This window comes from Ursus maritimus, unplaced genomic scaffold (genome assembly GCF_017311325.1).
Source record: "Ursus maritimus isolate PB19 unplaced genomic scaffold, ASM1731132v1 scaffold_12, whole genome shotgun sequence".
NCBI lineage: Eukaryota > Metazoa > Chordata > Mammalia > Carnivora > Ursidae > Ursus > Ursus maritimus.
This window is the reverse complement of record NW_024423564.1, coordinates 25,010,477-25,082,565: the sequence shown is the minus strand read 5'-3', so window position 1 is coordinate 25,082,565 and position 72,089 is coordinate 25,010,477.

The window sequence follows — 72,089 nt, the reverse complement described above, 5'->3', positions numbered from 1 at the left end:
TACAGACAGCTGCAACAACATGATTAGGTTGTACTTGAGTACCAGAACTGGGCCACAGATTACATTCGGCATAAAGACCCTTTATAAAATTAAAAACAATTTTAATTAAAAAAATCACTGTTCAAGTGTGTGTGTGTGTGTGTGTGTGTAGGTAGGAAAGAAAATGAAGAAAATGATAAACACAGAATTTAAGATAGGGGCTGGCTGCCTCTGAGGGAGGCAGGAGATGGATGGATAGAGAAAGAGAACATTAGTGTAATTTCATTTTAATGTTTTAGATCTAGGGGTTGAGTGTTAGGTTCAGGGATGTTCTTTGTATCAAGAAAGAAAAGAAAAGAAAAGAAAAGAAAAAAGAAAAAAGAAAAGAAAAGAAAAGAAAAGAAAAGAAAAGAAAAGAAAGAAAAGAAAAGAAAGAAAAAAAGAAAGAAAGAGAAAGAAAGAAAGAAAGAAAGAAAGAAAGAAAGAAAGAAAGAAAGAAAAAAAAAGGAGGGTGGAAGGAAGAGGGAGGAAGGGAAAGAAATGTACTAAGTTTTGATTGAATTATATTGCCGAAAAAACACCCAAAAGTCCAGATTAAATCAACCTGCTGGCTCTCAGGCTTGCTCCAGCAGAAAGTAGGCTGTGCAAACTATTCTGTCCCCAGAATAGGGAATGTTCCCCAAAATCCACTTCAAATGTAACCAAGGAGAATGACAAATAAGGAAAGATAACAATAATGATGAACAAAGGAGAAGCTAGAGCCAGGAACCATGCAGAATAATAGACAAGAATGTCTAGAGAGAGAAAACAGGGTTTAATTGGAAGGGAATTCTTGTTCCACCTTGTATAAAAATATTCCAATTAATAAAAAAATAGACATATGTGAGACACATACATGTATGTGTGAACACACACACACATACACATACTCTCACTCATGTACTTCTATACCTATGAATTTTAAATTTAGCAACTTTCAAAGATAGTAACCATGATTCTTAGGCGCACCAGCATATCAGCCCCACATGGATGGATCCGGTGGGCATGGATTTTCTCTATAAGTTCAGTCATGATGGCATTTATTAATATTACAGCATGTTTGTTCTGTTTGAAGCAGTTTTATTGTCAATTTAATTTTGATGAAAAGAAGAAAACTAAGATAAAAATATTTTTGAAAAAATTTTTAGAATAGAAAGAAACAAGACAAACCAGAAGCACTGTCAATATTTACGGTTCTGGTGAAATTTAATTTTGCATGCATGTTTATGCATTTGTATTTTGTACAATACCACTTTATTTCAGCGTATATTCATAAAGTGCAAAGCTGATAGATGCACATCGAAACAAATGAAATGATATGAATAAATAAAAAGTTAAGATAGTTTCCTCCCCAACCCCTCTTAAATTCTAATGTTTCATGTTTAAATCAATATCAATAATTTTGTGGTTTTCCAGTCATTTCTTCAGGTTCATAAAAACATATTAACATAGATAAAACAGATAAGAGAGAGAGAGAGCACCCGTGAGACCGATTTCTGGTGTTTTGTTTTGCTTTTGTTTTTTGTGTGTTACTTTTGTGTGTTGGTGTCTGACAGAGTGGTGTTTGGGTGCATGGTTTTACACCTGTCCCTGTGGCCTTCAGACATTCTGCCGATTCATCCCTGGTGGCCTGGGAGGCTGGTCTGTGCTGATCGCACTGATGGCTTTTCCAGGGTTTGGCTTCCTAGCGGTGCTGGAAGAGTATCAGAGAAAGGGAGGGGAACTTACGCCTCTTTGTTACCCTTCTCCCAACCACAGTCCCTTCACCCATTGCTGCCAGACGGCTAAGCCTGTGTTCCTCGGTTTTTCTCTTTCACCCAGAGAGGCAGCAGTGGCTTCCTGCCATTCTTATGCTCGGTGCCCCATCATCCTTTATTGACTCCCTTAGCCCTGCCCTTCCTAGGTAAATAGTCCCTCACTGCGTACTCATCAGTTAAGCCCTACCATTGTGTTCTTTCTTGGTGAGTCCCTGACAAATCGACACAACCACAATATGCTATATCCTGGGTCACTATTTTCCCCAACTTAATCTATCATGGTCATCTCTCTCAGTATTTATATCTTTAATTTATTGTTTATAGCAGCTTTATTTTGTTAACGCTTGTCTGTTGTGTCTTATTCTGATTATTCCTTTAAATATTTCTGAATCTTTTGGTTTGGGAAATGTCATTTTAAATGGCATAAAACATATTTAAAATTTGACAATCTTTGGTTTTTCATTGTAATATTTAGTTTATTTACATTTATTTAATTTTTGGAATCAAGTTTAATGAGGTATAATTTATAATCAATAAAATGCACATATTTTAAGTATACAGTTCAACAAAAGCATGCACCTATTTAACCACCACCACAATCACCATATAAATCATTTCCATCACCCCAAAAGATTCCTTGTGCCCCTGCTTAGTCAATCTTCACCCCAACCCCCAACTCAAACCCAGGAAACCACTGATCTCCTTTCTGTCACTGTATATTAGATTAGCCTTTCTTAGTATTTTATATAAATGAAAATCATTATACTAGCATTCTTTTGTGTCTGGCTCATTTGGCTCAGCATAATATTTTTGAGATTTGTTCACAGTTTTTTTGGATGTATTAGCAGTTTATTAAGACTCCATTTTATAGATAAACTACAGTTTATTTTTCTTTTCAAAGAAAAGAAAGTTGGATTGTTTCCAGTTTGGGCTAGAAGCTGTCGAGCAGGAAGATCTGGCTACCCATCCCAAGTGCAGGTTCCTACTGTGTGGGTGATGAGAGATCACACCACTGCTCACCGCAAGCAGGAGCCCACACACTTGACCCAATGCATCTTCTATGGGTTTGAAGTCACCAAGGAGGACTCACACTCTAGGCACTGATTGTAACAAGATGTATTCACAGAAAGAAGAGACACAGTGAGATGAGCATCTGTAGGGTGTATTGGTCTCTCGTGGCCAGCAAGTCCTTTCCAATAGCTAATGCAGGCTAAGACTTGGTTTCCTCCTGCAGATGACAGATATTCTGGTGGGAATGGGCAGGTGCCACATGATGCACATGCTTTAACAGTGCATGGAAGTTCACAGCATACCCAGAACAGGGAAAAATTTCTCCTAATAAAGAAGAAAATATGGGGCCAAGCAATACCTTGCACACGGCTTCCATGAAGAAGGATGTTCCAAGCCCAAGGTACTGATGGACGATCCCGAAGAAGGGTGACTGGTCCACAATGACTTCTTTCCTAATACCTCCCATGGACATTCTCATAGATGTCTTTGTGTGTACAAATATTTTAATTTATCTTACGTATATACCTACGAGAATTGCAGGGTCATATGTCAAGTGTTTATTTAATGCCTTAAGAAACTGCCAAAGTGTTTTCCAAAGTAGTTGTGCTATGTACATTTCTACCAACAAGGTATGAGAATTCCAGTTGTTCCACATCCTTAACTAACAATGGTATAATCATTGTGCTAATTTTAGTCATTTTGTGTGTGTGTAGTTGTATTGTGATACCTTGCAGTTTTAATTTGCATTGACCTAATGGTTAATGGTGCTGACCATCTTTTCCTGTTTTAACTAACCTTTCATATATCTTATTTTGTGCAGTGTCTGTTCAAATCTCCTGTTCATTTTTTAGGTGGAAATATTCAGGTTAGTAAGTTATAAGAAATATATACTTAGAGCCAAGATCTTTGTCATATATAATTGCAAGTATTTTCTCCTTGGCTGGCCCTTGCCTTTTCATTTCCTTAATGCAGTCTTTCAAAGAGCAGAAATTTTAAATTCAATGATTCCATTTTAAACTTTTTTCTTTTATAGTTCATACTTTTCAAATATCTTATTTAAGAAAATTATTATTTCACTATGATTGCAAATAGTTTCTCCTATGTTTTCTTTTAGTTTTTAAGAAGTATTACAGTTTATCTTTTACCTTTAGGTCAATGGTTCATTTTGAGTTCATTTTTGTGAATGGTATGAGGTAAAAATTAAGGCTCATAAGGTTCAAAAATTGTAAGTTCCTTTTTTCCCATGTGGATATCCAATTGATACAGCACCATATGTTAAAAAGACTTTCTTTTCCTCATGGAATTACCTTAGCCTCTTGTCAAAAATTTTCTATTGGTTGAGCCCTCAAATGCCTACAGACCTGGCCAACATCTTCCTTGCCCTCTACAAGAGACCCTTGTAAGCCAGAAATACCCAGCTATATTTCTCTTGAATTCCTGATCCACAGAAACTGTGAAATAATCAATAATTTTTCCAGCCATTAAATTTTAGGGAAACTTGTTATGCAGCAATAGATACCTGATATACTGACCTAATAAAATAAATAAGTATTCTTTCTTTACCTGTTCTCTAAAACAGTTTGTATAGGATTAAATGATAGGACTACTGAAGTCACTGGGCCTAGAGTTTCTTTATGTAAAGATTTTTAACTTTAAATTCAATGTATTTAATAAATATAACATTACTTGGGTTTTCTATTTTTTCATGAATCAGATTAGGTAGTTTGTGTCATTAAAGAAATTTGTGCACTTCATCTGAAATGCCTGATATATTAACATTAACATAAAGTTATTCATAATATCCCTTTATAATTCTTTAAATGGTTAGTTTCTGTGGTGATGATTCCTTTTCATTTTGAATATTAGAGCTATGGACTGAACTGTTTCCCCCAAAGTTCATATCCTAAAGCCGTAACCCTCACTTTCATTATACTTGGAGATGGGGCTTTTGGGAGACATTTAGCTTTATTTAGATGAAGTTATGAAGGTGGGGCCCTTAGGATGAGATTGGTGCCCTTTTAAGAAAAGACAGCAATGAAGTTGCTTACATTCTTTCTCTATTCCATGTGGGGACAAAGCAGAAAGCAGCTGTCCATAAGCCAGGAAAAAGGTTTTTACCAGGAATTGACCATGACTATGCTGGTACACTGATCTTGGACTTCCCAGCCTCTGGAACAACGACAAATAAATTCCTGTTGTTTAAGGCACCCAGTGTATGATACAGGAGATCTGTTACAGTGTGCCTTAGTATTACCATGCTTTGTGATTAAGGTCAATGGAAAACTACATGCACCCAATTCAAGTAGAGTTACTAATGGCCCAGACAGATCAGGCATGAAGTTTTGGGTCATTCCCCTGGGTCTTTACCAGCCACAACCCATTGATGTGCTTGCTGAAGGAAAAGGGAATATAGAACAAGTAAAGGAAGAAGGTAGCTATAAATATGTGACCATTTATAGAAACAAGGACTGTAATTTTCATGACTATCTCCTCCCTATTTTGTTATGTTGGATCATATGGCAAGAGTAAGTTTAGTTTTGTAAGACACTGCCATATATGTGTGTGTGTGTGTGTGTGTGTGTGTGTATCTTAATCAGAAACTTCAACAATAATATTCATCATAAGTAAAAAGAAAGAATATACCAATTATAGGCTTTCTGGGCTTGTCATTCTAGGCTCATGCCTTATGAAGGATATTTTATTTTTTTCAGGAATTTATTGGTCAAATTCACCTCATATTGAAGTCAGCAATGTGTGCATTATAATTGTATGATTCCAGGTTAATACTATAACGTTTAATAAGTTCATGGAACTATCTTTTTGCAAGGCAAAGGTCTTTGATACTTTAAGGTTTTTGTTTGTTTGCTTTTTTTTTTTAATGTAGAGAACTTAGGAGGATAGTGTCTTTCTTCTCTCTCGTACAGATGGAAACTCATAATGATGTGATGGTGAGGTGCACTGCCAAAGAAAGGGGCTCAGCTTGCCTTTGATGTAAGAACAGCTCTTTTTGGAAGGTATTAGTTCCCTTAATACATAAAGAAAGAGAGCATGAAGAAGGAAAGTTTCATTTTCAGAGTATAGTATAGTGATTTTAAGTTTCAAAGGGGAAATCTTAAACCCAGATGAGAGAAGGACAGGCAGCAGGGGAGGCAAGTGGGGCCCAAGTACTTAGATATGACAGTAGTCAGGGATAAATAGTTCAATGCTCTGAGAATTTTTTCCTTATGGTTTTTCTATATATAAATGTTCAAACCACAGTCAGCAGTGTCTGATAGAAAATCCACTGGACTTTAAGTTAGAAGACAGAATTCTAAGAGTGGATCTGTAACAAATTGTGTGATATGAAGGAAGTCAATTAGCTCGAATGTGTCTCTAAGGTGGAGATGCAGACTATTGCCCCATCTCTGCCCCACTGGGTAAATGAGAGCCTGAGAAGCAATGCTGCAGGTTTCTTCTAAAAAGGCAATATACATGACATTACTTTTCCATATTGGACTTTCCAATGGAATAAGCTTTTGAACTGTACCAAGTAAATGTTTCTTCTGCATGAAATGTGGCCATTATTTAAGGCTTTGAGAGCTTTGAGAAGTAAAGCAACGTCTGCCAAGCAATTTATTATTAGAAATTTATTATTAACCAAGGACACAATTTATTACCCTGGCCTGTCAGGAAAACCTTAAGACTAAATATTACCAAACCAATTCTAGTCTTTTACAAGACCAGAGGAACTGTGGGAAAAAAGTTACTGAGCAGAAATATTATATTAAGACAGTATCTAGTCTGAATATTACCCTCTCAAAAATTCTATTTTCTCTCTTTGGATCTTAAATTTCACTTCACTCTACCTGTTTATTGATTTCCTTTCTTCTGGTATCTGGATCATCTTTTTTCTAAGTTACAACCTATACAAAAAGTGTTGCGGTAAGTTTACTGGAATTAGAACAGGAGATAGAATTTTGTGACAGCTTTGCAAAATGCACATTTATCCCATGTAATGGGAAGGCTTATCATAGCAAATCTTTCATAGACCAATTTATTTAGCTTTAATGTTGCAAAATGTAAGTAAAGCAGAAGTTAACTTATTTTGTATGCCTCCACTCCTTACACACATCTAAGCCCTAGCCATATAGTAAGTTCCAGCTCAAGATTGACCTCTTCCTCTAAGCTTTCCCTGATCCCTCTCTCGCCAAGCTGATCCCTAACCCCCAGGATACTAACCACTCATATGGCCTTTACCACTTTCTAACTCATATTTTGTTTGTCACCTTCCCTACCCCACCTTATAGGAAATGCCACATTTATCACTTTTTCCTCCCCCCCCCAATTCAGTATTTGGCATAGAGTGGGTGAATGACTGTTCACTAAATGATTTTTGAATAAATAAATTACTATTTAATCCATCTATAATTTGAATTTATTGATGCCTTTTTCTATATTAAAAAAAACACTTCACATCAATAAGTATTGACTGAGTATCAACTTTAGAATTTGTAGAAGTTCCACGAAATAAAAGCTGCTATTGTCAATATTTGCTAACTACTTAATAGTGTTTTCCTTTAAAAAAAAAATCTTTATTACAATGTAATTCACATATCATAAAATTTACTCATTTACAGTGTACCATATTCCCAGAGTTGGGCAATCATCACCACTATTTAAGTTTAAAAGATTTTTATCATCGCCAAAAGAAAACCAGTACTCATTTGCAGTCACTCCCCACCCCCCACACTCCTGCACATCCTCACTCCCCAAGCCCTCATCAACCATTTATCACCATAGATAGGCCTATTCTTGATATTTCATATAAATGGAATAAAAAATTACGTGGTCTTTTGTAACCGGTTTCTTTCACCTAGCACAATGCTTTTACGGTTCATCTGTGTATCAGTGCTTCATTTTTTTTTATCGTTGAATAGCATTCCCTTTTATGAGTTTATCACATTTTATTTATCCATTTATCAGTTGATAGATATTTGTTTTGTTGTCAATTTAGGGCTTTTATAAATAATGCTGTTATGAACATTCATACAAGTTTTTGTGTAGGTGTATATTTTCATTTTTCCTAGGAACGAAAAAGCTAGGTCACGTGGGAGCTCTAGGTTTTGACATTTGAGGAACTGCCGACTTGTTTTCCGAAACAGTTGCACAATTTTACATTCCCACAAGCAGCATATGAGGATTCTAATTTCTCTACATCTTTGGAAACATTTGTTACTATCTCTTTGATTTTAGCTATCCTAGTGGGGGTAAAGTAGGATCTCATGTCATTCTGACTCGCATTTCTTTAATGGCTAATGGTGTTGAACATTTTTCTTGTCCTTATTGGCCATTTGTATATCTGTTTTTGGAAAATATCTGTTCAAATCCTTTGCCCACTTTTAAAAATAGCTTTATTGAGGTATAACTGATAATACAAAAAAGCTGTATATGTTTATTATAGACAATTTGATGAGTATGGATATATGCATACATCTGTGATACTATCATCATGATCAATGGATATTAAACAAAACTATCAACTTTGAAAGTTTCCTGTATTCCCTTTGTGTGTGTGGTGTGTGTGTGTGTGCGTTAAGAACCTGAGATCTACCCTCTTAACATATTTTTGTAAGTGCGCAATACTGTGTTGTTAACAGTAGGCCCTATGTTGTTCAGTGCCTCTAGAAGGCATTCATCTTATATAACAGAAAATTTATATCCATTGAATAATAGCTCCCCATTTCCTCTTGTCCCCAGCCCTTGGTAACCACAATCCTATTCTCTGCTCCTATGAATTTGAATATTTTAGATACTTCATAAAAGTGGAATCATACAGTATTTGACCTTCTGAGATTGGTTTATTTTACTTAGCACAATGTCCTCCAGATTCATCCATGTTTCCAAAAATGGAAGGATTCTTTTTTTTAAGGCTGAATAATATTTCTTTGTAGGTATATACCACACTTTTTCTTTTCACCTATTGATGGGAATTTAGGTTGTTTCTATATCGTGGCTATTGCGAATAATGCTGCAATGAACAGAGAAGTGCAGATATTTCTTAAAATGCTGATTTCAATTCTTTTGGTTATATACCCAAAAAGTGGACTTCCTGGATCATATGGTAGTCCCACTTTTAATTTTTTCAGCAACCAACGTACTGTTTTCCATAGCTGACCATTTTACATTCTCACCAACAGTGTTTAAGTGTTCCAATTTCTCCTTATTCCAACAAAAGCTTATCTATATCTATATCTATCTATATATAGATAGCCATCCTGACAAGTGTAAAGTGGTATCTCGTTGTGCTTTTGGTTTGCATTACCTAATGATAAGTAATGCTGAACACCTTTTCATACACCTGGAGGTATGTTTTCTTTGGAAAAGTGTCTATTTAGGTCCTTTGCCTATTTTTAAATTGATTATTTGTGGGGGTTTTTTCCTATTGGGTTGTAGAAGTTTCTTCTATATTTTGGATATTAACCTTTTATCAGATAGATGTTTTGCAAATATTTTCTCCCATTCCATAGGTTGCCTTTTCACTATTTTGATGTTTCCTTTGCTGTGCAAAAGCTTTTTAACTTGATATAGTCCCACTTGTCTATTTTTGCTTTTGTTGCTTATGCTTTTGAAGTTATACCTAAGAAATCTTTGCCAAGACCAATGTCCAGAAGCTTTTCTCCTGTGTTTTCTTCTAGCAATTTTATAATTTCAGGTCTTATGTTTAAGTTTTTAATCCATTTTGGTTTGGTTTTGGTGTACGGTATAAGAGAAAAATCCCATTTCATTCTTTTGCTTGTGATTATCCAGTTCCCTCAACTCTCACCACATCTATTCAACATTGTACTGAAAGTCTCAGCTAGAGCAAATAGGCAAGAAAAAGAAATAAAAGAGATATAAGTCAGAAAGGAAAAAGTAAAATTATCTGTAGATAACATGGTCTTATATGCAGAAAACCCTAAAGACTCCACACAAAAAACCTGCTAGAAACAACAAACCAATTCAGTAAAGTTGCAGGAGATAAAAATCCGCTTAAGGAAAATCAGTTATGTTTCTATACGCTAACAACAAACTATCCAAAAAGGAATTAAAAAAAAAATTCCACCTACACTAAGTCCAAAAATATAAAATATTTAGGAACAATCCTAATCAAGGAGGTGAAAGATTGTACACCGAAGACTACAAAACATTTAATAAAAGAAATTAAAGAAGACACAAATAAATGGAATGACATCCTGTGTTCATGAGTGCCCACACTACCCAAACAGATCTACAGATTCAATACTTTCTCCAGGAAAATCTTAATGGTATCTTTTAGAGACATAGAAAAAACAAACCTACAATTAATATGGAACCATAAAAGATCCGAATAGCCAAAGTGATCTTGAGAAAGAAGAATAAAGCTGGAAGAATCATACTTCCTGATTCCAAAGTATATTACAAATGTACAGTAATTAAAACAGTAATGTACTGTCATTAAGACCAACATATAGACCAGTGATACAAAATAGCCCAGAAATAAGCCCACATAAATGTGAGCAACTAATGTTCAACATGGGTGCCAAGAATACACATGGGGAAAGGCCAGTCTCTTCAACAATGGTATTGGGAAAACTCAATATCCTTTGTCTTTTTTAAAAAATTGGGTTTTTGTCTTCTTATTGAGTTGTGTGCTTATATATTCTGAATATCAATCCTTTATGAGATACATGATTTGCAGATATTTTCTCCCGTTTTGTGGGTTGTACTATTTGTGGCGATTATGGTTTTCTTAAGCTATATTGAAACTGCTGTTCAGAAGATAATCAAGTTTTGATTACATTCAACAAATATTTTAAAATCACCATTATTGACTTCTGACATAAAGTAAGACAGAGTCTTTACTTTCCAGAGTTTTCAATCTGAGGGAAAACCAGAAAATTACTTTTCATAAGTTTTTATTTAAGAATAAGAGAATTTTAAGCTATAAATTTGTCTTGGAATATGGAATTGTCTATATTATACTTACTAGTCTATTTATTTCAAATGTAGTTTTAATTTCCCAAAAATAGCAGAAAGAATTAAATTAGGGGAACCTTTAAGAAATTGTCAAGTGCAAGAAAAAGAAATAATATATGTACAAATTGTAAAGAAGAGGGAAATAATTTGATTTACTTGGAAAACTCAAAGATTCAATAAAAATTACAAAAAAAGAATTTGGTAAATGCCTGGGTACAAACTAAATAAGCAATAATTAGCAGCCTCCATATGTAACAACAACTAGTTAAAAGATATGATGCGAAAAATGAGTCTGTTTACAATAGCAATGGGAAAACATAAAACATTTCTGTATAAATTTAATTGGAAATGTATAAGCTTTATGAAGAAACTACAAAGCTGCATAAGTGACACAAAAGAATAAACTTGTTTTCAGAAAGGACAACTCAATACCATAATAATGCTGACTGTATTGAAACTAATTTATAAATTTAGCATTATCCCAGTAAAAATATTAGCAGAATTTTTATTATTTTTTTAAGAATTTTTATTTATTTATTTGACAGAGAGAGAGAAAGAGAGCACATAAGCAGGAGGAGCAGCTGGCAGAGGGAGAAGCAGGCTCCCCAGTGAGCAGGGACCCTGACGTGGGGCCCGATCCCAGGACCCCGGGACCATAACCCAAGCCAAAGGCATATGCTTAACCAACTGAGCCACCCAGGTGCCCCTAGCAGAATTTTTTTAAAAAATAGACACCTGTGAAGTTCATAGATAAAAAAAATCTATAAAATCTAGAGAAATAAAGAATAATGGGAAAGGACAAGCATTATGAAGTATTCAAATATATTAGAGACCTATATTAAATAAAACATCCTCAGAAACTTCCAAGAAAAAGTACTTATAGTTCAGATCACACTGAAATAGTTTATTTGACAATGATGGCATTTCAAATCAGCAGAGGAAAGATGAAATCATTCCAATTTACATCATTTTACTAAAAGAAATTTTAGTTGTATCAAATATATAAATGGTATAAAAAGAACATTGAAAACCTAAATTCCTAGAAGCATCTATGGGAAAATTTTTTAAAAACTCAGAGTAAGGAAAGTTCTTTTAAGAAATACACCATGACCTGAAGTCATATCATTGAAGATTGATAAGTTCCATTACACAAAAATATCTTGATTTTAAACACCACCAGAAGCTAAATCAAAAGATAAATGGCCAGTGCAATAGTATATGCAACTCATCTCAGAAAAAGACATAAGTGACAATACATAAATAGTGCCTGTATATAAGGATAAGGTGAAGAATGCAACAAAATGTGAGCAAATGACTTGAAGAGTTTTTTCAAAGAACTGGGGGAGCAACTTCTTAATCTCTAGGATGGCCAAGCTTATTCATATTAGGAGTAATGCAGGCTAAAATTAAGAGGTATATTTTGTCACTTAGATTGGCAAAGATCCAAAGTTTATGTTAGCCATAGAGTGGGAAAACAGGCAAACTCTAAATATAGGAGAGAGTGGAAAATATTTCACGTTGGATGAAAAGCATGTTGGAAATACTTATTTCCAATCAAAATTTAAATTCACATACCATTTTTTTTTAAAGTAGGCTGCATACCCACTGTGGGGCCCAACATGTGGCTTGAACTCATGACCGTGAGATCAAGACCTGAGATCAAGAGTCATACTCTTAACAGACTGAGCCACCCAGGCACCCCATAATGTACATACCATTTAGCAACTCCATAGCTAGTTATTATATATTTTTGGTTGTGTTTATTTTCAGAGACTTTAACTTTTTCCTTGCTACTGCAAAAGTAATTTTGTTTCTATTGCATCATCTAAGTCTTGATTTTATATAAGGAGGTGTCCTGGAATCATTGCATAATACTTCATGTGAAATTATCCAATTATTTGTAATGGCAAGGTATTGACAAACTGTAAGTAATATATTTTGTATTATATAAGTAATATATAGGTAATGACAGTATAAACGTATAATATATAAGTAATGATGAACTATATTTTCATAGTAGCAGATATTGATACATATTAATATCCAACTATTAAAAATGAAACATTTTTTCATATGCTAACATAAGGCAATCTCTAAAAAATATTTTTTATTAAAAATCAAGACACAAAAGAGTAGCTACAACTAGTATACACAGAATGTCTCTGGAAAAGTATCCCTCCCTAAAATGTTGAGATGTTTACTACAAAATACTGCAGGTGTTCTGCCATCTTTTAATCAATGTGTAAAATTTACTTTTGTTAAACTGAATGTCAGTGTAGGAAGGGATATAGCATAATGATAAGGACATAGGCTTAAGATTATCTGGCTTCAAACACTGCTTCACCACTAACTAGCTGTGAGTCTCAGAAAATTTATTTGTTGTGCGATGGTAATGTCATATTTAACATGAAAGAAAATAAGAACACAACTTTCATTGAATTCTAGAGAGACTACACACAAAATCCTTCAGCAACTGACACACAGTAGGCATTCAACATATGTTGTTAGCTTTTATCATACTAGAAAACTGAGATGAGCAGATGAGACAGAGTAGTAGATTGTAGGTACAATTTTCTTTGAATAAAGGTGATATGGGTTTTCTGTAATAGATAAAACTTTGCTGTATGAGTGTTAGAGAGCACAGTGCTACTCAAAATGACACCAAGCAAAGGAGCAACAAAGTAAATTATGTGATCATGTGGCTGTTCCCACCCACTGAGCTATAATTAACCTTAGTTACATGAATACAAATGTAGTGTGGTTTGGAGACCCATATTTTTTGGTCACGAGCTTTGCCAACAAATTCTAGTTTCAAATCGTGTCTTTTGATATACATTGGTGAGGGATTCTGACAGAACTAACCCTTTTAATCCTATTTAATGATTCTTTGCTTTCAATTCCTAAATTCTTCATTTATTATTGTAATCATAGCATTATTTTTCTTCCCCATCTCAATTCCTCCTCCTCTTTCATTTTGTTTTCCTTCATTGATTTGTTTGTTTGATATATTTTTTCCTGTATTTTTCTTTAACATTTCTGTTTTATATATTACTTTTACAGGACAGAGTAAATTTGGACTTTGACTTAACCAGGGAGACTACTTTTTATATAGTTGCTTAATTTATATTTATTGCTTTTACTCATTTAATTCTATTTTTGATACTTAGTTTAATGTTATCTAAAAAAAGTTTCCTTACCATTTCCTGTTTTTCAAAATCTACTGCAATGTGTATTTATTTTTACTTACGTTATTTATTTTGCTTTTAATTTTTTCTGTTCTCATTTCATTTTTAAAAAACATTTTAGTTTGTAAAAGGCAACCTACAGAATGGAAGAAGATAGTTAAAAATGACATATCTGATAAAAGGTTAGTATTCAAAATATATAAAGAACTTACAAAACTCCACACCTCCAAAAATGGGCAATCCAATTAAAAAATGGGCAGAAGACATGGAAAGACATTTCACCAAAGAAGACATCCAAATGGCCAACAGATTTATTTATTTATTTTAGAGAAAGACAGAGAAAGAGAAAGCACGACAGTGAGCGAGAGAGTGAGAGAGCATGCGCAACCACTGGAGAGGGGTAGAGAGAGAAGGAGAGAACCTTAAGCAGTCTCCCCACTGAGGCACTGAGCAACCCAATGCAGGGCTCAATCTTACCACCCCGAGATCATGACCTGAGCTGAAATCAATTGTCCAATGCTTAACCAACTGAGCCACACAGGTGCCCCTAAAGCGGTATCTTTTAGTCTCTTGTCTCCCCACCCATACTTGGTCCACTATTTACATATTCAATTTATAAATTTGACTCATTAGCTTGTTAAAAGGCATATAATCTGAGATTTATTATTAGTGTTATTATTAATTTTATGTTCTTCAATTTAATTTAGACATTTGCATTCTTTGATAAAATATTAAAGATATATTTCAGGTTTAACTATTTTTAAATGGCTACAAAATGAGTGATCATGATCACACTATGATTTTTCTTTTTTTTTATTTATTTACTTTGATTATTCTCTTGATTGGCTAGAGCATATTTTCAAGGAATTTATCTCTTTTTTTCCAGACAGAGCACAGAGATGATAATTTCTCCATATCTAAGAATGTCTTTCTGTTGTCTTTATACATGAGGATAACTTGCATTTACTCTTCATTTGTTACGACCTTTTATAATGCAAAGGTTTGCAGATATTTTCCTTTGTGTTCTGGCCACCAACATATGGATTATAGAGTACACAGAATTTCTCTAAGTGGTTTGGCACTGAAATATTATCTTTGTGGAATACACTTTAGAAACATTGATCTAATTAATTCACTCTACTCTAGTCACAACTACATTTGAATCATCTGCAGTATATGTGAGAACCGAGCTGGGTTAAGTGCCATTATGGTTGATTCAGTCAAAAAGTCATAATTATAGGTTTTGGATTGACTTGAGTTCTTCTATGTCTAATTCTTTAAGATGACTGAATAAACTTCAGAAAGCATTTTCTAATATTTATTCTTTTTTTTTTTTTTTTTGAGGAGGTAGGGGTTTCCTACAACTATGATATAGTAGAGAAACCAGAGGATCCAAATTAGGAGTAACTCATGGATTAATATATGTATATGCTCACATGTAATATACATATGTTCGTGTGGGGGGGTTTGTGTGTGTCTAGCAACTTGTGATGCTCTCTTAATGAGTTTTTAGAAAGATCTGCCTTCGTGTCTACAAACATTAGCAGACACTACCAAGAGTGTAATGTCTGTGAAATATCTGTCCCAGACATGTCCCTGTGTGTGAATATGACTAGAAATGTTCATAGGATATTAAAATCAAGAAGAAAATGGAAGAATTGATATAATCTTAATGAAGCTTATTTATAGCCAATTCTCTTGTTTTCGACTCTTAATTAATTTTTCCTTTTTTTTTCTGTGTTGATAATGCACATTGGTTTACAAGTTAAAAATATCAGAGCTCTTTCTTTGCTTTTCTTTTTTCTTTTTTCTTTTTTTTCATATTCTCCCTGAGACACAGCACAGAATCAGTCCTTATCAAGCACTCAACCAATTTGGTAGTAAACAGCATAGAATTTGTTGGTTTAATTATTTGATTATTTGTTTTCCTTTTGGAAGGTATAAACAGATGGTAGTTTCATATTGTATATGACATGTTTATTATGCAAAAGATATTTCCAAATTTAGAGAAATGAAACACGTAACTCTGGGACAAAATACCTTTTATTTGTACTTCTTTGCAATTCTTTTCACTTTTCCTGCTATTTATTTATTTCTCTGTTTTCTTTTCCTTCCTTCCTTTTTTTTTTTTTTTTTTTTAACTTTCATCCATTCTATTCTCCAACCAGTTTCCCCTCCCTCTGGCATTTTTCGCAATTGTTTTCTAAGTATGAAATAAGGTCTGTCTCCTGCTGCAGCTGCTACTCCATCCCCTGCTGCACTAAATTGACACTTGGGCAAGCAATGGCTCTCGTCAGTCACTCCGAAGCTGCTACTTCCAGAAGTGTCGATTTAGTGCAGCGGGGGATGAGGTGCCAGCTGCAGAAGTAGGGCACGGAAAACTCAACAAAAAGCTCAGCTTCCCCTTACTGTATGTGATATTTAGTAGGAAGAAGAGGAGGAAAAGACCACCAGGATCAGAGATTAAAAAGTGGAATGACAATAAGGCCCGACAACAAACACCGGAATTAAAAAGCAAGCAGCTTTGTAACTGCAGCTGATTTATGGAAGAAGACAAAGAAAAGCCTAAATTGAGGTTTACGTCCTTTTACTTGGTTTTAAAACTAGCTGAGAATACTGAAAAATCTGAATGTCTGATCCTTCTTGGATGACATGTATTCATTGGCCATGGTGATTTCCTTAGTCATCCCCAAAAGGACACAAACATCCTACTGACTTGGTTGAGAAGTGAACAGTCTGCAATGGGAAACACGTGAAAGCTCTTAACTTTCCTTGGCAAGTCTTGCTTTTCATTTCCTGTTGACAGAAATACCTACTCTGCTTAATTAAAAGTCCTCTGTGAACATTAACACTCCAGGCATCTCAGTTAACTGTAAATTCCATAGGTAACCTTCCCACCACCTATAGTAAAAGCGTAGTTATATATAAGTATATATTCTAAACACAGAGAAAGAGGCTCAACTTTTAGGAATATCCCCACCTCTCTTCCCCTCTATTGGTTCAGATAATTTTCTCTATTTGTGTGAATATAGTGTCTGCTCTACCATGACCAAACATAGAATATAAAGGATGAATTCCAAAATGCTACGCGCAAGGTATTTTCATTGCATGCATTGGGATTTTTTAAAGTAACCATTTTAAAGAAAGGCTTGTTTCAAAAGTGACACTGTAGAGGCAAAAAAATGCATGTGGTACTCATGCTGGATTTTGACCATTGTATTCATTATGCATTCTTCGAGGTCAATTGCTATGGTAATTTGCTTTTCATATGAAATGTAAAATGGAAGTGTCTTTTGTGTCAGGGAGTTCTCATATAGCTCCTTTGGAAGGACCTCGTATCTGGGTCAGTTGGCTATCTTAAACCTGAAATAAATGAGATCTTTGATAGTGTAGTACCACAACTGAGGGACATTGATTTAAACAGAAAGGGGCTTTTGCTGAGACAGTTGGAAAAACAAAACTTCCTACAACGACTTATTTTTATCTTCTCAAATTAGGAAAGACTCAGGATGATTTTAGCGAGGTATTCCTTTTCCTCTATGACCCCTTTATTTGTAAAATATTTATTTTTTTAAAAAGATTTTATTTATTTATTTGACAGAGAGACAGCCAGTGAGAGAGGGAACACAAGCAGGGGAAGTGGGAGAGGAAGAAGGAGGCCTGGATCACACCCCGAGCCGAAGGCAGACGCTTAATGACTGAGACACCCAGGCGCCCCTGTAAAATACATTTAAAATATGTTTAAGTAGACAAAATTGCTCTTTCCTGCATTCTAATAGAGAATATAAAAGAATATAGTGACAGATTCATCCATCAGTTTGGGAAGGTGTAAGTCCATGTTCAGTGAAGGGATAGGGTTAATTAGGAAATACTTCTTGAAACAGGTGGACTCTGGAGAATGCTTTAGACTTAAAACAGCAAAAAGAGTTGGAGGAAAAAATGCAGGTTGTGGAAATGGTCAAAATCAAATGTGAAGGGACTGGCAAACCGCCTAAATTCCCAGCAGAGGAGAGACAGGAAAGATACATATCTGGCTGATGTGGGGATAAGAAAAGACAGACATACTGATACAGCCCCTAAAACCAGGCTACAGAGGTAACCTGCTGTATTAGGTGATGGGGAATCCTACTCAACAGGAGAGATGTGGAGAAAGGGATGGAAATCATAATCTAGGAGGATTATCTTAATTTTTCTGCCTACTCATTAATATTGGGTTTCTTTATGGATTCCATTCTTGGCCTTCTTTTCTTCTTATTCTACATCAAAAGCATTTAACTTGCATTCCATGGATGGACCCCAGGGGCTCTATCAGCCTCTTGAACAGTGCTTGAATTTTATAATGAGTTTTCTTAGGAAAGAAAGTGAATGGCCTCCTTCAGATGCTTAAAGGGGTCTATGATCCCTAAGTTTAATGATAGTATTTAACATGTGTTAAGTGCTTATTATGTGCCAGGCAAAATTCTAAGTGATACGCAGTATTAACTCACTGAATCCTAAGAATGTTATGTGTGGGGCACTACTATCGCTTCCATTTATAGACAAGACTATTGAGGCAAAAAATAGGTTACTTATGTCTGAGGTCAGAAGCGAATAACAGTTGGAGTTAGAATTTGAACCCAAATACTATGGATTCAGAGCCATTCCGAATCATACCATATCATGCTGGTTTTACATTATTTAACTGCATTTATATTTCTCCATAGGTATGTATCACATTTATTTTAGGAGACACTTCAATGAACAGACTTTCTAGAAAATCTCATCCAGAATTGGGGTTTCAGTTACCACCAATTCTGGTAATTCTCACATTCATAACATCAACCTTGTGCTTGTTTATTAACTTCGGAACATTAGTTCCAAAGTCTTACTGGACAGCTCCACTTGGCCATCCCACAGGTATGTCAAACCAATCTACTTAACATTAACCTGACTGTTCTCCTACTTTCTTCATAAAAATACTACTCTTTCTGTCTTCTTGAGATGCTGAATTAATGGCAACAACATATGGACCAATAATCTAGTAAAAAAGCTCTTTTCTCTCTTAATACTCCTATCCAAACAGCCATAGAATCCTGTTGAATCTACTTATTTAATAAGTCCTCTCTATTCTCTTTTCCACCGTGTCAGTACAGGTTTTTAGATCTTTCTTTCCTCACTCCCTCCATCCTTTCTTTCTTTCCTCCTTCCCTTTGTCCTTCCTTCCCTCCCTCCCTCCTTTCCTTCCTCTATGTACTCTCGTTTTTATTATCACACTAACCTTCTGTCTTGCCTCAATCAACACATTTCCCAGTGTGTTATCCAAACTAACCTTAGGGTGACCCATCCCTCCTTCCTTCTTTACCTTCCTTCTTTCTTTCCTTCCTTCCTTTTCTTCCTTCCTCTTTGCCTTCTCCTTCCTTCTCCTTCCTTCCCTCCCTTCCTCTTCTCTCATTCCTTCTTTCACTTCTTGAAATTTGAAAATTACAAAATGCTCCAAAGAAGAAAATAGCAATAACCTGTTTCCACCCCAAAAGGAATTATTGTTAATATTTAGACATATTTGCTTTTATTCTTTCCCTTTTTTGTACAGACATAGCCTCAGTTGTTCTCCACTCAACTACATCCTGCCATTGGTAGAATTCTGGCTATCTACAGCCTTTCTCCAAACTTTGCCTGCTTTTATAATTTCCTTTTTAAAAATCTACTTATTAACACATTAATTGTTTAACAGAATATTTTAGAATTTCCAAATGCATGAAGATTTGGTTAGTAGCTTAAAACAACACACATTTACTAGTTCACAGTGTCTATGGGTCAGGAATCGAGGGAGGCATGGCTTAGCCGGGTCCTCTGCAAGATCACAAAATGAGGCTTGACTAGGAGAGGATGCACTTCCAAACTCTTGTTAGCATCATTCATGTCCCTGCAGGCTGGAGGACTGAGGGACTTAGTCCCTTGCTCACTGTCAGCTGGAGGTCCCTCAGTTCTTTGTCATGTGGCTCTCTCCATAGGGAAACTTATAATATGACAGCTTCCTTCTTCAAAGCCAGCAAGGTGGAGAGACTCAGTGTAAGAAACTGGTTGCAATGTTATGTCACATAATCAAGTAAATCCTGTCATTTTGCCATACTTTATTAGCCAGAAGCAAACCACAAGTCCCACCTTACTCAAGGGAAGGAGATTTGTCTAAAAAAAATAGCAATGCAGGGGCGCCTGGGTAGATTAGTTAGGCGTCTGCCTTCAGCTCAGGTCATGATCCCAGGGTCCTGGAATCGAGCCCCGCATCAGGCTCCCTGCCCTGCTGGGAGCCTGCTTCTTCCTCTCCCACTCCCCCTGCTTGTGTTCCCTCTCTTGCTGGCTGTCTCTGTCAAATAATTAAATAAAATCTTAAAAAACAAAAACAAAAACAGTGAACACAAGGTTACCTTTGTGGCATATTTTAGGTATCCATCTGAGTAGGTCTCCCACCTGCTCTTTAAACAACTTCATTGATGCTTTCATTCTTATCACTATCAAAACTACTCTAGTTAAGGGCAACAATGAACATCACGTGGTCTCAGTCCAATGGTCTATTCTCAATTCTCACCCTTTTCCCCCCAATGTTTATTTATTTATTTTTGAAATTCCAGTATAATTAACATGCTGTATAAGATCAGTTTTAGGTGCACAATATAGTGATTCAAAAATTTTATACATTACTCAGTGCTAATCACAATAAGTATACTCTTAATCTCCCTCACCTATTTCACCCATCCCCCACCCACCTTCCCTCTGGTTACCATCAGTTTGTTCTCTATAGCTAAGAATCTGTTTTTTTGTCTCTTTTTTCTTTGTTTCTTCTATTTCTTAAATTTCTACCTATGAGTGAAATCATATGGTATCTGTCTTTTTCTGACTAACTTATTTCACTTAGCATAATACTTTCTAGCTCCATCCATTTTGTTGCAAATGGCAAGATTCCATTCTGAATAATACATACATGTGAGATATATATATATATATATATCACTCTTCTTTATTCATTTATCAGTGGACACTTGGGTTGCTTCCATAACTTGGGTATTATAAATAATGCCGCAATAAACGTAGGGGTGCATATATCTTTTCCAATTATTGTTTTTGTATTCTTTAGGTAAATACCATGTATGGAATTACTGGATCATATGTTAATTCTATCTTTAATTTTTTGAGGAACCTCCATATTATTTTCACAGTGGAGTGGTTGCACCAGTTTGCATTCCCACTAACAGTGCACGGGATTCCTTTTTGTCCACATCATGTCTAATACTTGTTATTCCTTGTGGTTTTTATTTTACCATTCTGACAGATGTGAGGTGATATCTCATTGTAGTTTTGATATGCATATCCCTAACTGATTAGTGATGTTGAGCATCTTCTCATGTGTCTGTTGGCCAGCTGGATGTTTTCTTTGGACAAATGTCTGTTCATGTCTTCTGCCCATTTTTTAATTGGGTTATTTGGTTGTTTTGGTGTTGAGTTATATAAGTTCTTTCTATATTTTGGATTCCAACCCCTTATCAACATGCCATTTGTAAATATCTTTCCCATTCAGTAGGTTGCCATTTTGTTTTGTTGATTGTTTCCTTAGCTGTTCAGAAAATTGTTATTTCAATATAGTCCCAATAGTTTATATTTGCTTTTGTTTCCCTTGACTCAGGGAGACATGTCTAGAAAAATGTTGCTACACTGATGTCAGAAAAATTACTGCCTATGCTCCCTTCTAAAACTTTTATGGTTTCAGGTCACACATTTTCATCTTTAATCCATTTTGAGTGCATCTTGTGTATGCTGTAAGAAAGCGGTCCAATTTCATTCATTTGCATGTAACTGTCCAGTTTTCCCAGCACCATTTGTTGAAGAGATTGTCTTTTTTTCCCATTGCATATTCTTGCCTCCTTTGTTGAAGATTAATTGGTGATATATTCATAGGTTTATTTTTGGGTTCTCTATTCTGTTCTATTGATCTATATGTCTATTTTTGTGCCTATATCATACTGTTTTGATTACTACAGCTTTGCAGTGTATCTTGGAATCTGGGACTGTGATACGTATAGTTTCGTTCTTCTTTTCAAGATTGTTTTGCTATTTGGGGTCTTCCGTGAAACAATTTTAGGATTGCTTCTTCTAAATCTGTGAAGTATGCTATTGGTATTTTGATAGGGATTGCACTGAATCTGTAGATTGCTTTGGGAGTATGGACATTTCAACAATATTAGCTCTAACAATCCGTGAGCATGGAATGTCTTACCATTTGTTTGTTTCATCTTCAATTTCTTTCATCAATGTTTATAGCTTACAGAGTACAGGTCTTTCACCTCCTTGGTTAAGTTTATTCCTAGGTATTTTATTATTTTTGGTGCAATTGTAAATGAGATTGTTTTCTTAATTTCTCTTTCTGCTATGTCATGATTAGTGTATAGAAATGGAATGGATTTCTGTATATTTTGTATCCTGTAAACTTAGTGAATTCATTTATCAGTTCTAGTATTTTTTGTTGGAATCTTTAAGGTTTTCTTTATATAGTATCATATCATCTCCAAATAGTCAAAGTTTTACTTTTTCCTTACCAATTTGGATGCCATTTGTTTTTTTTTTTTTGTTTTTTTTTTATCTGATTCCTGTGCCTAGGACTTCCAGTATTATGTTGAAAAGAAGTGGTGACAGTGGACGTCCTTGCCTTGTTACTGATCTTAGCAGGAGAGCCCCAGTTTTTCCCCATTGAGTCTGATGTTAGCTGTGGGTTTTTCATATATAGCCTTTATTATGTTGAGGTAGGTTCTCTCCAAATCTACTTTGTTGAGAGTTTTTGTCATGAATGGATGTTGTTCTTCATCAAATGCTTTTTCTGCATCTATTGAAATGATCCTATGGTTCTTATCCTTTCTCTCGTTGATGTGATGTATCATGTTGACTGATTTGCAAATATTGAACCACCCTTGCATCCCAGGAATAAATCCTGCTTGATTGTGGTGAATGATGTTTTTAATGTATTGTTGAATTTGGTTTGTTAATATTTTGTTAAGGATTTTTGGATCTATGTTTATTAGAGATAGTGGCCTCTAGTTCTCTTTTTATTGTAAAGTTTTTATCTGGTTTTGGTATCAGGGTAATGCTGGCCTCATAGAATGAATTTGGAAGCTTACCTTCCTCTTCTATTTTTTGAATTAGTTTGAGAATAGGTATTAATTCTTCTTTAAATGTTTGGTTGAATTCCTCTGTGAAGTCCTCTGGTCCTGGGCTTTTGTTTTTTGGGAGTTTTTTTTATTACTGATTCAATTTCATTACTGGTAATTAGTCTGTTCACATTGTCTATTTCTTCCTGATTCAGTGTTGGGAAGTTATATGTTTCTAGGAATTTATCCATTTCTTCAAGGTTGTCTAATTCATTGGCATATAATTTTTCATAACATTCTCTTGTAATCCTTTTTATTTCTGTGGTGTTAGTTGTTATTTCTCCTCTTTCTGATTTTGTTTGAGTCTTCTCTATTTTTGATGAGTTTGGCTAAAGGAGCTTATTAATTTTGTTGATCTTTTCAAAGAACTAGTTCCTGGTTTCTATTTTTTTTTTAGTTTCTATTTTGTTTATTCCTGCTCTAATCTTTATTATTTCCTTCCTTCTACTGGTTTGAGGCTTTGTTTGTTCTTTTTCTAGCTCTTTTTGGCCTATATTGCTATAAACTTCCCTCTCACAACAGCTTTTGCTGTACCCCAAAGATTTTGGACTGCTGTTTTCATTCTCATTTTTCTCCATTATATTTTTAATTTCCTCTTTGATTTTTGTTGACCCATTCATTGGTGTACTTGGTGTTCTTTCCAGATTTTTTCTTGTGTTTGATATCTAGTTGCATAGTACTGTGGTCTGAAAAGATGCATGGTATGACTATAATCCTTTTGAATTTGTTGAGGCTTGTTTTGTGGCCTCACATGTAATCTATTCTGTAGAATGTCCCATGTGCACTTGAAAAGAATGTATATTATGCTGTTTTAGGATGAAATCTTCTGAGTGTATCTGTTATATCCATCTGTCCAATGTGTCATTCAAAGCCATTGTTTCCTTGTTAATTTTCTGTCTGGATGGTCTATCCATTGATGTAAGTGGGGTGTTCGAGTCCCCTACTATTATATTATTATGGATTACTTCTTTTATGTTGTTATCAGCTGCTTTATGTATTTGGGTGCTCTCATGTTGGTTGCATAAATATTTATAATAGTTTTATGTTCTTGTTAATGATTATATAGTGTCCTTCTTTGTCTGTTGTTGCAGTCTTTGTTTTACAGTCTATTTTGTCTAAGTATTGCTATTTTGAACAAGTATTGCTACCCTGGCTTTCTTTTCACTGCCATTTGCATGATAAATGCTTTTCCATCCCATTCATTTTCAATCTGCATGTGTCTTTAGGTCTCAAATGAGTCTCTTGTAGACAGCACATAGATGGGTCCTGTTTTTTTAATCCATTCCATCATCCTATGTCTTTTGATTGGAGCAGTTAGTCCATTTACATACAAAGTAATTATTGGTAGGTATGTATTTACTGTCATTTTGTTACTTGTTTTATGGTTGTTTTTGTAGTTCTTCTCTGTTCCTTTCTTTCATGGTTTGTTGGCTTTCTTTAACGATATACTTGGATTCCTCTTTATTTTTTACATTCTAGTACCAGTTTTTGATTTGTGCTTACCATTAGGATTACATATAACATCTTCTGCATATAGCAGTCAATATTAAGTTGATGGTCACTTAAGTTGGAACCCATTCTGAAAGCACTAAATTTTTATTCTTCTCCCCACCACATTTTAGGTATATGGTGTCCTACTTTATATCCTTTTATTTTGTGAATCCTTTGACTGATTTTTATATATACTTAATGTTACTGCTCTTGTGCTTCCTTTTTTTTTTTTTTTAATTTCTGTTTATGTTCTTCCCTTTCCACTCAAACATTTGAACATTTCTTGTATGGCTGATTTAGTGGTCATGAATTCCTTTAACTTCTGTTTGTCTGGGAAACTCTTTATCTCTCCTCCTATTTGGAATGATAGGATTACTGGATAGAGTATTCCTGGTTGCAGGGTTTTTTCTTTCAGCACTTTAAATATATCATGCCCCTCCTTCCTGGCTTGCAAAGTTTCTGCTGAAAAATCAACTGATATTCTTACAGGGTTTTCCTTGTATGTATACATATATACATATATAACTGTTTTCTTTTCTCTTGCTGCTTTAAAAATTCTCTTTTTATTACTACTTTTTACCATTTGAATTACTATGTGCTTTGGTCCCTCCTTGATTTGATTTTGTTGGGGGGCTCTCTATGCCTCTTGGATCTAGATTTTAATTTCTTTCCCTGGGTTTAGGAAGTTTTCAGCTATTATTTCTTCAAATAAATTTTCTGCCCCCTTTTCTCTCTCTTCTTCTTCTGGAGTCCCTATAATGTGAATGTTATTACAATTGATGGTGACACTGAGTTTCTTAAGTCTGTTTTCATTTTTACTTTATTTTCTTTCTCCTTCAGTTTGATTGCTTTCCATTACTTTGTCCTCCAGGCCACTAATCCATTCTTCTTGATTCCTCTAGTCTACTATTTATCCCTTCTACTGTATTTTTAATTTCATTATTAAGTTCTTCATCTTTGACTGATTCTTTTTTATATTTTCTATCTCTTTGTTGAGGGTCTCATTGAGGTCCTTCACTCTTTTTTCAATTTCAGTGAGTATCTTTATGACCATTACTTTAAATTCTCTATCAGACATATTTGTTATCTCCATTTCATTTAGCTTTCTTATTGTGATTTTGTTTTATCTTTATGGGTACTAATTGGTATTATATTCATAATGGAAATTTTAAGTCATGTGGTGAAGAAAATGATTATTTAGACTTATCATTAAGTAAATATGAGAAAAAAGAGAGAAATTAAAATATTGCATAATGTGTGGAATTGGGACAATCTCAGTGACAATTATGGGGAAGATAAAAGAAACATCCATTAATTTAGAAGGAAAATAGGAAGGAGGAGAATGTTAATTCAAGTCTTATCTATCCATAAGATGGTAGCTGATTGGTAGATTATTTGAGACATATGAATAATTAGGACCAAAATATAAAGAAAGCTAAAAATATTAAAGGTGAGAGGTTGACATGTATTTACTAGATATGAATACAAAATGATGTGATAGGTTTGAAACAAACATCAAAATTTACATAGGCAAGCATCATGTTTTGTCCACACTGTTAAGTTGTAATTTATCTTTTTCCAAATGCTTGATTCTTCCACTCAACTGAGTTCTTCCATTCCTGGAGTAATACCAAAATTTTTTCTCCAGTACTAAACTAATGCTCAAATATTTATTGAATAAAGATAGAAAGAGAGAAAAAAAAAGGGGATAGAGGGAGGGAGAGAGGAGGGAATTGGGATCACGCGTTTTAAAGTGCTTATACTGCAGCGTTATGTGGTCTTTTGAATGATGCTGCATTGTTCAGAACATTTTGGGGACTTTCTTTTGGAGGCTCCCTTAAAAACAAGGATTTAAAAAAAGTTCTCCGTGACAGAACAGTATCTTTCAAAACTGAATTTGCTTTTGGTAATACTGAGAATTTAGCTGCAGCCAAGTCTACAGAAAAAGTAGGATCATCCTTTTCAATAAAAGCATGTGGGATTAGGATATTAGGTGTGACTAAAAGATAAGAACACTGATTTTCTTCTGTGGTTTATAAACTGCTTCCTGAAGGCAATACTAAACGAGAAGCCACATATATTTAATTTTTTTTTTGAGCAAATGACATACAATTGGATTAAGTGCATAGATCCCCAGGGTCATTGTTTCAGAGATAAATATTCATTTATAGATATGAATTTGGGTATGTTAATAAGTCATCCTTCTTATTTGTTTTCAGCATTTTAGTATGAAAAATTTCAAGCATATAGAAAATGTGAAAGAATTTTGCATTGAATATCTATATACCTACCACCTAGATTACCATTATTTATTTTATCTGCTTGTCACATACCTATTCATTGAAATATCCATATATCTATCTATAAATTCACTATTTTCTGGCACATTTTACAGTAAATTTTAGACATGAGTACATATTTTCCTAAATATTTCAACATGCATGTGATTAATCAGAGTCACTATTGGCAATTTTTTTCTTTTGCTGTAAGATTTACATACAATGAAATACACAAATAGTGTATTTCAAAAAGTGCAAAGCCACTGTGTTTTAACAAATTATACACTTGTGTGAACCAAGTCCCTTTCAAGAACAATACTATCACACCAGAAGATTTCTTAGTGCATGTTCCCAGCCCATCTGCCCACTCAACCCCAGTCCCTGTACCAGAGGCACTTCAATTTTTCCCATCATAGATTAATTTAACTTCTTTTAGAATTTCATGTAAATGAAATAATATTTTTTGTATTTTTGTGTAAGTTTTCTTTCACTCACCATAATATTTTTGAGATTCATGTTATGAGTTGTGTGTATAGTAACTTTTCTTTTAAATTGCTGAGTTTCATTCCACTCTATAATTATGTCACAATCTCTTTATCCATTCTTCTGTTGATAGACAATATATCTAATACATGTATTTTCTCCATAAAACACCATGATCAACACCAAATGAATACACATACCATATGTAATTGTAAATAATTTGCATTATCTGGTTGTAGGTTACAGTGTTCCATAAATATCAATTAAATCAGGCTGCCTAATGTTTTTCAGATCATTTATACCTTTTTAAAATTTTTGTTTATTTGTTCACTTAATTGCCAAGAGGAATGTTAGAATCTTGAATTATAATATTGGTATTGTCCATTTTTCTCTTTATATCTTTCAATTTTTGATTTATATATTTAGATTTATGATTGTATGTATTCCTGATAAATTCTCTTTTTTATCACTTTGAAATGATTTATCATCTCTGATAATATTCTTCATGTTTTGGTCTATTTTATCTGATGCTAATATAGCCATTCTAGCTATTTCATGATTATTATTTGCATGGCATATCTTTTTCATACCCTTTCTTTTTTCAACTGTTTGTGTCTTTATATTTTAAGTGCATCTCCTTTAGACAGTATTCAATTGAGTTTTGCATTTTCACTCGTTCTGAGAATTTCTGCATTTTAATTGGAATGTGTATTTCATTAATATTATTGTAATTTATATTATAAACAAATTTATATGTATATAATTCACATTACTTTACTATTTACATTATCATATTATATTATTATTTATATATAGTCATATATTGTTCTTCCTTAGCAATCACAAGATTTTAGTAGGTCATGGTATATAATGTGTACACAATGCTTTCTACTTTCTTTTTTCTTTCTAGTTTCTTTAAGATCCAACTCAGGTGTCACTCCCTCCAAGATTTCCTTTCATACTCCATCACCTCAGGCTCCTGCTCCTACTAAACATTACAAGTATATCTCTTCGTATACTCCTTCATTTATATATGAGTATAGTTACTCATATACCACAGTGTGTTACAATAAATTTATGCGTCCTTTTTTCCACTAGTCTAAAAAGTCCTTAAGGAAGAGAGCTATGTCCATATTGCCAGGGTGATGCCAGGCATAATGACTGCATGTTGGATTGCGCTTCACAGCTTAAATGGCATCTGTTGTCTTTCCCACAGAAACCCTCTGAACATGCAGGGTGCATGTTATCATCCTTATTTACAGATGAGGAAAATGAGACTCTGAGCCATGTGAGGACTTGCTCAAGGTCATACAGCAACAAAGTGGCAGAGCCAAGTCTTTGTGTTTTGTGCAGGGGGCTGAATAAGTAGATTGTATTTAACAAGTACAAAGGATTTTCTTGCTTTCTGAGCAAGTGTAATTAGTACTAATCCCTACCACATGCATGTTATTTTAATTGATCTAAATATAGTGTTTGCTTTAAGTAAAAACAAATGTATGACATGTACTTTTCAAACATTTGATTAGTCGTCTTAAATTTTGTTGGATGAAACACATGCTTCAGGACTAAACAAATGTGTTAAAGCAACGCTCTAGATTGCATGTATAGCATCTACTTTTTTCTTGGGACTTTGTTTTTTCTGCTGTTAAATATTCAAAGTCCAGCTTTTCATTGCTACTGATACTAGAGAGAATCTAGTCCACCTAGGAACACTATGTCCATCTGTTCCTAGCATGCATTATTAAATTGAAGGCAACTAGAAGGTATGCCAGATGCAAACTAAATTCTCCAGAGTTTTGGTACAGTCTATACATTTCCTCGGGTTCATTGCCAGTTTCTGACTGTAGGGAATTTTAGGCTTGGGATATTTGTATGTTGACAAGTTGCATTGAAATTCACTACTGTTTCATTATCCTCAATTTGTAATCTTTGGACACAGTTTCCTAAATCCCTGGAGTCTTTTAAACCACATGGATTGGATTTTTGTTGTTGTTTTTTTGTTTTGGGGGTTTTTCTGTATCAGTCTTTCTAGCTCTACTTGTTTTTCAAGAAACAAGTAAGCCACATTACCTGTGAACAGGAGAATGGGGTCTTGATGAGCACCCCTTGCATGTATTTTTGGAGCCCACTGGAATTAGTTTGACTATTTACAGATTATAACAGTTGGTAGTTGAATGTTTTATTTTCATTCCCAGTTGGTGCAATATGTTCACAGCTGATGCAATGGCTGGCCCATTTGATTTCACATATGGTCCACTATTTGGGGCCCTCGAAGGCTTTCTTTTGTAGTTAGTCTTCTCTAACGCTATCATGTATTTAGTTTTGCTTTTGTCTGCTGGTCAAATAAAGGAAAAAAAAAAACAACACCTTAGAACCTTGGCAGCTGCAGAGGAAATCAGCAACTCAGTTGATGAAGATTCAAAGAACTGGGTCAAAATGTCCCAGGAAGATTTTCGTTGAACACTGCAAACAAACAAAATGCTTCTCTACATTGCATGAAACCAAGAGCACACACACAGACACGGTGTTCTCTTTTGTTTTTTTTCACTTTGAAGCTGTGCCTAAGCTGTTCTTAAGTGTTTTCCGCACGGTTCCGTGTCAGAGGGACCATGCTGTCCTAGACTCCATTTACATTGGAAAACCTCGTGCCACAAGTCCTTTAGAAAATACTTCCTTTTGGGCAGTTTTTACAAGTTAATTTTCTTTGCTGCTAAAATTCACTAAGAAAGATGGTATTAAAAGTGAGCTGGAGTCACTTTGCCAAGACTGATTCCACAAAGCATATTAGACAAGAGAAGTAGAACTGCAAAATTAATAACATTGAAAACCCAAACGCGAGCACCCTCCAGCAGTCATTATAATGCGATACATAATCAGTGTTTATCCTGACTCTAAACTATAACTGATAAAGCCACAATCTCATAAAAAGATTATTTTCAAGACTATTGCATTACCCTCTGAGAGCTAAAATACTCATTTATTCATAGTAGCAGATTGTAATAGCTCTAATTCCCTGAGAAGTGGGCATTGTATGATAATTGAGTGGGCTGGGATGTTAATTGTCCTCCACTTCACCTCTAGATGTTTAACTGCTTATCTCTTCAACCAGCAAACAATAATGCACTCTTACTTGCGCCTTCCTGTTCAGATAATTTTGTGAGCTGAGTAATTTATTTGTAATAAAGAGGAAAACGTATCTGTGCGGGAGAAATATTTAAATTGTGCCACGTTACATATTAAAACCAGTTGGAGATAGTGGTGTGTACCTAGGGAGCTTTCCAACAGAGTTGCTGTTGCAGTACCTGGGGAGTAACTGGAAATGCAGGAATATGACCAAATAACAGAACGACATTAACAGGCATCACTACATCAATAATGCTTTGTTAGTTTTCTCTACTGTTTTCTATTAGGGGCAACTTGTCTCAAACCCACCTGGCCAAAGTAGTCTTTTACTGTTCAGGGAGTTATACTGGCGTTCCATGTTGCTTCTTGTCAAACATTGAGAAGTGAAGGACTGTAGATTATCCAGACTTGTTACCACTGCCGCTGTTTTCACAATACCTTCCTTTTGGAACTTTGTAATCCTACAAAGGAGTTAGATAGGGGAGGATGGAGAAAGCCCAGTATCAGACACTTAGTTATCACGTGTTGAGAATCTGCTGTGCACCAGGTATTGAGTTGCTCTTAATTTGCACATTATTTCTTGGATTTTACTGTAACCACATTTTGTAGAGGAATATAAGAAAATCACCCAAACTTGAAACTGTAAAGGAAAAAAAAATATCCTCTGCCCCCTTAGGTTCAGTACCTGGAGGTCTCGGAACTGAACCGACAAAAGACAGATTAACAGGACAAAGGCGTTTTGTTGTTATTGATGTTAATATTTTTATGCACACGGGAGCGTCACAGAAAAGAAGGGAAAACCCAGAGTGGTTAGACTTGAGGTTCATATACCATTTTAACAAAGGGCAATAAATTGTGAAGTAACTAGACGAAAGGTGAAGGAGTTGGGGCTTTAGGGATGGTAAATGGTGGGATGGTGACTAGGAAATATATGGGGGAGCTGATGGAATATAGGGGTTATTTTAGTACGGTCTGAGTATGCAGACTCACTTCAGCATCAACTCCCCATCTCCAGTTATGAGAGCCACTCTTTTTTTCCCTGGTACAAGGAAGGTCTCATGAGAAATTTATGTCCCACTTCCAGGAAGATACAGGGAGGGCAGAGTGCTCTCCCTCTGTCTGCTATTTCTCAGTTGCCTTCAGCTCGAAATAATACTTATGCCAAAGTGGCTTATTTTGCAGTGGCAATGCTGTCCCCCTTCAGAAATAAGGTAAAGAATAACTACACCTACTTTCAAAGCCATATGAAGCATTTTCCAATAAGATCAATCAAGAATTATTTAATTCTCCAAGGACTATACTTTTTATAGTTTTACTATGCACTATTGACTTGGGAACAATTTTTGTGAAAATATATGTTAACCTGTAGATTACTGTCCAGTAGTAATGCAAATTATTTCTCCAGCAGAGAAGATAAATGACCTCAAGGGTTAAAATCTTGTTGCCCTATAAATACTAAATTGCTTTGTCTCTAATTTAGAAAATTTATCTCAGCATGCTGTGCCTGACAAAGTTCATAATTCTGTTCCTCAAATTCTCCTTTTGACCAGTTTTACCATCCTGTTTTTTACCTCACTAATGGCATAAATCTTTAACTTCTTTGCTTTTATTTCTAAGAGAGTTATGTTTTTAACTTTCCTGAAATTATACTTTGATAGGATTCAACTGAATCTCAGAATTGATTTTCCCAAGTTGACACAGCTACTGAGAAATAGTGTTGGAATTCAGGTTTGCTTAATTCCAAATATCTTGATATTTCTATTTCACTATTCCTCATGCAAATTTCTACCTTCTTAGATGAAAGAAGGTTTCAAGTATAATTAAAATACTGTGTTTTGTCTTCTAGACCCTGAACAGCATCAAGGCTTAATCTTTCACCCAATTTTGTCCAGACTTACTGTCTCTGTAACCTAAGTAACTAACACTGTATGGTCCACAGTAGGAAAACAATAATTACTTGTTGACTAAATGTATAAATAGGGGAAAGAAGGAGAGAAAAATAAGTAATTCACAATATGCCCAATTGACTAACATTCTACTTTATAGCAAACAGATCCCAAGGAGGAAAAAATAAACAATCAGTTAAAAATATTTTAGGGTAGGGTGGTTGAGGTAACACACAGAATCCACTCTGTAAGATATATATGCCCTGATGGGATTCATTTCTAGATCAAATGTAAATATTTGCCTTAATTACAAAAGGATCCTATGTTAAGATTAAGAAAACCTGAGTCTTGCCTCTTTCAATCATTGGCTTTGAACCTTAGGCAAACCTCTTTGGTGTTATCTCCACAATTGCTGAAATAATACCATATTTACCTGATCTGCTAGATGATTTCTTGAATTCCTCAAACCTTTGGCTTTATGTTTTTATAACATTATTCCTTAGCAAACCAAAAGGATCTCCTCCCTCACTCTCTTGCCTTAGCTTTGTTGTCGATAACAACACTCCAACAGCACTCCAAGAGAATAAGAAAGTGGATCAAAATATTGATTATTCTTGCCTACTGCTGGGCCTTTTGAGTATAATGGGGATAAAAATGCCCATCCCTCAGGGTTGTCATACTAGTAAAGTGGGATGATGTATGTAAGCCTCCAAGGATGGGTCCAGCATGCAGAATTTGCATTTGTTGGAAAAGTTTGTGAAACCCTCCCTCTGTTCAGAACTCCAGGAACAATGCATCTTTCCACTACCTTAAACCACTGAGCAGTTCAAGTCTCAGTTGCAGAAGACTTGTCTTGTCACCACCATGAACTTTCAGTGTCATGCTGGTGCTTTGAAAGTGAACAGGCTGGCACCAGCCAACAATGGGCAAGACAAAGACATGGATCCTAGAAAAATCTGCACTGGGAAGGAAGCAGTGATTCTCTAGGCCTTGCCCTTCTATAGGGAAATCCCAAGCAGTAGCTATGTGAGTCCTCACAAAACTCCCCAACTAAGAAAGCAAACCCAAGGGTGGATTCCAGAGCCATCTGCATCCTAATAAACATTGGGAGGATGGAGAATTTCTCTGAGGTAGAGAGACAAATGGAGCCCTCAAGAGTTGCTCATTTTAAACCCACCCTCCAGACTCCTGGAAGTAGCTTTACTCTGGATCCCTGACCACAACTTCTTGACCAGTCTCCTAATCTCTGAATGTGGACCTTGGTTTTTGGATCAGAACCATCTGGAAATAATGCAGTGGCTAACTCTCTGCCCCTAGGAGAGCCTCATGACCTTACCCCTGCTTCCCCATGTCATTGCCTGGCTAGGTCCGAGTGTTAGTCCTGTTGGTTCAGAATGACCCCACCTGTATCCCCAGCTCAGGGTGTTTTTACTCAAGGATATAGGGATATTGAATTGGTAGAAGGCATAATACCAAGCATTCTGTCTAGCATAGCCTGAAGACCATCAATTTGTGTTCTGAATCACAAGTCAAAGTCTGGTTCAACTCTTTTATTTTGCTGATTTTTGTGCCCATTGGCTTCAGTCCTTCCTGCCTGATTCTTGACTGCACAGTTAGTTTGGAAGAAAAGATTCTTAGACCTGCAATCAACTCATTTCCTCATATTTGCTTTCCAGATATGGCAAGAACAAAATGGTATCATAAGAAAATTTACATTGATGTAATTAAAGACACTCCCTTTCCCCATTAAAAAAAAGGGGGGGGGGGTAACATTCCCTGACTCTTGGTAATATGACCATAAATTTCTTTGGCTTCCAGCTTCACAATAAGGTTGCCCACTACTTTTTTTTTTTAAATTGGTTGTCATATCATGAATCCACAAATTTTAGCCACTTTTCCATAGTTTCATCATGCATGATACATGGTACTCTAATAGTTTTGGAGCTCCCTGGCCTCACATACAGATAGATGAATTTGAATGTACTATATTGTTGACTCGTTAACACAGAACTCATGGCCAAGAGCACTAGAACTCATGCCTAAATGAAGCCTATCTAACAAGTATGTTCTCTGCAAGGCACATTACAATTGTCTTCCACTTAGGAACACCATGCAGCACTTCAGAGCTATACTCGGAAGCCATTTTAAACATCAAAATCACCAACAAAAAACACAAAATGTGAAAAACATAGCACTAAATAGACGAGAAAAAGGACACTTGTTTACATCATAGAAACTGAAACAAGGCAGAGTATTGTTTTGTTTCACTTCAGCTGGGAACATGTGTGTCTGTGACTCAAACTCTTTCCAACTCTGTGCATGTTCACAAATGGCTATGAAAGTGAAGCTAGCATTGATTTGGGGGTTACAAATAAATTTCAGTGAGCATGTGAATTTACAAAAATGGAATCCACAAATAATGAAAAGCTGCTGTACTTGGTAACTTCTTAAATGTAAAGGTGTTAAAAAGAAGAGGAAGAATTAAAGAAAAGTCTGAAGTTTCTAGTTGTTATTACCAGAAAACGGGGTAGTAGGTTTTAGATAAACAAAAGCACCAAATATTCTATTAAAGAGTGTTTCTCAAATTTTAATGCATAAAATTACCAAGATATCCTGCTGCAAACACAAATTCTGCTTTAGAAGGTTTCAGAGGTTTGAATTCTGAATTTCTCACAAACTGCCCAATGACATCAGGCATTGGTCTATGAGCACACTGTGGTCTATGAGCATACTGTGAGTAGAAAGTCTTGATAGCTATTTACCAGGTTCCTGATTTAGGCAATACACTTAATCTCTGTGTCCTAGTTACCGCATCTATGCAGTGGGTAAGATAATATCTATACTGGTTTATTGTAGGATTAAATAAAACAATGCATATAAAGCTCTTAAAACTGAGTATGGTACATAGTAAGCCCTCAATAAAGGTTATTGACGATAATGATGAAAAAGTATGTTCCCATTTCTTACATTCCAAAAACAAGCATACATACATAAAATATTCTTATTTAATTTTGCTTTTTCTTCTTTTAGTATCCAAACTTAAGCAAATAGTTTATTACTATTCTCTCAATTTCTTAAATTGCTCTTCATTCCTTAGCTTCTTTCCCTACCACTCTCTAAGAAAAGGTCCCACTAGCATTACCAGAAATAACTTTTTAGGTCAATAAGATGGAGTCTGCTCAGTCTTATGTTATTATATTATTAGATATCTTTGTAATAACTGGCCCTGCTGATCTTTCCCTCCTTGAAACTATTTCCTTGATGTGGTACATTAGATCATTGCTCCTAATTCTTCTTTCTTTGAATTAGAAATATGTATCTAAGCACCTTATCATGTGACTTTGCAGAACCTCCCTCTAGAGTGGATAAAATATACTTCCTGCCACATTGATGTTGGGCTGGACCATGTGACTTGCTTTGGCTGATGAAATTTTGGCAGAGAGAGAATGTATCAGTTCTAAGGTACAGTCTTAAGAGGCAATGTGTATCTTTACTCAGAGCTTTGAGTGTCTGTGATGTGCCATTATAAAAACATCCCAGAGGCAGCAACCTACCCTTCAGCCTGGGCACCAGAATGAAGATATGTGGGTAGATCTGAAACTACCAAGAGGCTTGGGGTCCAGCCTGGTGCATCTTGGCACTGCTCAGATAAACTGAAGTACAGCCAGCCTGCAGGCCCATGAGCATAAAAATAAATTGGGTTTGTTGTAAGATTTTGCAATTGTTACACAGGAAAACAATGTCAACAACAAAAACTATGATAAATATACTCGACTTCTGTTGTTTCACCCTCTCTTAGTTCTTAGATTTTCTTCTGTCTCTGTTTTGGGTGTGCTTCCCTCTAAAAAACCTAAAAATATTTATGCCTTTAGGATTTGTTCTTAGTTCAACATCCCTTTTCACTCTTTAAATTATCCTGGACAATCTCAGTCATTCATGTTTCAAACTGTCACTTACAGGGTGGTGAGCCAAAGTTCGTATCCCTAGCCTGACTTGTGCCTCTCCTCAGGAACTTCAGACTCATGCCTCCTGTTGTTAACTCAATATCTCCCCCTGGATATCTTATGGACATCCCAAATTAAAGGTTTCCACAACCAAAACATATTTTTCCCCACTCCCTTAACCCTGTTTCTTCTCAGAAATGAATGTCAAGCTCTGTCCTGCCTTGAGGACTTTTTGTCATCATTATTCCTTCTTCTGAGAGGACACTGCATCTGCCCTAGGCAGCTCATTCTCACCCACTGGGCCTCAGCCCAGGTACCTCTTTAAAAGGGTCCTTCACTGACTGCCCTGTACGAAGGAGCCCTCTCTACTTTTTTGCTACTTTAAAAATTACATCTTTTTGTTTATTTGCTTCATAGTACTTAAAAGCATTCATATTTATTTACCTATGTACTCATCTCCCCAAATAGAAAGTAAAGTCCACAAGGGCAGCAAACTTTTTGACCTATTGATCATATATTCAGTGTCTAGCCTAAAGTTAGCAAGGAATTATTTCCCAATAAATATTTTCTGGAATGAATAAATTGTTTTTTATTCCACATTTGCATGAATGGCTCTATCATTTATCTAATTATCCATTCCAGAAATTTAAAAGCCATCTTTAAATTCTTATTCTTTCTCATCACTGCCCCACAATCAATTGTCAAACTTGGACTTTTATTCTAAAATATTTCTTATCTCCACTTCCACCTTCTTTGTCCTCATCTCCATTATTGCTGTATTCAAGGCTTGATCACCTTTCTCCCTTTCTACAGATACCACCTTTGGACTAATCTTCCTGTATTTGTTTTTCTTCCCTGTATCAATATGATTTCACTTGTGCTAATGCTGCATAACAAGTAACCTCTAAATCTCAATAATTTAAGTAACAAATATGTATGTCATGCTCATTAATTTATAGATCTGCTGCAGTTTGTCTGAGTTCAGCTGAGCTTGGATTGGTTCTAGGATTTGAGTCAGGTTCATCAATCTGGAACTCAGACTTAGAGAAGAATGGCTATTTCATACTTGTTCTTCTTGTGGCAGGGGAAGGAATCTGAAGAGGGTTGGAGAAAACTTGCAGTGCCTCATAGAGCCTTGGCTGGGAACTGAAACATTATAATTCTTGCCCATATTCCATTGGCCAAACCCAAGCCCAACATCGATGGGGTGGGAAAATTACAGACTCTGGTAGGAAGCATTGCAACTCACACAGCAAAGGGTATGAGAATTTAATTTTATTATAAGGAGTGAATGAAGAGCTGAGAATGATAATATAGTCCAGTCAATCACACTCAATATCCTTTCTTTACACAAGTCGCAAAGAGATCTTGGTGAAAAGCAAAACTTCATGTAACTTCCTTTAATCATCTCTTTTATTGCAAGATAAAACTCAAACCATTCCTACCTACTGCTCAGGCCTCCTCTCCTCTTCACATTTTATGCTCCAGCAACAGCAAACTGCTTGTAGTTCCTGGCTGTTCACACCAAGCTGTTTCATGCCTCTTTGCCTTTGCTCATGACATTTCTGCATGGAAATGCTTTTCTCACTCTCCATTCCATTTCTTACTGCCTAATTCCTACTCATTCTTCAAGATTCAGCTCATGCATGACCTACTGGATGAGTCTTCCTTGACCCTTCTCTCAGTTCAGTGTATCCACAATGCCTCGTGCATTTTCCTATCATGACATTTATCAGGTTGAATGGATATTATCCATTTGTGTATATTTGAGTATGTCTTCTTTTAGACCATATTTTTTCTGAGTTTTACACAAACTTTTTAAAAATTAAAAAAAAATGTATGCGTGTTTCCAGCATCTAGAACACTATGTGACATGTAGTAGGCACTCTATCAGTTTTGTGGAGTGGGACCACAGTAATTCCTCTTTTATTGCACCAAAGTTTATTATTCTAAGCCTTAAAAAACTCTTTCTGTTGAACAAATCTGTGTTCACCCAGGTCATACACTGTAATTCTAAGAAAATTAAACTATTTATTTCCTCTTAGCTTACAACCCCACACCCCACACCATGCCCAAACACCCTCTCTAAAGAAATTCACCAATACAAGGCCTGCCAGTCAATATGTTCTAGGTCCTAGAATACTGCATTTATTTTAGCTAGTTATAGCATGTACTTTTTTTTTGGCTTGGTCTTCTTTTGGTTGCATTTCTAGTGTTATTAGTCAAGATGCTGTGAGAGATATAATGCTCCCCCTGCTCAGGAAGAAGCAGAGGGTGAGGGCTCAATTAGAAAAGGCAAATGTGACTTCAGGGTAAGAAACAGTAAAGTGAGCAATGGTGAAAAAGAAGGAAAATCCCTCTGTCTCTAAGACCATTGATTAGGTTGCAACAATCAAAGGACAAAATGATCCTGTCTTTTGTTTTTTGTTTTGTTTTGTTTTATTTTCTTTCCTTCTGGAATGAGAAGTGGCAGGCAGAATTTAAACTAAAGACTCTAATGGCATGATAACTTCAGGTAATCATTGGAAAGATAGCATTGAGGAAAAGTCTAATCATTTTATGGGCAGGAGTCATGAATGAGAATAAAGAACTCTTCCTTAATTGACATCATTACATTACTTACCACCCTAAGGCAACAGGTAAGCCTTAAACTGTCAGTTGCTTTCATTTGCCTTTGTTAATTTCTTTGGTTCATAACTCACCCAGTGGCAGTAAAGAGAATAATTTTTAAGTTTTTGTTTTGTTCTGTTCAAGTGGCAGAACCTAGAACTGACACTTCATAATGAAGGCTACTGTAACAGTCAATGTGTTCTTAATTCATGTTTGCATTTTCTCATTAGGGCTGGGGGAAAGTAGCTGCTGGCTCCTGTGTTTTCTTTTGCTTTATGAAGTGATATCTAGTTTTGAATTTTTTAACAGCTATTAACTTTAGGTAGCAAGGCTGATTGTCTAGAACTGTGAAGTTTATGACAAGTATGTGACTCTTTTAAGGTATTGTCTACCTATTTATTCGTCAATCCTGTCAATTTTTTCTTATCCCACATTTGCTAGCTTTCTCACTGGTCTGTGGGGAGTTTTCATTTTAATGCAAGCTGGTGTTCAGGTCATTTCAGATTCATTTATGACCATTTTTTTTTTTTACCTTTTTCTAAACCCAGCCACTCCCTGATCCATTATGATCAAAATCTCTTATTTCTGAGACATTTTCTTAATATCCTTCTACCTTACCTGTGAAATTCAAAGCTTATTTCCACAAAGTCACCAGAAACATTCAGTTTCTGTGTCTGCCACCCTTCTCTTATCCTCACCTCTCCTGGCCTGCCACATTATCCCAATGCCCCTATTGTCACCTGCCCTCCTATTCACATCTTAACTTCTTGCCACCTCTCAGAAGTGGAACAGTTCTCGGTATGGAGGGTACCTTCTTGCTCTTCTCCAAATGTCTCCTGAAATCTACTTCCTCCTGGCACTGGGGCTTTTTCATTTTCAAAAGCAGCACCTCTGTGATTCATGCCTTTTGAACTTTTCTACCTGGCAATCTATGACAATACAATAAGGTACTGAAGAACAGAAATAATAATGGTCAGTATTTATTAAGCCTTAAGTATGTGTTCGGTGCCGACCTCAGTGCATTATCTCAATTAATCCCCGTAACAGTCCTGTGCAGTAGGTATTATATATTATTTCAACTTGTCTGATGAAAAAAACTGAATCATAATGAAGTTAATTAAATAACTCATCCAATGATTCCAATAGAGTGGAACTCAGAAAACAACTTAAAAAAATTATAATTACTGCAAAAATTGAAAAACCAAATTTTGAAGACCTCATTTGGGCTACCCAGGGTATTTATGTGGGAGATGGCAAGGGAAATGTAAGACTTACAGTTTAGAGATGAGTGAGAAAATATGCCAATTTCTAGGGCAAACTTGACCTAATTGCCCAAGCAAATTTGAACAGAACTTCAAAAACAATGGAGTAGAGTCTGATCATGACATGACATCCAAACACTGCTAAGACACCTATGGCACAACTGCCATAACAGAAGTATCAGACTGAGTGCCTTATAAAACACAACCATTTATTTCTCACAGTTCTGGAGCCTGAGAAGTCCAAGATCAAGGTGCTGGTAGATTCAGTGTCTAGGAAGGACCCACTTCCTAGTTCATAGATGACTATCTTCTTGCTATAAACTTACATGGCAGAAGAATTGAGGGAGCTCTCCAGGGTCTCTTTTATAAGGGTATTAATCCCATTCATTAGTGCTCTGCCCTCATCACCTAATCAACTCCCAAAGTCACCACTTCCAGACCCCATCACCTTAGGGAGTAGGTTACGACTAATGAACTCGGGAGGGACATAAACAGTCTATAGCAACACTCCTGGGATCAGGACTCAGACTGGGATCTTTATGGAACCTAAACACTGAAAAGGTTATTGTACCCATTTAGTAATGTGATTATTATTTCCAAATAATAGTTCTGAAATAAATCTAAGAAATTTAACAAAGTTCTCATTTTGTTATAATGACTGTCTGCTTCTTTCTAGGGAATATCCTATTCTTGTAAAAAAAATCTATTGTTGATGCCCCTGTGTTAGATAATGCCCTCAACATATGCTTAATCAGACTATTAATTAGCCTATTTCTTTATGAACAGATGAAAACAATGACAGGCAGCATTGCTGTTACTAATAAGTCGCTGGCATCCAAAAAAAATGTGGTCTCCCAGAGAGGTGAGCCACAGAATTTTAGCTCAGATTAGAGTCAGTTCCAGAAGGTAGGTGATATAACTTTCTTTTGGACCCCATTCTGGTCCACTGCCTTTCCTATAGCAAGGAGTTCCTCAAAATTATGAGCAGTTGCTTGTTCTTTTATAGGACCAACCACTAAGTGTTTTCAGAGGGATAGTACAGAAAAGAAATGTGGTCCAGGAGATGACCAAAGAGCAGACTTGAAAGACACTCGCTAACATAAACTCACAACAGCTCTCAAATATATCCTTTGCCATGCAAAGGTTTCAGTTCAAACAAGTGTAAACCAACTATTAGTGTCTTGACCTTTATCTTGACCCATATCAATATTCTTCCTCTTCAGAAGTAGAGCAAGCCCAATAAAATAGTTTTGAGCTTCCTTGGAGCAAAATTTGGTTTGTGCACTCTGTGTGCTCTGTGTATGTGTGTGTGTGTGTGTGTGTGTGTGTGTGTGTGTGTGCATATAACTTTCTCAGAGGGAAGGAGTCTTAAACCCAAAAACCATTTTAAGTCATTGTCCTATTTTTCAGCCATTACCCTAAAAAATGTATTTAGTTGTATGGGGCTAAAGAAAAGCTGTTCCTTTTTATTTTAATTCAGCTGGTGAGATAGATTGCAGTAGTTCTGTGTCTTATCTCTTATTCAGAATCTGTCCTAGAAGCTCAATACAGAGACAAGAGTCAGGACTTCTGCATGGTGCATTTTACCAGATACATTTCAATAAGAAGGAACCATTTTAGAGGTTTTTCAAGATGGCAGCATAGAAAAATCCTGAACTCACTTCCTCCCACAAACACAACAAATCTACAGCTACATATAGTACAATTCTCTCTGAAAAAGACCTGAAAACTAGCTGAATGGCTCCTTCACAACAATAGAGAAAAGGGCCGCATCTAGATGGGTAGGAGAGCAGAGACCTGGTCTCACCAAAAACCCCACCCTTGGTACAGTGATCCACAACTGGGAGGTCCCTCACGAGTCAAACCTCCTCCCTGAGGAGTGAGGGGCTTGTGTCCTACATCAGGCAGTCCAACCTTTGGGAGCTGAGCTGGAGAGATGAACCCTCAAAATGTCTGGCTTTGAAAACCAGTGGAGCTTACATCCAGGAGAACCGTACGGCTGTAGGGAATGGAGATTCTATTCATAAAGGGATCATGTACAGACTCACTTGCCCCAGGACCCAGCACAAAAGCACAGTGTTGTCCTAAATTTGATTCTACTGCTTCATCTGGTTCTTTGAAGCAATACAATAAAAGGGAGAGAGATAATTTAGGGATATCATTTACTCAAATTTACAGCCATTCACCCTGAAAACACAATTAGGTACACTAGACCACAAGAAAAAAAAGTTCCTTCCTTTTTTCAAGTATAATTAACATATAACATTATGCTAGTCTCAAGTGCACAACATAATGATTTGGTATTTGTATATATTAAGAAATGATGACCACAATAAATATACTTATCACCATACAGATGGATGATAATTCCTTCCTTCCTTAATTTCTTTTCTTTTTAAAATTGTTGATGCCAGAAGTAGCTAGTGGGACAGGCAGATGCCTGGGAAAAAGATGATCTATCTGGGTTACAGTCCCGGTATTGCTCCTAATTTACTGTTTACATTTGGATAATTCACTTAATGTTTGTGTTTTCTCTTTTTTCATAAGTAATATTTTTGGTTTATTTACATCACAGGATACCAGTATCAAATAAAATAATAAATGTTAAAGTGTTGGAAAAACTAATAGTGCATAAGTATGTTAGGTTATTCTGGTTAGAAACATAGAAGTAATCAGTAACTCATCAGTTTCATTTAGTTATTACAGGCAAGAATACTCCAAGATTTGTGAAGTCCATTTATTGAATAATATTTGAATTAATCTCCTAATTTCTATTCCCTATACCTAGCTTTAAAAATCTGGAACACATGATTTATCGGTTAGAAGCATGAATTTTGAAGTTACTTTATTATAATTTTAGTTGACTATTGATATGATTTGTAAACTCAGGCTGGTAACTTGGCCTCTTTCTCATCAATAGAATGGGGTAAGATGCCTTCCTGAAATGTGGCATTTCTATAAAGTTTAAATAACATAAGTTCTGTAAAATACTTAGCTAACTGCCTGGAAAATTCTTTCATCCATACATTCACTCACTCATTCATTCATTTATTAGACAATTTTTAATTTTTCAAAATGCTAGAGATAATGTGTTTTCCCTGCCTTCATGAATGTTACATGGGTGATAGATACTAAGGAAGTAAACAATTATTAATTAAAGTTGGTGATATGTGTTATGAATCAATGAAACTGGGTAATGGGTTGGAGAATGCCTGGTGGGGCCCAGTCTAGGTGATGTGCTCAAAGAAGTCTTCACTGTAAGAGAAGCATTAGAACTGAGACTTAAATGATGAGAAGGAGCTAATCATGGGATGACCTTGCTGGTGCATTATCTGTGGCTGCTTTCCTGCTGTAATAGCAGGGTTGGGTAGCTGTGACATAAGGCATATTTCCTACCAGCCCAACTATTTATTATTTGTCTCTTTAAGGAAAAAAAGTTTGCTGACCCCTTCAGGATGGCACTGGCTTTCTTTGAAATTTATTTTACCCACAGCAAGCACTGTGTGGACAAATTGGCTTCATCCATGCTGCACTGCCCTGTATGATAGTCAGTAGCCACATGTGGCGACTGAGTTCTTTCAGTGTAACTAGTCCCAGTTGAGATGTCCTCTAAGTGTAAAATACACACTGGATTTCAAACACTCACCATGACAAAAATGTTAAGAATCTTATTAATATTTATGCTGACTACATAGTGAAATGATATTCTGGATATAATGAGTTATATAAAATACATTATTATAATTATTTCCACCTTTATTCTTGTTTTTACAATGTGGCTGTTATAAAATTTTAAATTATGTACATGGCTCACATATTTCTACTGGACAGCGCCGATCTAGAAGAGGAGTATACCAGAGAACGGCAACAGCAAGTGCCAATGTCTGAGGGATGACAGTAGCTCTGATTACGATTATTTGGATGGTATTAATAACCCCTCTACTTGGCTACACTGTCAACAGAATGTTCAAGATTGTTTTCTGAGAATTAGAAAAAGACTTCTTTTTCTGTGTATATTAGCTCTGAATATTTAAAAATTATGATTATATAGGAATGTTCACAAAATCAGGAAATTTTGTTAAATAGTCAATGGCAAAACATGTGGTTTATCATTCAATATAGCATAGTAGTTGGGATATGGAGAGTTTTGAGCACCTGGGTTCAAATCCCAACCAGTATATTCTGAATAAACTTGGGTATATTACTTAGCATCTCTGTATCTCAACATTTTCTTCTGTAAAATGTGGTGAATTTGGCTGATTATGACATTAATAAATAAAAAGTGGATTGCATTTTAATTTTCATACATATCCTTTGCTTTATACATTCATAATTTATTTCACTGTAATTTTCCTACGGAATCTTGCCTTTCTCCTTAATTCCAGAGTTGAAATCTTAACATCTTCCTGGTTCCATCTCAAATACCTTTTTTTTTTTTTAAAGATTTTTATTTATTTACTTGACAGAGATAGAGACAGCCAGCGAGAGAGGGGACACAAGCAGGGGGAGTGGGAGAGGAAGAAGCAGGCTCACAGCGGAGGAGCCTGATGTGGGGCTCGATCCTGGAACGCCAGGATCACGCCCTGAGCCGAAGGCAGGTGCTTACCCGCTGTGCCACCCAGGCGCCCCATCAAATACCTTCTTTTTAATAAAATACTTTCTGATCCTCTTTTTCTTGATGCCAGATGGGGTACCTCTTTATTAACTTAAGGTGATTCGTGCTTTTGTTCTTTAAAAGAATTATTATGAAACATTTTAGTCACACAAAGTGCTGAAGAATAACACAAGGAACACCTGTGTACTCACTGCCTATCTTAAGGATATAAAACATTATACTTTTGAATCATCCATGCAGGAACATGTTGCTTTACTTAACTCACTCGTTACTGAATAATGCCCCTTCATATGGTTCTATCACAACTTATTTATCTGGTTGTCCTATTTATGGATAATATCCTTTTTTGGTAACTTTCTATCATTACAAGCAACAGTTTTTCCGAACATACTTATACATATGTCTTTGTGAGAATGAGTAATAATTATCTGACATATATTCCTAAGAGCATATTAATGCCCAATTGTTCTCCATAATGACTTCATAAATTTACACTCTTGCTGACAGTTTCTTCTTCTTCATCGACATTTGATACTGTCAAACTTATAAATTTTTGTCAATCTGATGGGTATTCAAGTGGCAATATAATACTGTAGTGCTTAATTTGCCTAATTAGCAGGGTTTGAGCATATTTTGTCCAGCCAAATTCCCTTTTCCTGAATTGCCTTTTATAGATTTTTGTCCAATTTTTTCTGGTGCTGTCTTGTTTTTCTCTTATCTAGTTATAGGAGCTCTTTGTATATTCCAGATGCTAACATTTTATTGGGTATATGCATCTCAAAGACCTTGTTCCAGTTGTTGGCTTGGCTTTTCACTTTTTAAATGGTTACTCAAAATGTACCAGAAAATTTTAACATATAAAAAACTTGGATTTTAGGATATAGAAACTTGACAATCTCCTTCTCATGTATTATGACCTGTCCAAGAAAGTCTTCCTAATCCTGAGGTCATAACATTATTTTCTGCTTTCTTTAAAAAAATATTTTTTATCTTGTTTCTAATTACTTTAAATTTATTTTTGTTAATATTATTAGTTTGAGAGTCTATTTTTTTTTTTAACTACAGGGATAACCAACTGTGTTGGGTTTGACTCCCTAAGAAACAGACTATGAGATGGAGATTTGTACTCATGCAGTTTACTGAGCAGATGCAAATTTTAAAAATATAGGGTGGAAAGGGAAGAAAAATACAGATACAACAGAGATTTTTAAAACAATATAACAAATAAGTACATTTGAAAATTTAGATGAGTAGAGTAATATTTGGAAAATTAGAAAATGCCAAAATCATCACAAGGAGAAAATCTGACCACATCAAAACCTACTACAGAAAATAAAATGTTTATCTAAAAGCTTTCCTCTAAAAAATCTCCTGACTCGGACATCTTTAAAAGTAAGTTGTAAACAAATTTACACAAAACAGATAATGTTTTCTTCCACAATTTTTTCCAAAATGTAGAAAATAAATGTTGTCTAATTCATCTTATGAAATTAGTATACACTGATTACACAGGAACGTGGAATAATTCAAATAGAGAAAAGTTCCATTTCACAGAAAAGCCACTGATGTAAAAATCCTAAATAAAACATGGTTAAACAAATGCAGTCATGCATTACCTAAGATTACATCAGACAACCATGCAGTCCTGATGGAGCAAGTGATACCCAAATTATAATTTCATCATAAACAAGAAAACCAGAAAAAAAAAATGAAATGCCCCTCTTTTCAGATTTAGCAACAGACAGCACAGCATAAGAGCCCTGCGAGAAGGTAAAGAAATGAAGCGAACCTAACTATTTTCTCTTCTTTCTTCCTGGAGGCACTTCCCAAACTATGATGCAGGGAAAAGAAACCCAAGCAGAAAACACAGGAGAAAGACCAGAGTTTAAGGAGACTGAGACAACTGGAAAAGGTATGTATCTATTTATCTCTAAGATTTCTGCTTCTCTTAATGATGGAGGCACAAGGATCGACTTTATATGGCATCCTAAACAATGAAAAAACTGAACAAAGTACATGAGAAAAACGTTCAAAGTTTCACAAAGAGAGAACTCGTGAGATCTGCAGAGAGGTCCCTTCAAGTCCTGGACTGAGTACTCATGACACCTGTGTGGGATGAACTCCATGATGCTGGGGAAAGAAACACTGGAAAGGAAACTATCAGAGCTCACACAGTGCTGAGAATGTTTGTGCTCCCATAGGCACAGTGAAATTGTCTCAGGAAACATGGAAAATTAGGTAGTTTTTGTTTTTTTAATAAACGGAGCTAAATTAGCCCTACAGCTCCTTCAGGCTGACCCAGACTAACTTGAAAGCAAGGACTGCAAAGATTAAACTGATTCACACTAAGCTAAATGCATCCAGAACATTTTCCAACATTCGTTTAAAAAAATCTCAAATAGTTAACAATATAAAATTAACCATGTTCTGCATTTAAGATGCTATAAGAGGCATGCAAAAAGGCAAAAAACTATGACCCACAAGAAGAAGAAATGCCAACTGATGACAGAAGTAATACAATTAGCAGGAAAAGATGTTAAAACAGCTATCTTAATATATTCCATATAACAAAAAATGTAGTGAAAACATTAGAAGGAGAGAAATAGAAGATATTAAAAAGGCCTAAGAATTTCTAAAGGTGAAAAATACATTTTAAATGAAACATATATGTACAAATTTTGCGGGATTCATAAGATGAAATAGTATTCAACAATAAAAAGGAATGAATTACTCATATTCTCAACATCAATGAAATTAAAAACATATTCATCAAAAGAAGGCATACACAAAAGTGAACCCAGTGTATGACCTAATTTATATGAAACTCTAAAAAGGCAAAACTAACCTATGGTAGCACAAGGCAGTTTATTTATTTCTTGATTTTAGAGATTGGGATAAAATGACTGCAAAGTTATAAATATAATTTATTTGGGTGATGGAAATGATCCATGTCTTGATTGGGATGGTAGTTTCGAGACTATAAACATTTGCCAGAACTCATTGCACCATACGCTTAAAATGGGCTTACTTCATGGTATATAATCTTTATACCAAAACAGTTGATTTAGAGAGAAAAATACACCATGTTCTAATGAAGTGCATTTTAAGAATGAAATGATGGTCAATTTTAGACAATACATCCATTTCTGATAAAACTGATAAGACATTATTAAGCCAGAAACAGAAGAGAAGAGAATATTCTTAACTTCATCAAATGATAAAGATGAATAAAACCCAAACTCGTGTGAAACATCATATTTAATGAAGAAACTTCAGAGGCATTCCCATAAAGGCTAAAATCAAGGCAATGATGCCCACCATTACGCTATTATTTAATACAATAATGAAGATCCTAGCCAACTTTCTAATTAAGAAAAAAGAAACAAAGTTTAATAATTGGAAAGAAAAAGAGAAACTGCCTTTATTTACAGGCAATATATTTATCAATATTAAAAAAAAAAGCTCTACATACAACCAATACTCCAATTATTCTAATTAGAGAGTTCAGCAAATTTGCTGCACAAATTAATACTATTCCTCTATAGCATGGGGTCGACAAACTATTGCCTTCTGGACAAATCTGGCCATCACCTGTTTTATAAATAATCTTTTATTGGAACATAACCATGCCCATTTGTTTATATATTGTCTAGGATTTCTTTCTTCCTACTATGGCAGAGTTAAATGTTACAAAAGAAACTGTCTGGCCCACAAAGTCTAAATTATTTACTATCTGGTATTTTACAGGAAAAGTTTGCCAACCCCTGCTCTAAAGCAATAATAATCAAATGGAAAATACAATAGAAAAATAAGACGAAATTTACAAAAGTAACAAAAATTGTTATATATGTATAAATTAATGTAACAATAATAATAATTAATGCCTTTATTAAAGAACTTAAAAACAGATCTACCTAAATGGGAAAAGATTCTTTCTTTATGGATGGGGCAACTTATTATAAGAGATAAATTTCCCTTCAATTAATCTATAAACTCAAGGCAACCCTGGGAAAAATTGCATATGAATCTTAGGAACTTGGCAAACTCCTTTTAAATTTTATATGAGAGAATAAAGATCCATAAGAAGAAGAGTGAAGAGGGATAGTTTCCCTGTCAGATATTTAGATGAACCTCAAAGCCATTTAGTGAAAATAATATGGTGTTCACTAAGAAATGAGAATTCCAAAGGAATATAACTCAGAAAGAGATCTATCTATATATGGGAAAAGTGATAAATACAGCACTACAAATGCATGTATGTAGTATTTAGAAAAGTGTGTTTGGAAACTGCTTACTACTTATCAAAAAATAAATAAACCTGGATCACTAATTTGCCCTGCATACAAGAGTGCAGCTCTGATGTAACATATATTGAAATGTTAAAGGTAAACTATAAAACTATTGGAAGAAAAGGAGGAAAACTACCCTGTTACTTGGAGCATGGGTGGGGAAAGTCTTCAATAAAATTCCCCAAAGCAAAACTCGTGGTATACAAAAAAGCCAAAACATGAATGGATTTTGCTATATATAATTAACTGCTGTTACATAATGAAAGATGCTGTAGCATATAGTACATGGTACATACTATTCAATTATATAATATATGTAATATATTAGACTAATACATAATACATAATAATATATATATGACAGGAATTCCTTCAATCACAACAAAAAGTGATAAAAAATAAATTCAAAACATGCAAAGTTTCTATATTTATAATTCATGGAAAAATAAGCTCAAACTGACCATAAGCATCTTAAAGTCATTAGTAATAGGATAAATACCACAAAAATGAAATAATAATTTGCACCCATGAGATAAGCATAAAATTATGAATAAGACAAAATTTGTAGGGAATATGAGGGGATGGGGACACCAGCATTGCTGGTAAATTGCAGCTATTTTAAACAACAATCTGCAGCAATTATGAAATTAAGCACATCCTCAAACTTAGGGGTAATCTGTACTGAGTGTGTGTACCTCCTGAGTGTATATACTGTGTATGTGGGCGTCTTGATTATGGAGTTTCTGTTTATTCCCACCCACTCTGAGCCCATCCTTAATGATCATGTCCTCCTCCTTCCTGAGAATGTGCACGTCTCTAGATCCTTGCTGTGTATGGAAACATGCTTCAAGCATGGATTCATCCCAGTGCCGGTGTTCATCCTTGCTGAGTATGTGCGCATGCTCTCTGAGTGGGACTCAAGAAGCCCACTCTCCGTAATATATCCTCGAGAAATTCGTTCATAGGTTCATAAGAGGACATATGAGAGTCTTCATCATGTTGCATAGCAGGGAAGCGGAAGTGCTCTAGTTGGGGAGCAGTTAAGTAAATATGGAAGATGCACACTTAAGAATACATCACTGCAGTGAGAAGCTATAAACTAATGGTATCAGAGATAAATGGATGCATATAAAAATTCTATTGAAGGAGTAAGGTAGGAGAAAGCAACATTATTTATATAAGCTCAAAACATGTACATAGGAAACACTATTTTAAAAGGATACATACACAAAGACACAACTAAATACATTAAAATAGGTACTTAGTGGGGTACAGGAAGATGAATGGTGTTCAGGATCTAGGACGAAGGAGGAAGGGGATAAAATAAGAGAGGGGCCTCACATCAACACAATGGCTTGTGCAGATATATGCAAGTACTCTGCATAGGCAATAAGGTGAATATACCCTCTACATTTATGAAGTGTTGTAGCCCTGATGAGGAGGAATACAACTAACTCAACTTTTTATAATTTACCCAAAGAGAGAATTGAAATCAAAGATGAATGAGAGAACTGAATTTATAACACATGGACATTCACAAGTAGCATACATTCGGCTTATCTGAAAATATACTATAAACCTTTCTGAAAGTATTTTAGCACATCTTTACCAAAAATTGTATGAGATAATTCAGTCTATCCTGACTAAATACTTTATTTCGTTTGTATTTAGTTAGAATGATCTCATCATAATTTCTAATCCAATTTAAATATATTTTTTCGAAATTGCAGTAAATACACTTTGCAAAGTCATTGTTCCTAGATGGAATTAAATTACTTACCTTGGTAATGGAGAGTTACCAGAAGGATGTAAATGAGTTGTTAACATGGCACTTCATTGCCACAATAATTTAGAGCCACTAGCTAGCTTGATGTGTCTGCAATAAATGTTTTATTATTTAGGAAAAATACACTATACAAGTTGCAATGTGCCATGCTCATTCATGCTGTAAATCAACAAAGATCAGCAGACTGAATAGAAAAATGAAAAGCTTATTTAGAAACTGACATAAGCTTTCAGATGAGCAGGGATGGTTGAAGTTAACTGCATTCATTTTTCTTTGCTTGTCATAGTTGCCACTTGAATTTCACTGCTAAAGATAGAAGATAGTTTTGCTTTATGAAATTATATCCACAGAAACAGTGTTTGCATTTATATAGATATAGTTATAATAAAGTGGAATATAAAGAAGCCACACTAAAGTAATAGTAGCCCCAAATTTATGAAGTGTGGGATGGAATTTGCTACCTCACATCTCTAGATTCAGTGAAATCGTTCTATGGAGATCAAAGCTCATGTTAGAAGCCATGGCATGACTTTATGCCCTGGGACTGTATATTAATTGCCAGACAATACAGTATAAAACACCATATGTGTAGCACTGGTAAAGCACCTGGCCATTTTTTCCTTATTTGCTTTGTTCTTATTTTGACAAGCTCAGAATCCCAGAAAAAATATCACTCTGCTCACAAACCACATAGTGCCAGCCACGGTGGCAAGAGATCAGCATCAATTTCTGAAGCATGGTCCTCACCCTGACAACTCCTCCAACTGTCCCTGAAGTAACCTAGAAATTGCCACAACTGACTGCAGATGACGTCCTCTCTACTGAAACAGTGAAGAGCCAACTACTACCTGTTGTCTCCCTTTCTGCCATGAGGAGACAGTGTCCCAGGCTACCAACTGCCAAATTCTTTTGTGTGAGTCACATATGAATGACATCCGACTGTCTTAGCGTTACCTTCATAATATCATTAGCCATCCGTTAAGTCCATCAGCCTCATGTTACTTCATAAAGTAACAGTGACCTTTCTCTATACAAAATTTGTCAGGTGATTGGTAACCTGCTGACTACCACATTAAAACAAACTCTTTTGGAGACAGACTTGCTTGCCGCAAAGCACAGAGGCTAATAAGGAAACTCCAGTGATAAGAGAATGCAGATGCAGACTGAAGCTGTATTTCTGGGGGAAGGCAGGTGTAATTTACACATGGTAAAATGCATAGGTCTTAAAAGTATATACACTTGAGGTGCCTGAGTGGCCCAGTCGGTTAAATGTTCCACTCCTTGATCTCATGAGTTCAAACCCCCATTGGGCTCCATGCCGGGAATAGAGACTGCTAAAAAAGAAAAAAAAGTATATTCCCTAGTTCCCCCTTATCCGCAGGAGATACATTCCAGGACTGCTAGTGGTGCCTGAAACCATGGATAATACCAAGCCTTATTTATACTATGTTTTCTTCTATACATATATACCTATAAAAAGTTTAATTTATATATTAGGCAAAGTAAGAGATCAACAATAACTAATAATAAAATAGAACAATTATAACAATATACTGTAATAAATGTTATGTAAATACGATTTCTCTCTCAAAGTATCTTGTACTGCATTCACCCTTCTTCTAGTGATCATGTGAGATGATAAAATGCCTACATGATGAGATGAAGTGAGGTGAATGATGCAGGCATTGGAACAGAGTGTTAGGCTGCTATGGACCTCTGACAATTCATTAGAAGAGACCTCAGTTGACTGATGGTAACTCGAACTGTGGAAAGCAAAACTGCAGATAAGGGTGGACATATGTAGTTCAATGAATGTAGGCAGATACATATATCCATCTAACTCATATCCCTAAAAAAATCTAGAACATGGCCATTACTGTAGGAAGTTCACTGTACCTCCTTCCAAATAAAATCACTCCTTTCCATAGGCAATCAATATTTTACTTTCTATCACAGATTACTTCTGTATGTTTTTGAACTTTATATCAATAGAAACATAGATTATGCATGCTCATGTCTGACTTCTTTCATTCAAGTTAATATATTTAAGATTCATCCCAACTATAGGCAGTATCACTAATCCATTCCTTTACATTCTGGAGAAGTATTGCATTGTGTATAGACACCACAATTTGTTCACTCTTTCTCCAAAAATTAATGAATACTTGAGTTGATTTCATTTTTTGGCTATTATGGATAAAGTTGCTACAAATATTCTTAACACAATTCTTTGGGGGACATATGTTTTCTTTCTTTTGGGTTAAATATCTGAGCAGAATCGATGGACATGTATATGTTTAACTGCCAAACTATGTTCCTAAATGTCTCCACCAGCAATGCATGAGAGTTCAGGTTGCTTCACATTCTCACCAACACTTGGTATTGTCAGTTAAAAATACAGATTTTAACCTAAAAACAACTGAGATAGAATTCAAAACTTAAAAATATTTATAATTATTCACATTATACTGGTGGGTCTCAAAGAATTATTGTAAGCTACAGAGGTATGCTCTACAAAATTAGTATTCATCATACAGTGAAATGAATTTCATTGGCATTCGTTGTTACCTTCCTTTGATAAGTCAGTGTATATATTCCCATTACCTCAATGATCTATCATTAATTGATATTAGCCCACTAAGATGAATACCAACATCTTTAGGATGCTGAACTATAAGTATATTTAAAATTAATATAGAGCCTGGGAAAAAAACCTATCTTTGTCTAATATTTGTTGTACTCAATGTCTTAGATCTTTCAAGAACTCTGGAGATGTGGAAAACTAAGAGGTAAGAATCTCTTCAATGTGGAATAATTATGAAAGAATTTATCCTTGCTGGATTCTAGTTTTCCTTTTTGAAACTAAAAATGATGTTAAAGACAGGATGAGGGAGAAGATGAGGGAGAGATGCAGGAGGAGGGGAGAGAGATTAATCTGGGATTCATGTCACTCCAGGGAGTCTGTATAGGGCACATGTAGGGCGGGGGGAAGGAGTGTGTGCTCAAAAAAGTTTATGAGCCAATGACTTAAAAGAGCTTTCTTCCACCTTGGTACTTTCTAGAGGGTTTTGCTACAAAAGGCTCTGTTTGCCCTCTGCAATTAACTCCTTTAGCTGAGTGAGGCCAGCTGCTGTGAACCTATGCTCCTAGAAACAGCTCTTGAGCATGTAACCAGCAGACTTTATTACTTCATGTGATTTCAGTCAAAAATTTTTGAAAATCATTCCTTATGAACAGAGTAGATTTAAGTCTGGCAGTCCAAAGTGGATGAAGCTGTTGATACTTATTAGGAAGAAGAAAAATTATTGTGTTCTATTTCCAGCTTGATAATAAAAGACAGACTTCCTGCCACAACTATTTTGTGAAAATAAAGTTGAATGCCTAAACACATCAGAGAACACTCTCAGGTAAGGTTTATGAACCATGACTAACCTTGTCTCTGTGCATTTTAGCACATCTTCCCAAGATGACCCAATGTGCATGCTGCCCCAGTTTAATCTGAAATTAACCTTCATGATGCCATTTGCTGTGTGGCACCTGCCTTTGAGTGGTGTCGTTGTCACACAGTGATTTGGTTCACTAGTTCATGGTGTTCATTTGGACAAGTTACCACTAATGTGTCTATGCTTCAGTATCCTCAACTGTGAAGGAGAAATGACCCTGTTAACAGCATGCTTCCCTGAGGTGCTGTGATGGACAGCCAATACAATTATTGTGGAACATTTTACCTGATGCAAAAAAAGGAGTTTTTATGGGAAAGTTATATGATCTTCTCCCTGGCATTACATAATGGTTCAGGGAGCCTGGCTACTGCTTTATGAAAACATTTATTTAGAAAATGCTTTGGCAACCTTAAACAACCAGTGTTTTTTGTATAAAATATTAAGACTACTTTTATTACTTTTGCTGCCATCAATTATTATTGTTTTTATTACCACTGGAAAAATGTGAAAGAAGACCCACAATTGTGGACGGGGTAGGATGTTCAAAAGTATAGTGAACCAGATGAGCCATAATACATTATTACAGCCCTCCCATTAGCTCAACCATCCTGAAATCTCCACAGGTCCTTATGATAGATGTGGGAATAATATCTAAGAATCTCCTTAACCACACTAGAATAAAAGACAATTAAATGAAAGCTATGAATTTGATTTCAGCCTAAGATACATTAGGTAGCTGGGTTAGAGTCCAACACCTTATTGATAGAGTAATATGATGCTACTGTCCAAAGTAAAATGAGTTTGATTAATTAGAAAACAACTAAAACTGGAACTTTGATTAACTAGACTTCCCCAATCCCCTTTTAGAGCAGAAGTTCATTTAAAAAGTAATATCTATAATTTAGGGAAAAATTGGATAAATAAGCAAATCCAAGTTCTAGAGTTCTTAGAAAGAAAACTGCGCAATGATGATGATGGTAGTGGTGGTGGTGATATACTGATGATAAATTACATTCTGGAGTATTTACCTTCCTTAGACACTGCATTAGATCCTTTATAGGCATGATCTCCAATTCTTTTTTTTTTTTTAAGATTATTTATTTATTTATTTGATAGAGACAGAGTGAGAGCACAAGCAGGGGGAGGACAAGAGGGAGAGGAAAAACAGCCTCCCCATTGAGCAGGGAGCCCAATGAGGGACTTGATCCCAGGACCCCGGGATCATGACCTGAGTTGAAGGCAGATGCTTAACTGACTGAGCCACCCAGACACCCCACAATCTCTAATTCTTACAAGAACACTTCTATGTTTTAATGCTGACTCTATAGGTGAGAATACTGAGAATCAAAGAGATTAAAATTTATATACGGTCATTGTTTAGTCACCAAGCCAGGATTCAAATCCAATTCTGTCCACCCCATTGCTTGTGGACCTTTCCACAACAGCAGCAGCATGCCCCATTGGAATTCCAGTTCTTAGGAAGTTGACATAAATAAATTACAAAAACAATAACTTCTCTACTCAGATATATTAGTTTAAACAGAATCAATGATTTTTTTGTGGTTGTTCTTTTTGGTAGGATACTTCAGAAATTTTAATAATATGCCTTATGGCATTATAAGAGGTGGCTCTAATAGGCAATAGTATTCAAACATAATTATGGAACACTTATTTAGAGAAAAGAGAGGGAAGCAATTTTGCAAGATCAGCATTCTATGGAACCCAACTGAGAAACATTTCACTACGTCCATCTCTACCTGCATCTGCAGACTTATGCTCAAAGTACTGAATCTGAGCACTGGAAGATTCAGTATTAATAAAAACAAAATTTAAATGCACTATGTTGTACTTAGTAAAGAAGGAAAGACCCCTAGGTGTCTAAGAAAGATTTTTCACAAAGAAAATACTTTTCTAGCTACCCAGAAAATAGTTAACTAGAAGGCATCATGCTTTGATTATGCTGACTAATTTAGGTTGCTCTGAGCAAACTTGAGAGCCCCATTATATTAAGAATTATTCTGTTTTCTACTTAAAATTTAGTGTGAGACAGTGGCAGGTACAGTTGATTGGATAACTCAGTAGACATTCCCCATTTTCTTTAGCCTTGCCCCTTTCTACCACAGAGTGGGAAAGAGTTTCTTCATTCCTGTTCACTTTCCTAGTCTTCCTGAAACTAAAGATGGCTACAGAGTGCACACTGGACACTGAAGCATAACGGTAAAGCTTGAAAATGAATTCTGTGGATGACTAAAGATATAAATAATAGCCCAAAGAATGCTTTTTTTAAAGACCTAAGGTCAGTTTTTAAAAATAAAACTTATTAGGATATGATTCATGTACAATACATGTCATCAATTTAGTTGCACAATTTGATGAATTTTGAAAAAATGTACATACTCATATGACCACTGCCACACATAAGATAAAACTTTCAACCATTCCAAAAAGCTCCCTTATGCAGAAATACCTCTTTCCTCATCTTTTGCCATTACCACCTTTTGCATTTTTTTTGTTGTACTTTCGCCTTTTCTAGAATTTCATATAAATGGAATTTTATGGTATATAGTATTTAGTCTAGCTTCTTATCTTTAGCATAATGCCTTTGAGATTCATCCATGTTTTATTGTGTATCCATAGTTCCTTTCTTTTCTCTCTTTTTTGTGTGGACCATACTTATTTCATCCATTCACCAGTTGATGGACAGTGGATTGTTTGGTTATTAATAATGCTGCTATGACCATTCAAGCATGCATCTTTGTGTGGATATATGTTTTTATTTCTTTTAAGTGAAATACCTAGTATTTGGATTATCTGGGATCATTCTGATATTTCAAACAATACTCTCAAACCCATACCATGCTGAGGACTCTAACCAATACCCTCATGTTCACAAATCTCTCTCTTCTGGCTTGTAGGACTACAAACTATTTCCAGTTTTCTGTGAACTCTGGATATATCTTGGTGTGCTGCTTTCTGGTGGTTCTTTTCTCAGCCTTGTAGATGTTTCCACCTAATCCAGAGATCCTTACTCAGCTAAAGATTGAGGGGACTTCTGTGTGGTTCTCCAGAGCAAACCTCAACGTACAGCTCCCTCCTTGCTCATATTCTGACCTGCCGATCTAAATGACTCTGTATTCATGAATTCTGTATTCTCAACTCACCGAGACTGCCAAGGTCTGTGTGGGTCCCCTCACTCTGTGCTGTGGCCTGTGAACTGCTTCTGGGCGGTAAACTGGTGCTTAGGGGGGCCACTTTATTTACTTTCTCTCAGGATCACAGTCCTGTATTTCCTACTCTCTGATGCCTTCCTGGTTATGATGAGAGCATAACTCCCTTGACAGTTAAGCCTTCATCACAGAGGTGTTAAGTTCATGTGTCAGTTTTTAATTAACTGTGATAATGGGATGGGAAATGACTCAGCATTTCATCCTAATAATAACGTGGAATACTGAGTGATTTGTAGGGAGAACTGTTTCCAAAGCATTCTGGGTAAGAACAAAATCAAACAGTCATAATTAATTTAAAAATTGATGATTTATACACATTAGTAACAGTCCATAATGTATGTATAAATAGTACCATACATTTTATATGCATTATCTTGACTCAGCCTCCTCACAATCTTGGCATCATCATAATCTTGATCTTCATTTTGCAGATGTGGAGAGTGAGATTCAGTGAGATGTACTGACCCTGATCACAAGATAGCAGATTGTGGAAACAGTTTACTTAGTCAACTAACTCAACCCGCAAGTATTTGCTAAGCATCTAGTCTGTGCCAGGCACTGGGTTGAGCTGAATATGTAAAGATTTATAAAATAATTTCTACTCTCAAGAAATCAACATCTTGCAAAGAAACATTCAAAACAACACAGGATGCTAATTGGTTCTTAGAGGACAGATATCTTAGAGGACAGACCTAGAGAGGAGGTTAAAAGAAAGCGGTATCTACATAATTTAGGGGAATGAGACGAGTCAGGTTTAAAAAAAAAAAAAAGAGAGAAAAAAGAAAAAGCATTCCAACCTAAAGAATTCCCACGCATGGCTCCTCCTTAGCCCTTTCCAATGTAGCTTCAAATTTGTTTCTCTCCTTTTTTTTTTTTTTTTAAAGATTTTATTTGTTTATTTGACAGAGATAGAGACAGCCAGCGAGAGAGGGAACACAAGCAGGGGGAGTGGGAGAGGAAGAAGCAGGCTCATAGCAGAGGAGCCTGATGTGGGGCTCGATCCCATAATGCCGGGATCACGCCCTGAGCTGAAGGCAGATGCTTAACCGCTGTGCCACCCAGGCACCCCTATTTCTCTCCTTCTTGCCATACTATTAAGAATAAGAAATTCTCCTGGTTCTAATGACTTCCAACACTGAGCTAATAATACAAAAATTTGGTTCCTTATACCTCCCCCCACCCTCTTTTTAAAAATGAATAGTGTTCATTTTACTTGAATTTTAATACTTAAATGATGGTATGTCATCGTACGTTGCTGATAATTCTTCTTTCCTAGAAATAATGTTATGCTTTTTTCCAAGTCCCTGTCCAGGTTTCACAATTTTTATGATCCAATTTCATAAATATTCTTGAGTTTTCTTTTGATACTAGACATTGTGCTAAGTGCTTCAGGGGATACAAATATGATTAAAATACATTTCCTCTCCATAAAGTACTGATAATCCAGAGGGTGACTTAAATAAGTACATGACTGGTTATACTACAAGTGAAGGCGAGTCTGTTAAGAAAAACACAGTGCTCAAAGGGAGTTCAAAGGAAGAAGATATTAAAACTGCTTAGGAAAGATCTGAAAAATTTTTACAGAGGAAGAGACTTCATTGAGCTTTGAAGAATGGGCAATCTTGATAGGGAGAAAGAGGGGGAGAACATTCCAAGCATGATAAAGTATGTAAATGGGGCACAAATTATAGACTGAATATGTCCTCCCTAAATTCATATATTGAAGCCCTAAGCCCCAATGCACATACAGTAGTATGTGTTATAAGATGGTAAACAAATATCCTTGATTCCCTGAGACTGGAAAAATAAGAAAATGTCTTAAATTTACTTGCTTAGATAAGGCAAATACGAAAAACCAATCCAAACACCACAAAATCACACACTCAACAACAATCCAAGACATCTTAGTTGAGAGTAATATGAATTATTAACAAAAAATACTGCACAATTTCCTTTCTAAATCTTTTTAAGGAAAAGCATTGATAAGCAGCTGCTTTTATTATGAGTTAGACTTTCCAGGGGTTTCAGATAGCTCCATGCTTTCCCTAAGTTTCATTTTTGTGGGTATTGTAATGACCTGCTGACTTAGAGTAATGAGATGATTTGGAACCTTTGGGTGATTATATCACAAATGAAGGTTAAATGTTTTGCTACAATATTCCATTCACTTGGAGATATAAACCATTTGGAGACATGATTTTAAAATGAAGGAGCAACTCTTTCACAATTGTTTTGTCTTTAATTGTGTGCTATTTATAAGACACTGCATATCTTGAGTAATAAAGTAAGTGTAAATGTATTTAGGAAGGTAGATAGGGAAGTGCGTGTGTGTGTGTGTGTGTGTGTGTGTGTGTGTGTGTGTGTGTGAATGTGTGTATGTGTATAAATGGGAAATTAAGTCTTAACTCACACACACAAAGCAATGCAAATGGTATTTTTCTGGGAGAAAATATCTTACCATACACTGTACTCTTGAGTGCTGCTATTGTTGTCATAGAAAATTACTGAACAAATATTAGTGCAGTCTATGCTTGGGAGAATAAACATTAAATGTTCCCCCAAAGTATTTTCCAATTATCAATCAGTATATTTAAAATGAGGACATCATATTTTACACACATACACTCAGACACGCACACACACAAGTTTTGCTCAGAGGTTAAAAAAATGACATATGTAACAACCAAAAGACAGGTTGCCTTCAAAAAGTGATTCATGACATTGGAGAATGTATAATTGATGTGTGTGGTTGTCTGGATGGTAAAATAACAATGCCATCCATTAGAGCTGAGAGCTCTAACAACTCAGGCAGGGAGGCAGTACGTATTTTATAGGTCATCTGGGTTCCATTTGGATCTACAGGTTGCTATTCCTTCTCCATACTTGAAAGCATTTAATGGATTATTATAAAAAGAAAAAGATGGTATGCAATAATGGTTTAAATTGAAGCTCTGTGTGTATATCACCACTGTGTGACTCCTAAATGAGAGCTTCATTTTTAAAATTCTCATATGGCATGCTTGAGAGTTTGCCAGCGCATGAAGGAATCAAAACAATGAATTCAGCAGCAGGAAAGGACATAGAATTCTAGGGGGAAGTGGGGTTTCTTTCTTCCTTTCTTTCTTTCTTTTGGCATCCATGACTATAAATAGTGAAAAGTTCATCAGAAAAGGAAATTGCAGATATTTCTGAACTTCAAATGAGCAGTAATTGGGCAGTGTTTTTAGAAAACACATTGATTCAGAAAATGGGGTATAAGGACAAAGCTTAAAACCACCACAAAACAAGCAGGGGGAAAAAGATCTTGATAGTAATTGCGGGTGAAAATCAAATCAAACAGCAACTCATCTGGAAAATACCTCCTCCTTTCTGAAATTGAGATAAGCTGCAGGGTGGAGACTCTTTTCTGCATTGTTAGCCATGAGTATAAAAGTTTATTTCTGCTTTTAATGAGTAGTATTTTAGAAATGTAATGGAAGATAATTTTACTGGATTTCCCCCGAGGAAAAGCCTTAGCCCAATTATATAGGCAGTCCCAGCCATTCTAGTATAATGCACACAATATACATGCATAGAAACGAGTACTTCCAGTTAAAGTAAAATGCAATGGAATCTGAATAATCAAAAGCAATGAAAGCACAGAAGGTGGATCAGGAATGATGAAGTATTATTAAGATACGTTCAGCACATGATGATGTATGTTCTAAAATGAGGCTCTCTTCAGGATAGTCCAAAGGGACTAGCATTTCTAAGAACTTACCTCTCTGTGATTTGGAAGTGGATGGTGGGATGCAGGAAGGAGAATGTAGTGTAATTAGCTATTTCCTTAGTTCACATATCAAGCAGGCTCCATGCAAAATACCTTCTGTTAAACTATGGTGTTGGCACATTCTGCAGTTAGCAATTACAGATTGGTAACTCAGGCCGTAACACCAAAACACAGAAGGCCTAATTCTCAGTCTTTTAGGTAAGTTTTTGCCTTTCATAGGTACATTTAGTGACTCTTAGATGATTTTTGGTGGAAGAGCTTTTTAGTTTTTTCCTTGAGTGTGATATTCATGAATGATATTTTTTTCAGAAAGTATTTAATGATCTCACACTCTGAACCAAGCCCTGTACCTGACACTGAGAATACAAAGGTGAATGAAGTAAGATTCCTGGCTTTCCTCAAGTTGTTCAGAGCCTATGGAAGATTGACATGCTAAGCACAATATTATGGGATAAATGATCTTATGTCTAAGATGTTATCGGGCAGAAAAGAGTGCCTCAGTCACTGTGCTGGCGTCTTCTACAAAGGATAGGGCATTGTGGGAGCTGAGTCTTGAAGGATGAGTAAGGATTCACCAAGTGAAGAAGTAGGGACATTCCGGATGGAGAAAGCCTGGGACACTCAAACATACCTACTGTGAGGCGGCATGGGGTACACATGGAAAGGCGAGAGATTCAGAGTGGGGGGCCTGTAGGACTGCTTTCAGGAATCACAGGAAAGCAAGGAGCTGGAGAAGCACGGGGAGCTTGAGTGCTGAGGAGCTATGTGACTTGCTGAAACATCTGTTAGTAATGTAGACGCTGGTGAGGGTTCTAGGCAAATGATTCCATTTTGTTTTACAAAAGTAATCTTTTATAGAGGTTAGCTATCAGACGACAGCTGAAGAAGAAAAGGGTAAGGAGTAGAGCAGGGGAGAAGAGGGAATGTATTGAAAAAGATTAAGTGAATATTGGTGAAGAGGAGAAAGGAATATCAGATGATTCACAGGTTTTTAGTTTTTGTTTTGCAGATTTTCCTGTGAGGTTCTGTTTGAAAAGGGTGGGTCAGCTCTAACTGGTAATTCTTAGCTTGGTAATAGTGTATAGAAATGCAAAGGACAGCTCCAGAAAAGAACCTTGTCAACCCTCCCACCCCCAAGGACTTGCTTCTGAACCCTGCTTCTGGTGGGGGGTATATTTAGAATTTTGTCATCTTGATGGCAGCCTGCACCATCCCTCTTGCTGAAACCATCTGTAGCACCCCTGTTAACAGTGATGATCAAGTAGTCTCTACAGCTCGAAGACAGAACTCTCCAACCCCACAGCACATCATGGCCAGCCAACACTCAGCTTAGATGAGGAGAAATTGACATACACTGCATGAAAGAGATGAGCTCTGGGGAGTGAATGAATCAGTGGCTCTTTCATGATTGCTTTGTCTTGGTGTGTTATTTATAACACATTCACTGGGGGGAACTATTGCACTTTAGAGGAAGTTGTCTAATTTCTTTACATGGTATCTGTTTAAAGTAGGTACAAATTCACAACCCCTTCTTTGAAATGTGTGGGGTCAGAACAGACTAGGATTTAATGGTTTTTTTTTTTTTCCCACATTTTATTATGTCATACCGTGTGCTATGTTATGTAATATCCCGGCAGGTTCTGAGATAGCATCTATTATCAAGTGCATTAATATCTCTGAATATTCATGCTAAGTGTAGTATAAACAAAAACTATGAAGAGCCTCCTCTCAATTAAGATCAGGCTTCAGTGATGAGATCTGAGTCAAACTTATTTAAAATCTAAGTTTTTTAGAACTTTGCAAGATTCAGGAATTACAGAAGAATCGTGGACTCTATTTCACTCTCCTATCTGGTTAGCCTGACAATTTTCAACTGGTGGAACAAAGGTGTCAAAATCAGTCTAATTTCTGGAAACTCCTTTGAGCTGGAAATGTTGATGGGGGTATTAGAACTAAATATCTGTGTAGAAGGTTGCACATTACCAATGCCAAAAGTTTAGAGGTACAAATATATTGAAATCTAGGTGTGAATTCTATGTCTATAATCTTACCCAAGAAGTTATAACTAACTGCATATGGGGACATTTTGCTCTGTACTCAAATTTTCTGAAACATTCTGGATCAGAGGAATAATTATGGTGAATTCATCCAAGCCTCTGGGTAAAACTGTCATAAAAGCTAAAGCAAGATCAATGTTTATACAGGAAACAATTCAATGGAAAGAAAAGAGCAATGAGTACTGAAGAGATACAAATAATAGCAATAAATAGCTAATGATAGAAATATTGGTGTGAAATAAATTGATGAGTCAAATAAGAATAAATCAAGGATCTCATTAGCCATATCTAATTTAATACGGTATCTAATGCATTTGGGTGTATGTGTTATGTGTGCGTAGGTGTGTGTGTGTGTGTGTGTGTGTGTGTGCACGCTCACACAATTTTCCCAATTTGCTACACATCAGAGTTGCTGGTTCTTAAATTAACTCAGGGCTCTTGAACTCCAGATTCCAAAGGGAATAACAAACGATATTCAGGATGAACCCAAGCTTCGTTGAAATACAATGTACTCTGACTGGTCACACTCACTCTTTTCATGTATATGTAGACTTTGAGTCTACTTCTTTCAGGTTTTCTTTGAAATGAATGGATGCACTGGGAACAAGACAGGCACCTACTAGATTATTCCATAAGATGGCATCCGATTGTCTCATTTTTTATTAGTCTAGCCTTAAAGAAAACCATTTCTATGGAGGATTCTCTTCAGATCTGATACCAGTGGAATGTACTTTAACATAAATCTCTAAGACTTAGGGTTCCCCCCACCACTATGATGCATTTGAAAGTAATACAGAGAAGGTTGAAATATGGCATCTCCCTTCAGAATACTCATGCGATCCTATCACTCCCCTCTCACAAGCTGGTGTCTATGTTCAGCAGGCATTGGTTAAAAGAAAACTGAGTTCTGTGTAATTTTAAAATATTCTTATCTCTAGATATTCCTGGAGATAGGTTGAACTGCAGAAAAGCTTTCACATTCCTCTTTCTCTGCAGTATTGAATGGGTGGCAAGCAAAATGGAAATTTCCTCTTCATTTTTGGTTCAGTCCCAGCAATGAATTTAAACCAGTGATTCTACTTGTTCATCTGATTCTCTAAGTCAGCTTTAGTGTGGAAACCAGAACTCATGGAATTGTGGCAGTTGAAAGGGCAAAAGCGAGTTGTTTCAAGAACTTTCAGGAGAAAGCCTCCACTGGGGAGGGGTTGTCTTCCTTCTTGTTCCATGTGCTCAGAATAGCTGCCTTATCAAACATCTGCTTTACTGATGATGCAGATGGCACTAAAGAACAAAAGGACAGGATCTACTTCTTTAAGGAGGCTGGCTATTAATTTCTGTTCTCCTGCAAGGTAGGAGAACAATGGATGGAATGACAGGAATAATTAAGAGATAGAGCATAAATTCAAATACTGCATAATGCAATCATTCAACATTGTTCAGCTAGATATGGCTCCTTCCCTTATTGCCTCTCCTATTTCCCAATATTATTCACTACCATCATTTACTATGTTTGGGCCTCCAGAATTATCAGTTTTCTCGTTTATAATTCACAGAAGTTTCAGGTCCTTGCTTATTCTGTTTTTGCCTGAAGCAAACTTGAGTAAAGAGACTATTAACAGCATATAATTAGACCTTTTACCCTGGACTTTCAATGAGATTGCACACTTATTTTGATTACACATATATGTAACATATAACCAAACAACCACACAATTTCTTTTCTGGTAGAGGAGTGTATTTCAGACATCTCTACTTTAATGTCTAAATACTGTTAAAAATATTTGAAAGTAACAAAGTCATTCATATAAACATGGATTAATAAATGTAAGTCTCATTATTTATCACCCATAAAATGGAAAGTTTAGAAAAACTGTAGATAATCCCTAGTAACAGTTCATGCAATTTCAGGTTTCTCTTCCACCAAGGCAAGTCGAGGTCAGAGTTTTTATTTTATCCCTTCCACATTCCCAGTGCCAGAATAAGAATTTGCTAAAAGAAAGTACTATGATTTGTGCCTAGGAAGATAAAAATCACAAAATCTTCCTGAACAGGTTTGCATGGAGGTACGTAATAAATGAGGAGATAGCAATGCATTTAGCAGTAGAGCTCACTATTTTGACTCTGGGAAATTATTTTATGTGATTTGTTTGCCCAGACATTTTCAGGCCACCACATTGTAAGCGAATCCATACCGGTGACTTCATTTCTTCTGCACAGTGATAACTGAAAGTGGAATAGCTGGATTATATACAGACTCAATAGCAACAATGTCTACACTGAGGTATAGGAATTCTTTTTTGAGAGGTATACATTTGTAGCTGCCTGAATTCTGTGTCAGAATACCTAATATTTTTCACCTGTAAGGGTTAATACAGTGCTCAAAAAATGTGTACTGATTTGCACACATCAGCCAGAGCTACAGTTAATCCCAAAACGCATCTAGAACAGTGATTCACAAACTTTAATGTACATAAGAATAAGCTGGTTTGCTTGCTAAAAATGCCCCTCAGGCCCCACCTAGGCACAAACTGGGACCCACGGCAGAAATTCTGATTCACTGGGTCTGCCTCCACTTAAAAATTTGCATTTTAATAGACATCTCCAGGTAATTCTCATGTAGCTTGTCCCTGGATAATATTTTGTGAAACACTGCTTTAGAGCTCACAGGCTACAAATAATCATTTGTTTCTTTATCCTTTCAAAAGAGTTTTTCATATTTGTATTTGAATGTCTATGCACATATGTGTATATAACAATTATAAACACATCCCCATACAATGGAGGTATGAGAGGGCTCTGGAATGGAAAGAAATAAATCACCGTGACCCAAATGAGCATGTGGCTACATCCAAGCCTAAAGTGTTATTTTGGTATTTTTTTATTATTATTTTTGTTTTTTAAATGAATGACTGACTATTCACCCTACTCTAGGGACTTTTAGCTAAGGAAACCATTTTTAGAAAGCAAACAGCAGGAGTCAGCGCCCACCAAAAAGAGATACTGTATTGGTTTTGCATTCCTTGGGGGACAAGCACTCCTCTTTCCTACTCCTTGCTTGGGGATGGGCAATAATTTCATCTGTGATTTAATAAAAACTGCCCTCAAATCAAACCGTTAGAGGATGTAATCATGCATTTCATTTGATTCACTCATTAGTTTTTCACCTGAGAGCCTCAGGTTCTGTCATTCCCAAGGTGAAAGAGCAATGTTTCTTTCTGCCTCTTCTGCCCTCCCTCAATCCAGAAAACTTGGAGTTTTATCAGTTCAGTGTGACTCACAAGGAAGATTTCCTGTAAGGTGCACTGCAAGAGTGTCTTTCTAGCTTTGATATGTCCCTTAACCCTTACTCCTCCTCTTTGCTACTCCTTTCTCTGACTACTCCCTTCCTTTTTTCCACCACCCTCACTATAGAAGTTGTATTTGAAAGAAATACAGAAAGAAAGATCAAAACAAAAGGTCCTGTAAATTCAACAATAGATTATTCACTTTCTCACAGTCAGTAGTTTACACCAGATGGAGCCCAATACCTTTGTGGATATTTCCTTCTTTTTATCAGGAGCAGAGATTTGCACATGCCTACCTTTGAGATGTGAAATACCAGTGAGCTTTTGTAGGCTTTCCTAGACAAATAAAGCAAACTCCCCCCTCCCCCCCAAAAAAGCGTTCTTCACAGTATAAACCAAAGGAGAATTATTTTAAAATAAATCAAAGGAGAATTCAAAGTGGGAGGGAAAGTGAGCCTATTAATTAATGACTATTTTTTTTCTAATTTTCAGCACTGATGTTAAAATTCAAAGATTCTTCACAAGAGATTGTATTACTATGACTTATATTTCCAGAAGTGGCAACAAGCTGAGAAAGGATGGGAGAGAGACACTTTCTAAACAATAGAATTTTTTATCACCAGGTGAACATACAACATTTTTTCTTTAAATTCAACTGTTCTCTTTGTAATCACAAAGGTTTTGCATCCTAGAGAGAGGCTGCAATATTTCCCAGTGTAGCCATGCTGCAGTGAGAACAAACTTGAAGGCATTAAATTTCTCCTGTATTTCATTTTATTAATGATACTTGGTCATGGATGCCCAGCTTGGGGCTATGTATTATTATTGTGCCTTTGGTCTCTAAAAAAATATGCCTGAAACCAAGCATTTTCTAGGAGCAAGATCTAATGGCAATTAATAATGCTATTTTATGATTAAATTAAATTGTTTTCCAGGGAGTTTAAAAAGTCCAGCACCACATTTCATTTTACTAAAACTCATGTGTAGCTACCCTTCTATGTGGAATTAATCATTCTCAACACACTTTTCTATAATTCTCATGTAGTATTCAAAATAATTTTGTGTGGTAGTTCTTAACATCCCCATTATAGGTATGAAGAAACTAAGGTTCAAAGAACTGTAGGGGAGGAGAAACTCTTCCTCTACTCTCTTAGGTTCAGTTATAGAGTGCTACAAATTAAACTGACAAAATACAGATTAACAGAAGAAAAAGGATTTATACATGCAACTCACATAGTAACTCAAAGGAATGGTTAGAATTTGAGGCTTCTATACCATCTCAAAAGGTGAAGAGGAGGAAGAAGAAAGGCACATATGGTAAACCCGAAGATTTTTTTGGCTGGATACGTGGATTTTCAGGATAATAAACAGGAGATAAGAACATCTGTGATACTGTTTATGTATACAGGTATGAGCGGTCTTTCTATCTCCTTCAGGGCCATGAAATCCCTCTGGAGAAACAGTTGGCAGTGGATGCTTTTCACATTCTCCCTTCTGGGAGGAGGTCTGCCCTGAAGAGGAATTTATGGCAGCATTACTTCCTAGAGATTGCTGCTTTTTGTCAGATGAGGGAAGCTCCGAGGTTGGTTGGTTTTCCTTCCTTCCTCCCTCCCTCCCTCCCTCCCTTCCTTCCTTCCTTCCTTCCTTCCTTCCTTCCTTCCTTCCTTCCTTCCTTCCTCTTTCTTTCTCCTTTCTCTTTTTCTTTCTTGCTTGCTTGCAGTTGTTGAATCTCAAATGTTTTCAGTTTAAAATAATCTGTATGCCAAAGTGGCATATTTTGGGGTGGCATATTCTGATGCCCTTCAGAAATAAATTGTTTGAGATTAAAAAGCAAATTTATAACAAAATAAACCATAGGTAGATCTACTGACTTCCAGCTAAAATTTTTCCCATATCCTAAACAGCAAGGAAGAAAGGGGTAACGGGAAGAAAAAAAAGACTGAAGGTGGCAGAAATTTTGCTAGCATAGTAACAAAAACAAAACATTCTCATAAGAATACAAATTTCAGGGGTACCTGGCTGGCTTAGTTGGAAGAGCTTGTGACTCTTGGTCTTGGGGTTGTGATTTCAAGGCCCATGTTGGGTGTAGAGATTACTTAAAAAAAAAAAATAAATAAATAAACAAACAAACTTTAAAAAAAAGAATAAAAATTTCAGTCAATCTTCCAATTTCACAAATGTGTTTTTGAAAATTAATTTGAATATTGACCACTCAGAGTTGCAAAATAGACTTATGTTGTAAGGCAGTGTTCTGTTCCCAAAGAGCCACAGTATAATGTGATTATGATACCCCTGCTTTGGGCAATCAGACAGACAGGTAAAAACTTTCAAGCATTTCTGAACCTATGATCCTGACCTTCTGGTAGTTCTCTCATTGGATATGGAAAATCCAGAGAGGCTGTGTCAGAAAAATTGGAGAGTAGCCCCCATATTTAAACCTCTCCCCCAAGAGCCTTACTTCTCTTTAACACTTTGAGTGAGCAGACTTATAAAATCTCTTCAGAGTTTACTGTAAGCCTCCTCACACATATGCAAGTCTGTTGTTGGCTCTGCTCCCCACTGCTACAGAGAAACTGAGAACAAATGAAGACTTCAGGGAGGTTAGACAAGCAAAGTGGCCTCTGCTGGTATTGAGGATGGACTGAGTACAGAAGTTCATAAAGTCCAGTTATCCACTGGCTTCTGGAAGACTGCCACTCCTGGCAAAGGGCATGCTGTATGAACAGTCACACTGCAAAAACTATGGTTATGTTAAAGTAAAGTACAAGCCAGAAAGCAACACCTTGCTGTAGATAAGTATCATCATTGATCAACAGGTGAATGAGTCTGATGCAGGAAGGATGACTTAGGGATATTGCTTATTCTACTGCCTCCTGGGCTCCAGCCTATTCCTATCTTTGGGATCAGCCATTACTTCCACTTCTCCCAGATATTCACTTGGATAATTACATCACATTTATCAAGGCTTTATTCAGCTTTTACCTTCTCAGTGAGGCTGACTTGACCACTCTTAGAAATTCTAATTCCCACTCAGCTACCTCAGGACTCTCAGCCCACCTTACTTTCATCTAATCTTCTTTTTTCTATACTAACTACCATGTAACATTCTTTCTATCTATCATCTACCCATCTATTCACTTATTTTTTAAATGTCTTTTCTTAATGTCTATATCCCCCTAAGAAATAAGCTAAAGGAGATAGTTGCCTTTTACTGTTCCTTGCTGTATTTTAAGTACCCTAAGTGCTCAATAAATATTTCGTTGAATTAATCAAACCATGAATAAAGAAGTGAATTTGGCAGTTTTATAAATATCAAATATTTGAATAACTGAGATCACCTGTATATGATACACAACAATGATTTATGTTTATAATGCCGATCGTAAAGCAGGAGAGTGCTTAATAGGTTTTGAAATTTTTTTTTCATAAAATGTTTTAACATTTTTTAAATTGGCATTTCAACTTATCTGAAAAAATAACTTCCATATTGTATTGGAGCATATCCTTTGGCAATGCTATTAGCTTATAAAACCACACTGATAATGTGATGCAATGGAATATGAATTGGAATTGAAGACAGGACAGCATTTAAATTTGTACTCCATTACTTTACAGATAACATTGGACAAATCTTTTTCTTTTTCTATCCTTTCTTCCTCCCCTCCTTTTACTTCCTAATCTATTTCATTTCCAAAAAACTTTATAGTTGCTTACAAAAACACATAAAATTCAATAAGATTATAGATGATTAGTATGATATACCAATAGATAGATAAACCAGTGTAAAAAGTTTTTAAAAAGCAATGTAAAAATAAAGTTAGGATAGCCAGGAAAGATAAAAGAGAAAGTCACTGCACAGAAAGCTAAGTCTTACAGCCTATTCTGACTAAAATGGGGCATTACAAAAAATTAGATTTGAGTTGCCAAAAACTGGAGGCGTGATCAGATATACATTATACATTTGCTAAAAGCAGTCTCAATTCTAACATTCATGGATCCCAGGGCAAGACTACACACAGAAGCTCATACATGTCCAAATGATTCAAAGTTAAAATCAATCCAGCATTTTAAGTAAATTACATCCTTCTAATTTGACAAAAAACATCTTCAAATAAGAAAGCTGAAAAATTTTAAGATGCTATACCTAGATAGATTAACACTGTAAAATGTTCCTGAGTCACCAGATGCAATAGTTGTGAATATCCTGCTACTTCATGCATTTCCCAAGAACCATGAATTGGAACACAAAGAGAAAAAAGAAAATGGATTCTTGGTACTACTGGGAAACAATATTTTGCTATGCAAGAAACTATTGCCTGTATTTAAGTGTCAGAGCTCACTATGCCAATGCTGAATTTGGATTAGGAGTGACAGAGACACCAAGTATTCCTCAGAAATTTAACTTTTGTGTTGAGATATGAATGGCTCACTAAAACATGGGGCTCAGGCCTTTCTCGCTGAGTATAATGACCATACTTGACTAAAGATATCAATATCTCAGGAGAGGAAATCCAGATTAGAGAGAGATTTCTATTTTAAGTCTTTAAAAGGACATCCTGAATGATACCATCTAGTGATTTCCAACCTAATCATTCAAATGGTCTAGAAGATTCAGATTCAGTAGATCTGGGGTGGGGTTTAGAAATCTGTGGTTTTAAACCTCTTCAGAGATGACTGTGATAGTTGTACATACAGTAGTGGACAACATCCTCCATGATATTCCTGCATACTACATTTAATAGTTACCTTGCTGGAGCCATTTTTTTCTCATTCAGAAATTAGGGATCATAATGCTACTTCTTATGTGGCAGGGTTTTAAATATTACGTTCACAAAAGAAGTGTGTGCAACAAAGAGCAGGCAGTCTACAAAAATTAGCTAAGTCTGAGTGTGTGAAGCATGTGAATCTCATTAGATGTTAGGATATGGATTATTTGTGTTTTACCTTTTCTTTTGGTGATTGACAAAAATTAGTTTTAACCCTTGTTTACATCTCCTGCTTACAGGAAAAGTTTTTTCTTTTGAAAAGTTGGGACAGAACATGAAAATTCTAACTTAGACCACCTTTTATATGTACCTCTGTTATTGAATTATTAATCCTACTCACTCCTAAACTCTGAAAACCCATATAACTTCATAATTTCATCTTATTTTAATATGTTCAATAAAAATGTTTTTATTATAGATTGATATTTGTTGTAGAAACTTAGATGAAACAGATCATCAAAGAGAAGAAAGGATATATCACGAATAATCTCACTCTTCAGAGATTATCACTGATATATTTGGATAAATCATTTCAAATTCTTTTCTCTAAACATTTATTACACAGACATGTTTATTTTTTTAAAGGAATCATAATATACACATTTTTTTGAAAATGTTTTCTGTTTAATAGAACATTAGACCATCTTTCTATGTGTA